Source organism: Bufo bufo, chromosome 1 (genome assembly GCF_905171765.1).
Source record: "Bufo bufo chromosome 1, aBufBuf1.1, whole genome shotgun sequence".
Taxonomy (NCBI): domain Eukaryota; kingdom Metazoa; phylum Chordata; class Amphibia; order Anura; family Bufonidae; genus Bufo; species Bufo bufo.
The window spans coordinates 792630671-792702759 of NC_053389.1; the positions used below are offsets into that span (position 1 = coordinate 792630671).

The following is a 72089-nucleotide window of genomic DNA, read 5'->3' on the forward strand; positions in this document are numbered from 1 at the left end:
GACGCAGCCTGGGGCTGGATCTCCTCAGCACCCGTAGAAGGCAGGTCCCGATGCCGTGCAGGGCATTGGGCAGCCTCTGCACGGCATGGGGCTGCCTTCTGACACATCGAGTCCCTGCCACAGCAGCGCGGGGACTCAATGTGCTCCATCACCTGCCGCAAAAAAACTTCTATGTCGCGGTCAGCGTGATCACGGCATCTAAAGGGTGAAAAACCCGCTTCTTACCGGCATCCTCTGCGGCCAATGAGGATGCCGGTAATTTGCAATTCTTATTTTAACAAAAGAGATCAGCTATTCTGTAACAATATGGATATATAATAAACATAATGGTACAGAATAAAAAAAAAATACTGTGTTTTGTAGCCTCCAATACATAGTAACATAGTACATAAGGCCAAAAAAAGACATTTGTCTTTCCAGTTCGGCCAGTCATCCTGCATTTTTTAAACAAAAAAAATAATCATGTTTTAGTGTCACCATAGTCTGAGAGCCATAGTTTTTTTTATTTTTTGGGCGATTCTCTTAGGTAGGATATAATTTTTGCGGGATGAGATTATGGTTTGATTGGTACAATTTTGGGGTGCGATGAAAATTTAAAAAGTTACAGCCCATGGAAGATAGGAAAGAAAAATTAAAACACAAAACGAAAATAACAACCTCCGGTATCTTAAGGGTTAAATGGGTTATCCCGTGATTAATCTACAAAATGAAAATCAGACATCATATAGTACATGACAACCTCTAACAAAGCTAGAACCGGCCCTGTACCTCACAAGGATCCAGAGATCTCCCCATTCATTGCTCTGCAAGATTTATATCAAGCTGACAGCTCAAGGGGAGTGTGTTTTCTGCTGCAGCTCAGGGGGCGTGTCTTTTCTGCTGCAGCTAAGGGGGCGTCTTTTCTGCTGCAGCTAAGGGTGTGTGTTTTTTCTGCTGCAGCTAAGGGGGCGTGTCTTTTCTGCTGGAGGTCTCTCCCTATCACAGCTTAGGAGGCAGCTGAAGGATGAAACTGAGCATGTGCGGCCACCTCAGTGAGCAGGACAAAGAAATAAGAAAAAAATAAACAGCAGGTGGCGCTATACAGATACATTTCATTGAAAAACTCAAGGGCCATGCAAAATTTTTAATTGCATCCAATTACAAAAGTATTCAGATCTGGGTGCTGGTTTAAAAACTGTAGAATATTTTTTATGGGACAACCCCTTTAAGTAAACAGTCTAGGTAAGTGGTGCACTGTAGGGGAGATTTGTCAAAACTGGTTTAAAGGAAAACTGGCTTAGTTTCCCATAGCAACCAATCAGATTCCACCTTTCATTTTTCAGAGCTCTTAAGCCAGTTTTCGTTTGCACCCATTTTGATAAATCTCCCCCAGTGACTCCCATGTCCTTCATCTCCCTCAGACCCTGCAATAGCACAGTGTGTCAGTTTTGCTTACAGTGTTCCCCACTCATACCCACTGCCCCTAAAAGTACCAGCCACAGCATCCCTGTAAGGCCTAGTTCACACAAACGTTGTTTTTTTTTGCGAGTGTACGGGCCGTTTTTTTGTGTTCCGTATACGGTCCGTATACGGAACCATTCATTTCAATGGGTGCGCAAAAAAAAACGGAACACATACAGAAATGCATCCGTATGTCTTCTGTATCTGTTCCGTTTTTGCTGAACCATCTATTGAAAATGGAAAATGCAAATGTGATCGCACTCTGCATCCAGCATTCTGCCCTGCCTCCATGCTGGATGAGACATTGGTGTACATTTTGGCCAAAGCGTAATAAGCCACTCACCACGTCAAGGTCGCCTCATTTGAGTGGTCCCTAACACTAGTTCCTACCTGTTTATGGGCCATGACAGCCACACAAAGTCCAGGGAATGCAGGTCAGCATGCACGCCAAGCACACTCTGCTTTTAACCCCGTCCGGTGCCATTACAGCTTTCATCGGATCCAGGGATGCAAGTACCAACTGACCTGCATTCCCTGGACTTTGTGTGGCTGTCATGGCCCATGAACAGGTAGGAACTAGTGTTAGGGACCACTCAAATGAGGCGACCTTGACGTGGTGAGTGGCTTATTACGCTTTGGCCAAAATGTACACCAATGTCTCATCCAGCATGGAGGCAGGGCAGAATGCTGGATATAGAGTGCGATCACATTTGTATTTTTCGTTTGTATATGTATTTCGCCATAGTGATGTGCACCTACATACAGGTTGTGCTGACTCAATCCCCCACATTTCATCTATTGAAAATGTTATGCCCAGCCCAATTTTTTCTATGTAATTACTGTATACTGTATATGCCATATGGAAAAACGGAACTGAAACTGAAAGACAACGGAACTCAAAAACGGAACAAAAAATATAAAAGCCATATGTTCGTGTGAACTAGGCCTAAGTACCAGTCATTTCTTCGATGCTCACACTTTGGCCAACTGAGCTGAGTTTCTCGATTTTGGCAGTGGATATTGAACAAAACAGATTTTGATCCACCAAATTCAGTACAGCTTAAGGCCTCTTGCACACGACCGTATGCCCTCCGAGATATACGGTCCGTGAGCGCCATTGATCGTCCGCACGGGAGCACACATCATCATAGATTACAATGATGCTGTGGACGTCATGCCTCCCGCGGGCCTATTGTCCCGCACTCATACGATCCTATGAGTGCGGGACAATAGTCCCGCGGGCGGCCCGACTTGCACAGCATCATTGTAATCTATGATGATGTGTGCTCCCGTGCGCACGATCAATGGCGCTCACGGACCATATATCTCAGAGGGCATATGGTCATGTGCAAGAGGCCTTAGGGTGGGAAGATGGGTGGGCACAGGAGTATGGTTTAGGGGACAGAGGTGTCAGGCAGACCAGAGGCTTCTCCCTCATTTATATCTAAGATTACATGATTTTTTTTATTTTTTTCAGATGAAAATGAAACGCTTGTTTAATGGTCATCAGTGAAGGCGGACGTAGCTGTCTGGTCTCAAATTGTAATCCATGAAACTGTAGCTGCATGAAATGAAAGGTAAGACCTGGTATTTGTATTAACCACCTCAGCCCCCAGTGCTTAAACACCCTGAAAGACCAGGCCACTTTTTACACTTCTGACCTACACTACTTTCACCGTTTATTGCTCGGTCATGCAACTTACCACCCAAATGAATTTTACCTCCTTTTCTTCTCACTAATAGAGCTTTCATTTGGTGGTATTTCATTGCTGCTGACATTTTTACTTTTTTTGTTATTAATCGAAATTTAACGATTTTTTTGCAAAAAAATGACATTTTTCACTTTCAGTAGTAAAATTTTGCAAAAAAAACGACATCCATATAGAAATTTTGCTCTAAATTTATAGTTCTACATGTCTTTGATAAAAAAAAAATGTTTGGGTAAAAAAAAAATGGTTTGGGTAAAAGTTATAGCGTTTACAAACTATGGTACAAAAATGTGAATTTCCGCTTTTTGAAGCAGCTCTAACTTTCTGAGCACCTGTCATGTTTCCTGAGGTTCTACAATGGCCAGACAGTACAAACACCCCACAAATGACCCCATTTCTGAAAGTACACACCCTAAGGTATTCGCTGATGGGCATAGTGAGTTCATAGAACTTTTTATTTTTTGTCACAAGTTAGCGGAAAATTATGATTTTTTTTTTTTTTTTTTTTTTCTTACAAAGTCTCATATTCCACTAACTTGTGACAAAAAATAAAAAGTTTTATGAACTCACTATGCCCATCAGCGAATACCTTGGGGTCTCTTCTTTCCAAAATGGGGTCACTTGTGGGGTAGTTATACTGCCCTGGCATTCTAGGGGCCCAAATGTGTGGTAAGGAGTTTGAAATCAAATTCTGTAAAAAATGACCTGTGAAATCCGAAAGGTGCTCTTTGGAATATGGGCCCCTTTGCCCACCTAGGCTGCAAAAAAGTGTCACACATCTGGTATCTCCGTACTCAGGAGAAGGTGGGGAATGTGTTTTGGGGTGTCATTTTATATATACCCATGCTGGGTGAGAGAAATATCTTGGCAAAAGACAACTTTTCCCATTTTTTTATACAAAGTTGTCATTTGACCAAGATATTTATCTCACCCAGCATGGGTATATGTAAAAAGACACCCCAAAACACATTCCTCAACTTCTCCTGAGTACGGGGATACCAGATGTGTGACACTTTTTTGCAGCCTAGGTGGGCAAAGGGGCCCATATTCCAAAGAGCACCTTTCGGATTTCACTCCTCATTTTTTCCTGAATTTGATTTCAAACTCCTTACCACACATTTGGGCCCCTAGAATACCAGGGCAGTATAACTACCCCACAAGTGACCCCATTTTGGAAAGAAGACACCCCAAGGTATTCCGTGAGGGGCATGGCGAGTTCCTAGAATTTTTTATTTTTTGTCACAAGTTAGTGGAAAATGATGATTTTTTTTTTAATTTTTTTTTTCATACAAAGTCTCATATTCCACAAACTTGTGACAAAAAATAAAAACTTCCATGAACTCACTATGCCCATCAGCGAATACCTTGGGGTCTCTTCTTTCCAAAATGGGGTCACTTGTGGGGTAGTTATACTGCCCTGGCATTCTAGGGGCCCAAATGTGTGGTAAGTAGGTAAATGACCTGTGAAATCCGAAAGGTGCTCTTTGGAATGTGGGCCCCTTTGCCCACCTAGGCTGCAAAAAAGTGTCACACATCTGGTATCTCTGTATTCAGGAGAAGTTGAGGAATGTGTTTTGGGGTGTCTTTTTACATATACCCATGCTGGGTGAGATAAATATCTTGGTCAAATGCCAACTTTGTATAAAAAAAATGGGAAAAGTTGTCTTTTGCCAAGATATTTCTCTCACCCAGCATGGGTATATGTAAAATGACACCCCAAAACACATTCCCCAACTTCTCCCGATTACGGAGATACCAGATGTGTGACACTTTTTTGCAGCCTAGGTGGGCAAAGGGGCCCATATTCAAAAGAGCACCTTTCGGATTTCACAGGTCATTTTTTACAGAATTTGATTTCAAACTCCTTACCACACATTTGGGCCCCTAGAATGCCAGGGCAGTATAACTACCCCACAAGTGACCCCATTTTGGAAAGAAGAGACCCCAAGGTATTCGCTGATGGGCATAGTGAGTTCATGGAACTTTTTATTTTTTGTCACAAGTTAGTGGAATATGAGACTTTGTATGAAAAAAAAATTAAAAAAAAAATAAGCATTTTCCACTAACTTGTGACAAAAAATAAAAAATTCTAGGAACTCGCCATGCCCCTCACGGAATACCTTGGGGTGTCTTCTTTCCAAAATGGGGTCACTTGTGGGGTAGTTATACTGCCCTGGCATTTTCCAGGGGCCCTAATGTGTGGTAAGTAGGTAAATGACCTGTGAAATCCTAAAGGTGCTCTTTGGAATATGGGCGCCTTTGCCCACCTAGGCTGCAAAAAAGTGTCACACATGTGGTATCGCCGTATTCAGGAGAAGTTGGGGAATGTGTTTTGGGGTGTCATTTTACATATACCCATGCTGGGTGAGAGAAATATCTTGGCAAAAGACAACTTTTCCCATTTTTTTATACAAAGTTGGCATTTGACCAAGATATTTCTCTCACCCAGCATGGGTATATGTAAAATGACACCCCAAAACACATTCCCCAACTTCTCCTGAGTACGGCGATACCAGATGTGTGACACTTTTTTGCAGCCTAGATGCGCAAAGGTGCCCAAATTCCTTTTAGGAGGGCATTTTTAGACATTTGGATACCAGACTTCTTCTCACGCTTTGGGGCCCCTAGAATGCCAGAGCAGTATAAATACCCCACATGTGACCCCATTTTGGAAAGAAGACACCCCAAGGTATTCAATGAGGGGCATGGCGAGTTCATAGAATTTTTTTTTTTTTGGCACAAGTTAGCGGAAATTGATATTTTTAATTTTTTTCTCACAAAGTCTCCCGTTCCGCTAACTTGGGACAAAAAATTCAATCTTTCATGGACTCAATATGCCCCTCACGGAATACCTGGGGGTGTCTTCTTTCCGAAATGGGGTCACATGTGGGGTATTTATACTGCCCTGGCATTCTAGGGGCCCTAAAGCGTGAGAAGAAGTCTGGAATATAAATGTCTAAAAAATTTTACGCATTTGGATTCCGTGAGGGGTATGGTGAGTTCATGTGAGATTATATTTTTTGACACAAGTTAGTGGAATATGAGACTTTGTAAGAAAAAAAAAAAAAAATTCTGCTAACTTGGGCCAAAAAAATATCTGAATGGAGCCTTACAGGGGGGTGATCAATGACAGGGGGGTGATCAATGACAGGGGGGTGATCAATGACAGAGGGGGTGATCAATGACAGGGGGGTGATCAATGACAGGGGGGTGATCAATGACAGGGGGGTGATCAATGACAGGGGGGTGATCAATGACAGGGGGGTGATCAATGACAGGGGGGTGATCAATGACAGGGGGGTGATCAATGACAGGGGGGTGATCAATGACAGGGGGGTGATCAATGACAGAGGGGTTGATCAATGACAGGGGGGTGATCAATGACAGGGGGGTGATCAATGACAGGGGGGTGATCAATGACAGGGGGGTGATCAATGACAGGGGGGTTGATCAATGACAGGGGGGTGATCAATGACAGGGGGGTGATCAGGGAGTCTATATGGGGTGATAACCACAGTCATTGATCACGCCCCTGTAAGGCTTCATTCAGACGTCCGGATGCGTTTTGCGGATCCGATCCATCTATCAGTGCATCCGTAAAAATCATGCGGACATCTGAATGGAGCTTTACAGGGGGGTAATCAATGACAGGGGGGTGATCAGGGAGTCTATATGGGGTGATCACCACAGTCATTGATCATGCCCCTGTAAGGCTTCATTCAGACGTCCGGATGCGTTTTGCGGATCCGATCCATCTATCAGTGCATCCGTAAAAATCATGCGGACATCTGAATGGAGCTTTACAGGGGGGTGATCAATGACAGGGGGGTGATCAGGGAGTCTATATGGGGTGATCACCACAGTCATTGATCATGCCCCTGTAAGGCTTCATTCAGACGTCCGGATGCGTTTTGCGGATCGGATCCATCTATCAGTGCATCCGTAAAAATCATGCGGACATCTGAATGGAGCTTTACAGGGGGGTGATCAATGACAGGGGGGTGATCAGGGAGTCTATATGGGGTGATCACCACAGTCATTGATCATGCCCCTGTAAGGCTTCATTCAGACGTCCGGATGCGTTTTGCGGATCGGATCCATCTATCAGTGCATCCGTAAAAATCATGCGGACATCTGAATGGAGCTTTACAGGGGGGTGATCAGGGAGTCTATATGGGGTGATCACCACAGTCATTGATCATGCCCCTGTAAGGCTTCATTCAGACGTCCGGATGCGTTTTGAGGATCGGATCCATCTATCAGTGCATCCGTAAAAATCATGCGGACATCTGAATGGAGCTTTACAGGGGGGTGATCAGGGAGTCTATATGGGGTGATCACCACAGTCATTGATCATGCCCCTGTAAGGCTTCATTCAGACGTCCGGATGCGTTTTGAGGATCGGATCCATCTATCAGTGCATCCGTAAAAATCATGCGGACGTCTGAATGGAGCTTTACAGGGGGTTGATCAATGACAGGGGTGTAATCAATGACAGGGGGGGTGATCAGGGAGTCTATATGGGGTGATAACCACAGTCATTGATCACGCCCCTGTAAGGCTTCATTCAGACGTCCGTATGCGTTTTGCGGATCCGATCCATCTATCAGTGGATCCGTAAAAATCATGCGGACATCTGAATGGAGCTTTACAGGGGGGTAATCAATGACAGGGGGGTGATCAGGGAGTCTATATGGGGTGATCAGGGGTGATCAGGGGCTAATAAGGGGTTAATAAGTGACGGGGGGGGGGTGTAGTGTAGTGTAGTGGTGCTTGGTGGGACTTTACTGAGCTACCTGTGTCCTCTGGTGGTCGATCCAAACAAATGGGACCACCAGAGGACCAGGTAGCAGGTATATTAGACGCTGTTATCAAAACAGCGTCTAATATACCTGTTAGGGGTTAAAAAAAACACATCTCCAGCCTGCCAGCGAACGATCGCCGCTGGCAGGCTGGAGATCAACTCTCTTACCTTCCGTTCCTGTGAGCGCGCGCGCCTGTGTGCGCGCGTTCACAGGAAATCTCGCCCATCGCGAGATGACGCATATATGCGTGACTCTGCGCAGGGCTGCCACCTCCGGAACGCGATCCTGCGTTAGGCGGTCCGGAGGTGGTTAAAGGGAACCTGTCACTGGGATTTTGTGTATAGAGCTGAGGACATGGGCTGCTAGATGGCCGCTAGCACATCCGCAATATCCAGTCCCCATAGCTCTGTGTGCTTTTATTGTGTAAAAAAAAACGATTTGATACATATGCAAATGTATGCACCTGTGGACTGGCGTGGTACTGTTTTTGGAAGAAAGCTGAGTATACCTTGCTATATTTTCATATGATTTTGCAGTGATTAATACGACGGGTAGTGACCATTTACCTGCTATTTTTCTGAAAAGAAAATCACCTCCAAAAAAGCTTTAAAACAGCCTCCCATTCATTGCAATGGGAAGCAGTACTTTGAGGAATAAAGCAGCAGCGTGCCTTTTCTTAGGGCAGAATCAGCGCTGAATATCCCTTTGAAAGGAATGGGAAGCAGAAAAAAAACAGCTCCATGCAAGTCCATGTGGTTTTTTGTGCGCATTTTGGGGCAGATCTGCGTCAAAAACCTTAAGCTGAAAATGCAGGTTTGTATTGAAGTGAACTCCCATTGGTTAAAAAAAAAGATACGTATAAAAAAAACGAGTTCCTTTTGCGATGAGAAAAAACATGTGGATTCCATGGTATTTTTTTAAGCATGTTTTTCAAAATCAGTTGTGTGAACTGGCCCTAATTTGTGTTTTTTGGTGCAGATTTCATGCAGATTTTCTGCAATCAAATCTGCACCATCTGCAGCCACCATTAAGAGGCTTGCACCGCTTCATAAATTTGGAAAAATGTTAGTAAAACTGTTAGGCCCCTTTCACACGGGCGAGTATTCCGCGCTGATGCGATGCGTGAGGTGAACGCATTGCACACGCACTAAATCCCGACCCATTCATTTCTATGGGGCTGTGCACATGAGCGGTGATTTTCACGCATCACTTGTGCGTTGCGTGAAAATCACAGCATGCTCCTCTTTGTGCGTTTTTCACGCAACGCAGGCCCCATAGAAGTGAATGGGGTTGCGTGAAAATCGCAAGCATCCGCAAGCAAGTGCGGATGCGGTGCGATTTTCACGCACGGTTGCTAGGAGACGATCGGGATGGAGACCCAATCTTTATTATTTTCCCTTATAACATGGTTATAAGGGAAAATAATAGCATTCTGAATACAGAATGCTTAGTACAATAGCGCTGGAGGGGTTAAAAAAATAAATAAAAAAAATTTAACTCGCCTCAGCCACTTGTTCGTGATGGACCATGTGAAGAGCGTAGTGACGTCATCAAAGGTCCTTTTCTCCCAGGTCATCAAAGAAGATGAGCCGGGCAGCGCGAACAAGTGGCTGAGGTGAGTTTAATTTAAAAAAAATTTAACCCCTCCAGCGCTATTGTACTAAGCATTCTGTATTCAGAATGCTATTATTTTCCCTTATAACCATGTTATAGGGGAAAATAATAATGATCGGGTCTCCATCCCGATCGTCTCCTAGCAACCGTGCGTGAAAATTGCACCGCATCCGCACTTGCTTGCGGATGCTTGCGATTTTCACGCAGCCCCATTCACTTCTATGGGGCCTGCGTTGCGTGATAAACGCACAATATAGAGCATGCAGCGATTTTCACGCAACGCACAAGTGATGCGTGAAAATCACCGCTCATGTGAACAGCCCCATAGAAATGAATGGGTCCGGATTCAGTGCGGGTGCAATGCGTTCACCTCACGCATCGCATCCGCGCGGAAAACTCGCCTGTGTGAAAGAGGCCTAACAGTATCAGCAAAGGGTATGAGATTAGACAAAACTCATGTACACTTTGCTTTCTTTTTTGTACGGAAATTGACCTGCCGTGCAGATTTAGAAATCCGCAGAAAGTCAATTGCTCCGTAGTATCTAGGGTGCCTTCACATGTTGCGAATTTTGTTCACGTCACGCATTGCACCCGTGTGGAAAATTCACTCGTGTGAAAGGGGCCTTAGAGATGCGACGTTCATGCCTCATTTACTAAGCATTCCGTATTCAGAATGCTATTATTTTCCTTTATAAACATGTTATAAGGGAAAATAATAAAATCTACACAACACCTAACCCAAACCTGAACTTCAGTGAAGAAGTCCGGGTTCGGGTCTGGGTACCACATGGCGATCTTTCTCACGCGCGTGCAAAACGCATTAAAACGCTTTGCACTCGTGCGGAAAAATCACGCATTTTCCCGCGACGCACCCGCATCGTATCCGGCCCTCACACGCGATGCCCGTGTGAAAGAGGCCTAATACGCTGCAGTTTTCCCTGTGAGAATCTGCACGGAAAAACCAACACACTCATTGGCTCCTAACAAATTAATTGCTGTGAGTAAAAGATGTACCGTAGATCACAACCCCAAATAAGAACGCACAGCAAAATATATAATAAATTATTAGTTTATTGTTTTACATATACAAAAGTATTTTAATATAGTGTCTTAGCAGCAAACATACACAGGAAAAAAGAAATAGAACTACTGTACACCTCAAGTAAATAGAGCAAATCCTGAATGACTGAACCACTAGTCACCAAAATTGATGAAGGAAAGGAGCATTAGTATAAATCTTTCACAGTATAATACCTATCCCTTTCACAGGTCAATATAGCTCGCTCCTGAAGGTGTTTCTCATGGACGGTGGGAGAACATGGAGTATTATGAATGCGTATATGGAGCCAGAGAGGGTTCGGGATGCGTTCTGGATGAGTAGAAGCTATATTCATGGATAGCAAATGGGGTCATATGGGGGAAACACTGTTAATAATAGTCGTACTATATTTTGTCAACCAACTATGGACACAAATCTCAAATTTTTTAATAATAATGGATTTCATTAAAGGGGTATTCCCATCTCAGACAATGCGGGCATATCGCTAGCATATGCCCCCATTGTCTGATAGGTGCGGGTCCCACCGCTGGGACCCGCACCTACAATGAGAACGAAGCGGGGAGCGCTGTGGCTGGAGGGGGGTCCGTCCACCACCAAGCGCTGCTCCCATAGAAGTGAGCGGGAGCACACCGCGCATGCGCGGCCCATGCTCCCATTCATTTCTATGGGGCAGACGGCAATAGTCGAGCCAGTGCTCGGCTATTTTCGGCAGCCCCATGGAAATTAATGGAGGGCGGCTGCGCATGTGCAGTACGCCCTCTGTTTATTTCCCGGCTCCGTTCTCATTGTAGGTGCGGGTCCCACCCTAGCGATATGCTCCCATTGTCTGAGATGGGAAAACCCCTTTAAGGACTACACATGAATTGGCGTGATACATTTATTATAAATTTTTTCAGTTATTTGAGTGGAAGGTATCCATATGACTAGTGGTTCAGTCATTCAGGATTTGCTCTATTTACATTAGCACTTGAGGTGTACAGTAGTTCTTTTTTTTTCTTCCTGTGTATGTTTGCTGCTAAGACTCTATTTTAAAATACTGTATATATAATGTATATGCAAAACAATAAACTAATTATTTATTATATATTTTGATGATCGAAAAATCACGTGTAATCCTCCACGTGTTCAGGTGGCGTGAGGTCATGTTCACACGGAGGATTTTTTGGCGTGGATCCTGCGCTGAAATGCATGCACCCTGGATGTGTCCTGTCCATTCTTGATGAAAATGGTCGAGAATGAAAAAGCGCGCAAGATCTGCGTTATAAGAAATTGTGCATCCAAAAAACCTGATGCCGAATTTTTTTTTTTTCCGGACAGAAAATACACTGTATGAACATATAATTGAGTGTGACTGATGCCACGTTGTGGGTGCTTGAAGCAGGCCCATGGATGGTTTTAGTCTTCCTGGTAAGAAGATGGGGCATAGAGTTGTAATAAGAATACAGATCTGCATGACGTAGAGTGTTAGGCCCTTTCACGCGAGCGTGACGGATTAGATCCGGATGCGTTCAGTGAAACTCGCACCATTTTGCAAGCAAGCTCAGTCAGTTTTGTCTGCAATTGCGTTCAGTTGTTCAGTTTTTTTCCACGCGGGTGCAATGCGTTTTGATGGGTTTTTCACGCGCGTGATAAAAAACGGAAGGTTTGCAAACAACATCTCCTAGCAACCATCAGTGAAAAACGCATCGCACTACTATGAGGCCAGGGCTGCGTGAAAAACGCAGAATATAGAACATGCTGCGTTTTTTACCCAACGCAGAACTGATGCGTGAAAAAAACCACTTGTGTACACAGACCTGTTGAAATAAATGGGTCAGGATTCAGTGCGGGCGCAATGCGTTCACGTCACGCATTGCACCCGCTCGGAAAACTCGCTTGTGTGAAAGAGGCCTTAGGTTTAGTGATATGGAATCAGTACAAGATGGAGCTGTGTCTGGTCTTCTCTAAGTGTATACACGTGGTGCAGGCAGCAGTGAACGTAGTGGCGGGAGAACGGTGTAGCAACTGTGTCTGTTGTGACAGATAAGAAGTGAGCAGGCGTCGGTTTGGCCGTTCTCTCTCCACCCTGTCTTGTGGCGTACGCCTCTCCTCTCATTCACATCATGCAGCATTCCCTGGCACAGACTGCCATACGAATACAAGCCACTTACTAATGTATTGTGATTGTCCATATTGCCTCCTTTGCTGGCTTGATTCATTTTTCCATCACATTATACACTGCTCGTCTCTATGTCACGGAAGGTGTACAGCAAACTAGAAGACACAAAAGGAAGATCCGACTGACTGGATCCAAAACTAAGGAACCAAAGGGATAGCCCTGCACCAGACCTGGCTCTCTCCCTAACTACTCAGCCTATGCAAAATTCTCAATAGTAGAAGATCGCATATCCTCGTACCTCGACTGTCTAACCCCTGAACACCCTATAATAGTGAGGGGACACGACCACCGGCTCCCTACACTTGATACGGAGGGAGTCAGGGTCACCTGGGATCCGGCAAACAGGAAAATACAAATGAATGAACAAAACTTATCTGTAGAAGACTCAGTAGTAGCATCCAGCATGCATATACTCCAGGAAGTTGTATAAACCGCAAAGTGATGCAGTATGGGAAGCAGGGGAGCACCCAGGAATTTTGTCTAGGATGGGTCCGAAAGGCAAAAAAATGTGGCATGTGTAGTGCGCTGTGCTAATTTAATTTTTCAAAGTCCCCTTTATATTTAAAAATGCAGGGAAAGGGTGTAGTGTGTTGCGCGGATTCTTTAATTGGCGATTCTAAAAGGCCTGCAGGAAAATAACAATGCGGCGCGCGAAGTGCGCCGCAAATTTTTGGGCCCCGCCCATTATTAAAAGCCCCTCCTATATTTAATAGGCCACTCCCAACACACACTGTACAGCTGGAATTCTATAGTTGAGGCCTGTCTCTACACATCATACGGAGAGGGGAGGGTCTGTCCTGGCTGCACTGCCTGCTTATACAGCAAGCTACAGCCAGGAAGCTCCTCCGCTCTCCTCCCTCCCCTGATCCTGCTCAAGGCCTGTGGTTCCCCCCCACCATCTGCCACCCGCCCGTGGCCTGCTGCCCACCTTGACCGTCCTCACCCAGCTCTGAATCCTCCTTCTGCAAATGGCAGGGGGAGGAGCCGGAGCATCTCCTCTCCTACATAGCGCCCCCTACCTCTTACATCCGGTGATGTCAGCTTTGTTGTAGACGTTTTCTTTCCTCATCTTCTCCATTCAGACCAGACCGCCATGATGATTTTTCAGCCATCTCCCGTCTCTGCAGAGATTGACAAACAGACATTAGTTTCCCACATTTCCATCATCTTCACATCTTCTGAACACCCTTTCCTGCCACCCCCAATACTGTGCCTGCTGTGCCCCCAATACTATACTGCAGAAACAGTCCCCCTGGAAATACTACTACCACACAGATAGTGCCCCCCCCCTCAACAATTATTGGCTCACAGTGCTCTAAAAAAATAACTGCGCCCAGACACTAATAGTATAAAGATAATGTCCCCCAAAAATTATTGTGCTAAGCTGATACTGTGGCAGGGTGCCCCCCAAAGTAACAGGGCTCCCCAAAATATAAATAATTCTCTGCCAGAGCACACTTAGTAGTAATAATGCCCCTATAGTGCCCATACTAGTAATCATGTTCCTCATAGCCCCCCAGTATTAGCAAAGCTCCGCATAATACCTCCTTGTACTAATAATTCTCCCTACAATATGACAGTACATGAAATACCCCCGCTTAGTGCCCGCTGTTGAGCTAATGTCCCCATAATGTATGCCAGTATAAAATACCCCTATATAGTGCCCCAGTAAATGCCCTCATAGTGCTCCTCTCCCCCTTCCCCATAGTGTCCCCCATAATATGCCAGTAAAAAAATGCCCCTTCTAAGTGCCACCATATCCCCCAATAGTGCTCCACTCCTCCATAGTGCCACTCTCCCCTATAGTGCCTACCATAATGTGCCAATAAAAAAATGCCCCCTTAGTGCCACCAGATGCCATAATGCCCCCATAATGTGCCAATAAGAATAAAGGCCCCTTTAGAGCCCCCACTTCCCCTTAGTGCCCCCAAATAATGCCCCTATAGTGCCACCAGATGCCCCATAGTGCCATTCTCCCCTATAGTGCCCCCATAATATGTCAATAAAAAAAGCCCCTTTAGACCCCCCAGATGCCCCCATAGTGATCCTCTCCCCCATGGTGCCGCCCCATAATGTGCCATTAAAAAATTCCCCCTTAGTGCCACCAGATGCCATAATGCCCCATGTGCCAATAAGAAAAAAAGGCCCCTTTAGAACCCCCACTTCCCCATAGTGCCCCCAAATAATGCCCCTATAGTGCCACCAGATGCCCCATAGTGCCGTTCTCCCATATAGTGCCCCCCATAATGTGTAAAAAAAAAAAAAAGCCCCTTTAGAGCCCCCATAGTGCTCCTCTCCCCCATGGTGCCCCCCAAATAATGCCCCTATAGTGCCACCAGATGCCCCCTAGTGCCGTTCTCCCCTATAGTGCCCCCCATAATGTGTAAAAAAATAATAATGCCCCTTTAGAGCCCCCATAGTGCTCCTCTCCCCCATGGTGCCCCCCAAATAATGCCGCTATAGTGCCACCAGATGCCCCATAGTGCCGTTCTCCCCTATAGTGCCCCCCATAATGTGTAAAAAAAAAAAAACCTTTAGAGCCCCCATAGTGCTCCTCTCCCCCATGGTCCCCCACCCCATAATGTGCCAGTAAGAAGTGCCACCTAAAAAAAAAGTACCACCAGATGCCCCATAGTGCCGTTCTCCCCTTTAGTGCCCCCATAGTGCCAGCTCCCCCCCTCCAAAAAAACAAAATAAATAAATAAATAAATACACTGATACTTACCTCCATCAGCAGCGATGCGATGCAGGCTCTTCCGGCCTGTGTCCGTGCTGTGTTCTGCCCGCCCGGCTCAGGCGCGTGATGATGACGTCATCTCGCCTGAGCCGGCCTCTGATAGGCTGCAGGCATTAGTGCCTGCGGCCTATCAGAAGAACAGGGGAGTGACACACCTCTCCCTCCCCTGCCGCAGCACAGCACAGGCATCTGTATCGCTGTCCTAAGGACGGCGATACAGATGGATTAGATATGGAGATGAGCGCTTCGAAGCGCTCATCTCCTAGCGCTCATCTCCTAGTGAACTCCCCCCCCGGCCACCCCCCCCACCACTACCGCCGCCGCGGCCGCAATTACATCCAGGGCCGCGCCGCCTGTGGTGATCGGCGGTGCGGCCCTGAAGGATAAAAAAAAAAATATTTCGGCTGGTTGTTCTAGGGGGGGTCCAGACCCGCTGGACCCCCCCTGTAGGTGCGCCACTGATGGGAAGGGATTTAAAGGGATGCAATCAGTGCAACTACATGACAGCTGAGAGAGGCTGAGAGAGGCTGAGATGAGGAAACTAAAGCAAAACAAAATAAACCTCAAGTGGGAGGTTCTGAAGAACGTCTGTCAGAGCTTCTCAGATGTCTGGTGGTGACACTCTATGGTTACGACCACCCAGATTTACCAGCAGTGGGACACATTGGGATCAAGTTCTTGTCGGGGGATGGGGGGGGACTTTATAACAAAGTTGGCCAACCCCATTTTTTTGGTGTATTTTTTGAGATCACAGCATGGCATTGGTGTGAAATTTTAACCATAGACTTCTCTATAGGAAAAAAATCTGGAAAAAAAAACACGAGAAAAATGTGTGACTAAAAAAAGGCCACCCCTAACACATTCATTTTATGGTGTCTTTTCTACAAGCTGAAAAATGCTATGAAAATAACATGTGGCAGTGCCCTGCATGCACCAGCATAAGTGGTGCACGTGCTGTGCGCCCGATTTATTGTGTTTTTGAGACTTTTCAGGCCTCAGTTTTGAAAAGTTTTATAAAAAGATGCACGGTCAGAAAAAACGCACGGTCAGAAAGTCACCACAAATTTTGTTGGAAAATAATGGACTAAAGCAAAGTGCGAGCTGTAATAAGGAAGGGAGAAGGGTCTGACATGTCCAGCAAAGTGCACCCAGTATGTCGCACACTGTGAGCCAGGGTGATAAATGGCGCATTTCACGCCTGCCTGCTCTCATTTTTAAGGTGGCCATACGCTAAATTTGATCAAATTGGTGACTTGAGTCAAAAAGATCATTCGTCAGGTGGACTTTTAACAGTGATCGGTCATTTTAAGGTGAATAATGACAGGCCATCGTCACGTACGGAGAAGTCGGCCATGTTTGAACTGTCACAAGATAGCCGCTAGTCAGCCTTTGCTTTAGAAGGGCGTTCCCAGAAAGATGGCTGGTCCCAAGCTGCCTAGATGTGAGCGATCTCCACAGAGATACAGCCTGGCATTTAACTGTACCATTCCTACACGAGTCCTCTGAACACAGTCCACGGCCGGCCTTATCTCACGCTGCAGAGAGGCAACTGGAACATCTCGCCTCCGCCTTCAGATAGAGACAGAGCGACACAACACACATGCTGAGGAACCAGCAGCAGCCACATGAACTAAAGGAAAAATATGTGCCATGAACGGGTCCGGGAAATCCCAGGCACTTTACTGCGGGTGTCTATTGTCGGTCATGTGGGTGGCACTGTGCAATGGGACGGAGAACAAGACCACCCTGGCCTCTCTTATCAGCGACGGTAAGTACTTGGGAGCTTCGGCTTCCTCGTGCATCCCCTCATAGTTGTACTTTACTGGCAAAGAGTTTGGGTGTCCTCGCCGTTCTGCTTTATTATCAGACATTAGTTGAGGCAAGGCGGCTCAACAACGCGGGCGGTCATCAATCTGATCAGCTACCTGTCAAGGACCAACATTCGCCTGCCATAGTCAGCTTTTACAATTGTTGGATTGGATGTATATGATCCAGTTCTCACCTAATAGTGGCATTATACGGGGTCTAAGGATGGGCAGATGCCTCACTAATATGGTGGGGGGCTGCCTCATCCTACCTAGTGATCTTCAACCTTTCTCATCTCGCAAGACATCGTTGAGTAAGGTCCGGCCTATTTTGGGTCTTTAGGACCTAGAATTCTTTTTTTTTTTTTGTCAGCATGGCTTGTATTATTCTAGCCATCAGATTTATTACATATAAAAATTATTGCTAACTTTTCTTACATTTTTCTTGGGGTGGGGAAACGGGCAAAAACAGTAAGGCCTCCTGCACACGACCGTATGGCTTTTTCAGTGTTTTGCGGTCCGTTTTTCACTGATCCGTTGTTCCGTTTTTTGTTTTCGTTTCTGTTTGGTTTTTCCGTTCCGTTTTTCCGTATGGCATATACAGTATACAGTAATTACATAGATAAAATTGGGCTGGGCATAAAATTTTCAATAGATGGTTCCGCAAAGAACGGAAACGGAAGACATACGGATGCATTTCCGTATGTGTTCCGTTTTTTTGCGGACCCATTGACTTGAATGGAGCCACGGAACGTGATTTGCGGGCAATAATAGGACATGTTTTATCTTTGAACGGAAATACGGAAACGGAATGCATACGGAGTATGAAATGAATGGTTCCGTATACGGACCGTATACGGAACGCAAAAAACAGCCAGTAAACGTGAAAAAAACGGTCGTGTGCAGGAGGCCTAAGGCCTCTTTCCCACGGGCGTGTGCGCCCCGTTGCCGTATTGCGGACCGCATTTACACGGGTGCCGTTCCATGGGCATTCCGCATCACGGATGCGGACCCATTCACTTCAGTGGGTCCGCAAATCCGGAGATGCGGAACGGAAGCACGGAACGGAACCCTACGGAAGCACTACGGAGTGCTTCCGTGGGGTTTCGTCCCGTACTTCCGTTCCGCAAAAAGATAGAACATGTCCTATCTTCTTGCGGAACGGCCAGATCGCGGACCCATTCAAGTGAATGGGTCCGCGATCCGCTGCGGCTGCCCCACGGACTGTGCTCGTGCATTGCGGCCCGCATTTTGTCTTTCATTTTTTTTATTGCGCAGTGTGCTATATGGTATAACTAATATACTGAGGGTGAATATACCAACAAGGAGGGATGACAGCACTCCCACAATTGGGCAAAAAGCAGAAGCAGTGGTTTGTTCACTGGTGTCCATTGTGACATTTCAGCTTCCACCTACAGCGTTTTTCAAGCCAGCTGAAACATCGCAATGGACACCAGAAACTAAAGTCACAGTCTGTTTTGTTTTTTTCTTTGCTCCGTTGTCGGAGTGCTGTCACCCCTTCTTGTTGGTATATTCAGGGCTGATGATCTAGGCCTGGATCACGTGCACCGATTCTCTCTATGGGCTCATGCACATGGACATTGGCGTTCTGCATTCCTTAAATCCACAAAATACGGATACCAGCCGTGTGCATCTCTCAGTTTCTGTGGCCCTATTGTAGACTTTCAGCACGAACGCACGGTTGCGGACAGCACACAGATGGCACCCGAGTGCTGTCTGCATTTTTTGCGGCCCCATCTGAATGAATGGGTCTGCGTGCGATCCGCATTATATATGGTCGTGTGCATGAGCCTTACTGCTGAGGAGTGCTGCCTTCTTCTGTCTGTAATATATCACGCCTGCATTCTAGAATTCTATGAAATTGTCTTTATTTGCACAAAAACTTTGTAACATTTTGCATTTCTACTCCACTTCAGGTGGGATTAAAGGGGGTTTCTAAGACTTTTTAACTGATGACCTGTCCTCTGGATAGGTCGTCAGTGTTTGATCAATGGGGGTCCAACACCCGGGACCCCTGCTGATCAGCATTATGTCAGTGTTATCCAATACATTCCAGAACTGTAAGGCCTCTTTCACACGAGCGAGTTTTCCGCGTGGGTGCAATGCGTGATGCAAACGCATTGCACCCGCACTGAATCCGGACCCATTCATTTCAATGGGTCTGTGTATATGAGCGTTGGTCTTCACACATCACTTGTGCGTTGCATGAAAATCGCAGCATGCTCTATATTGTGCGTTTTTCACGCAACGCAGGCCCCATAGAAGTGAATGGGGCTGCGTGAAAATCGCAAGCATCCGCAAGCAAGTGCTGATGCGGTGCGATTTTCACGCACGGTTGCTAGGAGACGATCAGGATGGGGACCCGATCATTATTATTTTCCCTTATAACATGGTTATAAGGGAAAATAATTGCATTCTTAATACAGAATGCATAGTAAAATAGCGCTGGAGGGGTTAAAAAAATAAAAAATAATTTAACTCACCTTAATCCACTTGTTCGCGCAGCCGGCATCTCTTCTGTCTTCTTCTTTGAGGAAAAGGACCTGTGGTGACCTCACTGCGCTCATCACATGGTTCATTACATGATCCATCACCATGGTGATTGATCATGTTATGGACCATGCGATGAGCGCAAGGTTGTCATCAAAAGTTCCCTTACCCAGGTCCTAAAGAAAGAAGACAGAAGAGAAGCCGGGCAGCGCGAACAAGTGGATTAAGGTGAGTTAAATTATTATTTTTTTATTTTTATTTTTTTAACCCCTTCAGCCCTATTGTACTATGCATTCTGTATTAAGAATGTTATTATTTTCCCTTATAACCATGTTATAAGGGAAAATAATAAAATCTACACAACACTGAACCCAAACCTGAACTTCTGTGAAGAAGTTCGGGTCTGGGTACCACATTCAGTTTCTTAGCACACGCGTGCAAAACGCACTGCACCCGCGCGATAAAAACTGAACAACGGAACGCAATCGCAGTCAAAACTGACTGAAATTGTGTACCTACTCGCGCGGGTTTGCCGCAATGCACCCGGGACGCATCCTGAGCCAAAACGTGACGCCCGTGTGAAAGAGGCCTAAGGGTTACATTGCATCATAAATCAATATAATTCTATGTTACACCCGGCAGCACTGGGAGGTCAGGCCGGGAGCTGCGTTGCGGAGTCGCTGGGGGAGGAACGCTCGTCTGCAAGGGGCCTTACAGTTCTGGAATGTATTGGATAACACTGACAGCATTGGGTCAGTTCTATACAATACATTCCAGGACTGTAAGGGTTACATAGCATCATAATTCAATATAAGCCTACATGCACACGAACGTATGTGTTTTGCTGTCCGCAAATTGCGGACCCCAATTGTACCCCAAAGTGAGTTCCAGGATGAGAAATGCATAGGCCCACACCTGCCGCATAAAGGTAGTAAGCCCAAAAAAATCCACTTCATCCGCTGAGAAGGGGGGAAATTCTCAGGAAAGGAGCACGGCTTAAGACATTATGCACCAACATTCTGCTCGGAGAAGTTTTTTTTTTTTAACTCGTTTTATTGGAGTATAATGGTACAAATAGCAAAGTACATGACATAAGTCACATGGCAGTAAGAAAAAAAAAAACACACAATGCATGGTGGTGTCTCCCTGCGCGCAGCAGGGTCTCTGACATGTATAAGACATTTTCCGTACAGCAGTGGTCGCAGCATCTCAGGGGACAAGCCCCGAGGACATATGGGTACAATAACAGGCAGAACTTTTGTTCAAGGGGCATGTGAAGGGCATCAACAGTTAGATAACGTGCTTGTGGACCCACACCACTCCCCCCATACCGCTCGGAGAAGTTTGGCGCATCTTTAGACTACCTACTACATTTACACTGTTTTCTTCTGGAAACAGCGCCACACCTGTCCATAGGTTGTATGTGGTATTACAGCTCAGCACCATTGAAGTGAAAGGGGCCCAGCTGCATGTTTTTTCTAATTCTGGAACATGTTTTCAGCCAAACTAAGAAGAAAAGCTCTTGGAGTTTGAGAAGAAAACATGTTGTTTTGCCCAGGCTGGCGGAGGACAGTGTGGCAATGTCCTGGGGAGACGCGCGCCCCGTAGTAGTTATCACAGAACGTCTTATCTGCCCCAGCAGATGTACAGTAAGAGGAGGGGACAGGACGCGTGCAATCTTTATGTGCTGCTTTACAGCATTTCACAGCTCTGACTGGAAAGGAAAGAGACGTAAGGGGGCGCTCTGACCTTCCTACAGTACTGCACAGGGTATATGTAAATATTCCGATAGTTTGGCACCCACGGTGATTGGACTTTCCAGACTATCAGACAGCCACATTTTCTCACTCATCCCCGTTATAAACTCCATGAAACACACATGAATGTGGCCGAGCAGATCAAATAAACAGGATACCTTTCAGAGAAGAAAAACTGCGCCATCAGATGCCCTGTCTGAACAGCCACATGGAAAGCGCAGTCAAGGATTAGGATAGAGAAATCCATACTGTTCAACCATGGCACACGGTGTAGAGACACAAGTTTCATAATGACTGTCACTGACACTGTTGTTGATGTGATGAGACTGCCATTCTATGTCTCGTGTACTAGCAGGGCAGTATTATTTCTGCAGTGTATGGCATTTTGATGTGATAGAAGTTGGAACTGGCATCACAGCAGTCAATATAGAGATACGGTATTGTTCCATGACCTCTGTGACTGGCACTATTATGTGGGCATCGCTACCACTGTTTTATTTGTAGGATAATAATACTGTGTGCCACTTTTATTTGCAGTGCTGCGTCATTTGGGGTTTGTATGGCACTTTTATTTGCAAGACAGTATTATTTGAGGGTTTATGTCACAAATATTTGTAGTGTAGTGTTATAGGGGGGTTTATGGTGCTCTCATTTGCAGAGCGGTATTGTTTGGGGCATTGTATGGCACTTTTATTTACAGGGCAATATTATATAGGGGCTTTATGGCACACCTATTTGTAGTGTAGTGTTATTTGCAAATTGTATGGCATATTTAAAGGAAAACATCCAAAGGATGCAAGAAATTTACGAAACCTCCCACTCCAGTTGGCGCAAGTCCGGTTTTTCACATGTGCAAATTTTTTTTGTGACAGTTTACGCCCACGATCACAACTTTTCCAAAGAGGGGTGAGGTGTGGATGGGACCTGCGCGGCCAGACACATATAAGGCTACTTTCACACTGCCGTTTTGGGCACTTGCAGCAGCCGAGCCGGGCACTTGGGAGCTGTTTTCCAGCAGAATAAACGTGCTTTTCCTGCACATGGAATCCAGACACATAGTGCACACAGGTATGTCTGGGATGTGCAGTCTTCTGTGGGGCAGAGCTCTTAGTTATATTGGTGAAAAACAGGTGAGACTCCCTTTAAAGCATCCTTCATGATATTGGAGTCCTCCAGTTCATCTCTGTATACGGACGGGGTGCTGACCACTCTAAAGGCTACCTCGGCGAGGGACGGTAGGGTTGCAAGTGTCTTGGATTTATCTTGCACCCCCCTCCCCGGTGAAGTGAGTAACAACCACCATTTCTGATACACACGTCTCTGCTATTCTGATCTTCGACATAGGAAGATCTTACCACTGACCATACAGTCAGTTCACAAGATCCGCTCCTCATGTCCGTATCGGCAGTAACGTTTTGCTTTTAATTATTTATTATTAACTTTAATTTTAATTACATTTAATTCTTCATCTATGTTTTAACGTATACATGATATACACGTATATATTCCTTTTAGGAGTTCTTTAACTTCCTTTGGTGCCCCACATTTTTATTGGTCTTTCTTTACTATCACACACCCTGTCCCTCGCTCTTTAGTGTGTGCCGCCTGACTTTTTGGTCAAGTGGGTTGCTGCCTGCGTCTTCATAGCCTGCACTAACTACATCAAGTATTTGTGTCCTATTGGCACCCCATCCTCTCATTCCATCCATTCCTCATTTTTCACTTCCCGTCATTCCTTGCCCCCCTCCTTTCCCCTCTTCCCTTCCTCCACCCCTTTTACTTACACTCCATTTTTTTTTATTTATTCTCGATAAGGAGTGAGAGGGCAGAGCCGCAAGGAGAAGAGGGGTGTGAGTGGTAGCAGAAATGGGAGTTGTAGTAGCTCGATGAATAATGTACTTAATGGCGAGAGACACAGACTGCCGATGTAACACTGATGTTATGGGGGACATGTATAAAGCCAACCAAGGCAACGGGTCCAAGTGGCATTCACCCAATCCTTACAGAACGTTACTATAAACAGATCCATGTAAAGGTGCCGTGGATATTGCCTAGCTGGATTTCGGCAAAGCCTTAGATAAGTGCCACATAAAGAGCTGATAGATAAATTGTTGAAGATTGGACTCAATCTCTGAATAGTTCAATTGATTGTGTACATTGAGGGTTGTCGTTGATGGTGTACATTGTGAGAAGAGACAAGTTACAAGCCGTGGACCTCAAAGGTCCGTCCTGGGTCCTACTCTTTTTTAAATGTTTGTAGGGGGCATAGGAGAAGGTTTGGTAGGTGAGGTTTGTCTATTAGCCAATAACACAGAAGTGTGTAACAGGGTGGATATTCGTTGGAATTTCGATGTGATTATGCTGTAAATGGCAATGACAATAAAGTCTTATCTATATTCCTGGAGGGATTTGTAACATGGAAAGTTTTTTTTGTTTTCCTGGATAAATAGTCCAAACAATGGAAACTGCAGTTCAATGTTTCCAAATGTAAAATAATGCGCTTGAGGAGAAGGAACCCTCTATCCGAGGATCATACTGGCAGTTCTGTGTTAGTGAGGACTTCAGAAGAGAAGTATCTAGGGGTCCTGATATCAGACAGCTTCAAAATGAGTGCACGGTGCGGGCAGGATAGATGCTTGGTTGTATAGCTAGAGGTAGAACCAGTAGGAAGGGAGCGATTGTGATCCCGCTGTGCAGAGCGCTAATGAGACCACATCTGGAATACTGTGTCCAGCTCTGGAGACACCACCTACAAAAAGATAAAGATAAAATAGAACAGTGGGCTACAAAAATGGTGGAGGATCTGAAACATAAAACATCAGGAGAGACTTAAAGAACTTAGGGGGTCATTTATTAAGACATTTTGGACGCCAGTCTGTGCTGGCAGTGGATCTGCCGAAGTTATGAAGAGATGCCGCGTTCTACATAACTTCGGCATGTCCAGCGCCAGTCTAAATGTAAGACAGCAACTGAGATGTCTTATATTTAGACCATGTTTTCCGCCTAAAACAGGCACAGAAAATGATGAATGAGATGTGCCTGCTGTCCCGTCCTCTTTCCCCACCCACGTCATGCCCACTTTTTTTAGACCTGGCGTTAGCGGGGAAGAGTCGCAGATTGCGGTGCAATCTACAGTACGACAGAAATACACCTAATATAGGCATATTTCTTGTCGTAAAAAAAAATATATATTTTAAAAGTGTAAATAAGGTTCAGGAGGGACACAAGAACAAGGGGGCACAATCTTAAATTAATTGGGGGGAATATCAGAACCAATGTCAGGAAATATTATTACACTGAAACAGTACTAATCCAAGTACTTCACGTTTGCTTGTCCTGTATGATCTCCGATTCAGGACTGCTGGACCTCTCCAGTTGTATCATCTGCCTTTCATGCATTTCAAGTAGGATAATACTTTCTTAAAGGGGTGTCCGGCATCTCTGAAGAGACCTGTGCTTACCTGCTCCCCGCTGCTCCGTGGATTTCAGGTCCTGCCTGTCAATTTATGCAGAGGCAGGGTCATGTGCTCTGCTGGAGCCAATGACTGGCCTCAGTGGTGATGGGACCTCAAGTGGCACGTGACCCAGCAGTGACATCATTGGGGACAGGTCATCACTGAGGTCAGTCATTGGCTGCAGTGGTGCACTTGACCCCGTCTCTACATAAGTTGACAAAGTCTCTGTGTCACTGTCTGCAGCTCGCATGATATAATCAGACTCATCTTGGTGTGTAAATGTCATAAAAGCCATCATCAGTATTACTCAATCGACATGGTGAATAACCTTCCATCTTTTATGTTCACAGTGTACAGCGTCATTGAGAATAAGTCTGTGATTCCTTTCTGCTTCACAAACAACCTGTACGAGCTTACGTGTTTCTGGAAAAGCAACAGCTCAGATGCCTCCAGCTATAATTTTACCTATACACCGTGAGTATCAGACCTGTAGATCAAGGTTTGAGAAGAGGCTTTTCATTTGCATATGATTTGCCTATCTTATTGTTAAGGTCCTCTTATATGGGCCGATGCACGGGCAATTATTGGGAAAGAACTAAAGATTCCCAATAGTTGCCTGATCGTTAGTGTGCAGCAGTCATCTCCTCTGTATGGGCATGACTGATTGCTACTGTGATCACTCGTCCCTATACAGAGTCATAGTATGCTAAACAGGTGCAGAGATATCTGCATTTTTATTCATATGCAAATAAGCAAGTTTGAGCACTAGGGGGTGGGGCTGAATCCTTGGAGCACTGCTTTGCAACACCCCCTGTGCTCTGCACACTCCTCCTCCCCTTGATTAACAGGGCTAGACATCTGCATGCTGAGAGCAGAGTTGTGTCTTACAGCTGTGTCCTAGCATGTACATATCCTATACTCTATGTACTGTAGCCTTACCACATCGAGATACGCTCAGAAAGCTAATATACATATTACTGCTTTATGCACAGACACAATATATGACTATAATAAAACCAGTAATATGTGTTAGTTTCTAAACATAGAGAAAAACATTCTTTCTATGTGGAAATCCTATAGCTTAGTGATAAGTGGACAGCTTTGCTTGTTGAGATCCTGACTTCAAGTCCTAAAAAATACTTATATTCGTTTTTTCTCTTATTTTTCCCCTCTCATCTAAGCCATAATAAAAGGATATACTATAATAAATAATAATAAAAGGCCTTACATTAGGTTTATGCACACATGAATGCTGAGGCCATTTATTGGCTGTAATGGTCACATGAAGAATAAATCGCACATGATTGCGGCAGGCCTGGTTGGGACCCCCAGCGATCAGTTGTGATCTTTGGGGAAAACTGTAAGTAAGTGTTCACTTTCCATACACTTTAGACAGCAGTTTGCTGTCCCTCCCAACCCCTCATACACACATACGCACAGTTTGGCCAAGAGTGATTGTGTTCTTAATGGAGAGAAGGCAATAAGCAGTGGATGAGGAATAAGGGATCAGGCATGTTGAAATCCAACAGCCTGATCCGATCTGACAACATGATCAGGGGAAAGTCATGACACCCCTATAGTCCTGCGGTTTTGGCCAACGATTATCTAATGTGTATGACCAGCTTAAAGGGGTTGTTCACCCCTCGGGACCTTTTCTACAGGCCCCCCAGTATGGGCAGACCTGCACCAGTAATCATACTTACCTAATCCCTGCCACTTGGTTCTGACTCCATCCCTACCCCCACGTCAACATCCGGTTTGATGCAGGTCACGTGCGTGCTGCAGCCAATGATTGGTTGCAGTGGTGTTATGTCACCCATGTATCACTTGACCCAGTGACATGACACATGGATGACACATTACCTGTGTGGGCAGTCGTTGGCTGCAATGGCCACGTGACCTGCATCAAACTGGATATTCACGCAGGGAAACCCAGGGCTTTCGATGCCTGAAGGGGAGCAATTGAGGTGAAAACTGGGGGATGAGGGGGGGGGGGGGGCGTTGCTGTAGAAAAGGTACCATGGGGTTAAGACTTTTTTTCCATTCTTCATTGTCATGAAAAAGAGCTGTAACATGGCTGTTAGCTGTGGACCTTTTCTTTCTTGCACACATTTTTGGGGTTGTCCAGGATTAGAAAAACATGGCTATTTTTTTTTTGCAAGAAAAGCGCCACACCCGTCCATGGCTTGTGTCTGAAATTGCAGCTCACCTCCACTGAAGTAAATTGCGCTGTTTGTAGATGGTGGCATCCATGTTTCTATAGTTATGGACAGCCCCTTTATAGGAAAAATCTGTCCTAACGTAAAAATTACATGGTGGATAGATCAGAAGAACGTATTCATTTCACTCATTGTAAAAAAAAAAAAAAAACTACGGATGGAGTGGTGTAACTGCTAAGTGCTATCGATCCTCGTGGACGCCCGGTCTGACCTGACATTTACCTGGTCCAGAGTTGTTTGGCACACACTTTTGACAAATTAAAAGGATTGAATCCTGAAAACAGCCCCTGTCCATATAACCTTTTAGCACATCTGCAAGAAAAAGGGGGTCGGCCATCACATCCCAATGCGCAGGTGCACGCTGCCATGGCTAGAAACACGAAGAAAAATCTACAATGCAACAGCACTCTGCAAACCAAATAGCGTACAAGAAAGTGTTCTGATGCTAATGCTACGCTTATTAAGTAAATTTGAGATTCTTAGCAAATACATTTTGTACAAAATTATTTGGGCCCGTCTGCCAAACGTCAAGGCGATCTCTGTAAGATGGGAACCTAACACTAAATACTACCTGTTATATGTCATACTGGCCGCCATAAAATACAGGGAGTGCAGGTTCCACATGCATGCTGGGTCCACTCTCCCTTTTACCATTTTTGGTGCCATAATGGTCTTGCACCCCTGACTAGTCTGTCTGCCCTATAGGCTGATTTTAATTAGTGTAAGTATAAAGCTGTAGCCTGCACTCACTGGAAGCCTTTTGGCACCAGGAGAGGTATAGAGTGGACTCTCATTGCATTCATTGGAGGCCATTTGGCACCAGGAGAGGTGTGGAGTGGGCTCGGCATGCATGTTGGTACTTGCATTCCCTGAATTTTATGGCGGCCAGTATGGCACATAACAGGTATGATTTAGGCCCCTTTCACACGGGCGAGTATTCCACGCGGATGCGATGCGCGAGTTCAACGCATTGCACCCGCACTGAATACCGACCCATTCATTTCTATGGGGCTGTTCACATGAGCGGTGATTTTCATGCATCACTTGTGCGTTGCGTGAAAATCGCAGCATGCTCTATATTCTGCGTTTTTCACGCAACGCAGGCCCCATAGAAGTGAATGGAGTTGCGTGAAAATCGCAAGCAAGTGCGGATGCGGTGCGATTTTCACGCACAGTTGTTAGGAGACGATCGGGATGGAGACCCGATCATTATTATTTTCCCTTATAACATGGTTATAAGGGAAAATAATAGCATTCTGAATACAGAATGCATAGTAAACTAGCGCTGGAGGGGTTAAAATAAATAAATAAATTATTTAACTCACCTTAGTCCACTTGCTCGCGCAGCCCGGCATCTCCTTCTGTCTCCTTTGCTGAACAGGACCTGTGGTGATGTCACTCCGGTCATCACATGATCCATCACATGATCTTTTACCATGGTGATGGATCATGTGATGACCGGAGTGACGTCACCACAGGTCCTGTTCAGCAAAGGAGACAGAAGGAGATGCCGGGCTGCGCGAGCAAGTGGACTAAGGTGAGTTTAAAAAAAATATTATTTTTTTTAGCCCCTCCAGCGCTGTTTTACTATGCAGTCTGTATTCAGAATGCTATTATTTTCCCTTATAACCATGTTATAAGGGAAAATAATACAATCTACAGAACACCGATCCCAAGCCGAACTTCTATGAAGAAGTTCGGGTTTGGGTACCAAACATGCGTGATTTTTCTCACACGAGTGCAAAACGCATTACAATGTTTTGCACTCGTGCGGAAAAATCGCGGGTGTTCCCATAACGCACCCGCGCATTTTCCCGCAATGCCCGTCTGAAAGAGGCCTTAAGTGTTAGGTTCCTGTCTTACAGAGATCGCCTTGACGCCGGCAGACAGGTCCTAATAATTTTGTACAAAATGTATTTGCCAAGAATCTCAAATTTACTAAATTAGCGGAGCATTAGCACCAGGATATTTTCTATAATTATGACATTATTGTACTTTATTTGGTTTGCAGAGTGCTGCTGCATTGTATTTTTTTTCTGCATATAACCTTTTAGGACATTTTAACTTCACAGAAGGGTGTCCCACACTCGAGACTCACCTTTGTGAACAGCTCAGACTGACTCGACGTGCAAGAAGATGGTGACTAAAACATATATTTGCAACCCCTATTCCAAAAAAAGTTGTGGCTCTGTGTAAAATATGAATAATTGTAGATAAAAACACATTGTAATGATACACAGATTTCCTAGACCCATACAGTATTTTATTCACAGTAGATCATAGATGATGAAAGTGAGACATTTTAATATTTCATGAAAAAACTAACTCATTTAGAACTTGTTGGCAGCAACGCATCTCAAAAACTTGGGATGAGGCAACAAAAGGCTGAAAAGGTAAGAGGTACTAATAAAAACCAGCTGGAGGAGCAATTTGCTACATGACTGGGTCTAAAAAGAGCATGGCAGGGTCTTGCAGAAGCAAAGATGGGTTCACCAATCAGTGAAAAACTGCATCTAAAAATTGTGGAATAATTTTAAATGTTTCACAATGTAGAATTGTAAAGATTTTGAATATCCACCATCTACAGTACATAATATCATCAAAAGACTCGGAGAAGGCGGAGAAATCCACGTGCACAGCGGGCAAGGTCAGTTTTGGATGCTCCTGATCTACAGGCCCTCAGACAGCACTTCATTAAAAACAGGCATGACTCTGTACTGGAAATCACCGCATGAGCTCAGGAACACTTCCAGAACTCATTCACAGTTCACAGTGCAATCCACAAATGCAAGTTAAAGCTGTATCATGTAAAGAAGAAGCCGTATGTCAACCCAATCCAGAAACTCCACCGTTTTCTCTGGGCTCTTTTAAAATGGACTTTGGCAAAATGTAAAATTGCTCTGTGGTCAAATAAAATTTGAAATTTTGAATCCACGGATGCCATGTTCTGTGGACTCAGGAGGAGAGAGACTATCCAGCTTATTATCAGCCCTGTTCAAAGGCCTACATCTCTGATGGTATGGGGCTGCATTAATGCCTATGGCGTGGGCAGCTTACACATCTGGAAAGGCACTATCAATGCTGAACAGGCCTTGCATATTTCAGCAAAGACAATGCTAAACCACATACTGCATCCATCACAACAGCTTGTCTTCACAGAAGAAGACTCCGGGTGCTGAACTGGCCTCCTGCAGTCCAGACCTTTCACCAGTAGAAATCATTTGGCACATCACGTCATAAAACGAAAAATCCAGGAAAGAAGAACCAGGACTGTTGAGCAGCTAGATCCTATATTAGACAAGAATGGGACGACAGTCCTCTCCCAAAACTCCAGCAATTGGTCTCCTCACTTCCCAGACGTTTACAGATTGTTGTTAAAAGAAGAGGGGATGCTACACAACGGTTGACGTGACCCTGTCCTGAGGGGATGCTGCACATGGGTGGACATGACCCTGTCCTGAGGGGATGCTACACAATGGTGGACATGGCCCTGTCCTGAGGGGATGCTGCTCAATGGTGGACATGGACCTGTCCTGAGGGGATGCTACACAATGGTAGACGTGACCCTGTCCTTAGGGGATGCTGCACAATGGTAGACATGACCCTGTCCCGAGGGAATGCTGCACAATGGTGGACATGGCCCTGTCCTGAGGGGATCCTGCACAATGGTTGACATGACCCTGTCCTGAGGGGATGCTGCACAAGGGTAGACATGACCCTGTCCTGAGGGGATGCTGCACAAGGGTAGACGTGACCATGTTCCAAGAGGATGCTGCACAATGGTGGACATGGCCCTGTCCTGAGGGGATCCTGCACAATGGTTGACATGACCCTGTCCTGAGGGGATGCTGCACAAGGGTAGACGTGACCATGTTCCAAGAGGATGCTGCACAATGGTGGACATGACCCTGTCCTGAGGCATGGGCGTAGCTATAGGGGGTGCAGAGGTAGCAGTCGCTACCGGGCCCAGGAGCCTGAGGGGGCCCAAAGTCCCTTGTGCCATATAAGAGGACACTGGTATTATAGAAAGTACATGCTGGTCAAGTTACACCTCTGGCTGAAGGGAAGGGGTTAGGTCAAGAATTTGGATTGAGGGGGGGTGCTGTTTCAATTTTTGCCTCAGGTGGCACGAAGGCTATGTGTTTCCCTGTCCCTTGCCACAAAGTAGGGGGCCCAACCTGAACTCTTGCACCAGGACCCATGAGCCTTTAGCTACACCCCTGTCCTGAGGGGATGCTGCACAATGGTAGACATGGCCCTGTCCTGAGGGGATGCTGCACAATGGTAGATGTGACCATGTGCCAAGGGGATGCTGCACAATGGTAGACGTGACCATGTGCCAAGGGGATGCTGCACAATGGTAGACGTGACCATGTGCCAAGGGGATGCTGCACAATGGTAGACGTGACCATGTGCCAAGGGGATGCTGCACAATGGTAGACGTGACCATGTGCCAAGGGGATGCTGCACAATGGTGGACACGACCCTGTCCAGAGGGGATGCTGCACAATGGTGGACATGACCCTGTCCAGAGGGGATGCTGCACAATGGTGGACATGACCCTGTCCAGAGAGGATGCTGCACAATGGTGGACATGACCCTGTCCAGAAGGGATGCTGCACAATGGTGGACATGACCCTGGACCAATTATTTGAGATGCGTTGCTGCCATCAAATTCTAAATGATTTAACTTTTTTTCATGAAATGGTAAAATGTTGCACATTCAGCATCTGATATGTATTGTGGATACAATATGGGTCTGTGAGATTTACAGATCACTGCTTTCTGTCTTTATTTACATTTTACACAGCACCCCAATTATTTTGGAATTGGGGTTGTATATACACTGCGTGCAGAATTATTAGGCAAATGAGTATTTTGACCACATCATCCTCTTTATGCATGTTGTCTTACTCCAAGCTGTATAGGCTCGAAAGCCTACTACCAATTAAGCATATTAGGTGATGTGCATCTCTGTAATGAGAAGGGGTGTGGTCTAATGACATCAACACCCTATATCAGGTGTGCATAATTATTAGGCAACTTCCTTTCCTTTGGCAAAATGGGTCAAAAGAAGGACTTGACATGCTCAGAAAAGTCAAAAATAGTGAGATATCTTGCAGAGGGATGCAGCACTCTTGAAATTGCAAAGCTTCTGAAGCGTGATCATCGAACAATCAAGCGTTTCATTCAAAATAGTCAACAGGGTCGCAAGAAGCGTGTGGAAAAACCAAGGCGCAAAATAACTGCCCATGAACTGAGAAAAGTCAAGCGTGCAGCTGCCAAGATGCCACTTGCCACCAGTTTGGCCATATTTCAGAGCTGCAACATAACTGGAGTGCCCAAAAGCACAAGGTGTGCAATACTCAGAGACATGGCCAAGGTAAGAAAGGCTGAAAGACGACCACCACTGAACAAGACACACAAGCTGAAACGTCAAGACTGGGCCAAGAAATATCTCAAGACTGATTTTTCTAAGGTTTTATGGACTGATGAAATGAGAGTGAGTCTTGATGGGCCAGATGGATGGGCCCGTGGCTGGATTGGTAAAGGGCAGAGAGCTCCAGTCCGACTCAGACGCCAGCAAGGTGGAGGTGGAGTACTGGTTTGGGCTGGTATCATCAAAGATGAGCTTGTGGGGCCTTTTCGGGTTGAGGATGGAGTCAAGCTCAACTCCCAGTCCTACTGCCAGTTTCTGGAAGACACCTTCTTCAAGCAGTGGTACAGGAAGAAGTCTGCATCCTTCAAGAAAAACATGATTTTCATGCAGGACAATGCTCCATCACACGCGCCCAAGTACTCCACAGCGTGGCTGGCAAGAAAGCGTATAAAAGAAGAAAATCTAATGACATGGCCTCCTTGTTCACCTGATCTGAACCCCATTGAGAACCTGTGGTCCATCATCAAATGTGAGATTTACAAGGAGGGAAAACAGTACACCTCTCTGAACAGTGTCTGGGAGGCTGTGGTTGCTGCTGCACGCAATGTTGATGGTGAACAGATCAAAACACTGACAGAATCCATGGATGGCAGGCTTTTGAGTGTCCTTGCAAAGAAAGGTGGCTATATTGGTCACTGATTTGTTTTTGTTTTGTTTTTGAATGTCAGAAATGTATATTTGTGAATGTTGAGATGTTATATTGGTTTCACTGGTAAAAATAAATAATTGAAATGGGTATATATTTGTTTTTTGTTAAGTTGCCTAATAATTATGCACAGTAATAGTCACCTGCACACACAGATATCCCCCTAAAATAGCTAAAACTAAAAACAAACTAAAAACTACTTCCAAAAATATTCAGCTTTGATATTAATGAGTTTTTTGGGTTCATTGAGAACATGGTTGTTGTTCAATAATAAAATTAATCCTCAAAAATACAACTTGCCTAATAATTCTGCACTCCCTGTACTTATATACTTGCACCTCTAATGTGACCTAGAGGGCGACTATATGATGCTAATTTTATTTTATCTCTTTTCCAGTGAGGAGAAAACTTGCAAGTTGACGACGGCGGCTGCTTCCGATGACATCTGGTGGCACATCTGTCAGTTTCGAAACATTGACTTATTTTCTTTGACGCCTTATCACATCACAGTGGAAGATAAGTTGAAGAATTGCAGCTTCAGCCGAGACTGCAGAGCAGAACATGTTGGTAAGAAACCCCCACACCTAGCTCTTCTGCATATAATGTACTTGCACATCTCTTCAGGTTTACAGAAATCCCATAGTCCTACTCGCCAATCCAGGCGTGAGGGAGTCTCACCTGAAGGACTTTTAGGCTGGTAAAGCCAAGAGGTGGGACGGCTCCATCAAATGAAACACTTTCTGGCCGCTAATCTCTGCTGATAAAAATCAGCGCCTGAAGAGGGTTACAGACACCCTGGATCAGCATATTGACTGGGGGCTCTCCGTCCATTCATGGGGGTACATTAGAACCTGCCAAATCATCCGTTCTCTTTCTCTTTGAAGTGTACCTGGAGCCCATTAAAAACATCGAAGTGAAGGAGCAGTGGAGACCGCTTGGATTGTGGCTCATCCTCAACCACACCTATCCAGATCTTCTTGCCCTGACCTATGAAGTGAAATACATGAGTGAAAAAAGCAACATTCTGAAAACTGAGACATTTCCGAATGTAAGAAAACCACATGAGGTGACATCATCATGTGATGACATCAGTGCTGTGATCTGTATATATATATATATATATATATATATGATTGGGGTTATATCTGCCACTCTACTTGTTATGATCAGATACGAGGAAACCAGGGCGATGTGAAGCTTTTCCTCGATGATATTGTTGGAGGGGCTGAGTACACGTTCAGCGTCAGAGTCAAAGCAGATGAGGAGTATGACGGCTACTGGAGCCAGTGGACAGATGTTCATGTCCAGATAGCAAATGGTGAGTACACAGAGTGATCTGCCTGTAGAAATCACAGGGGATGGTCACTAGGGCAGACCACACATGTTGTACTTTCATGTTTTCTTCAGCTGTGGACCCATTTCATGTTATGATGTATGTGATTGCCGGCCTGATACCGATTGTGGCCATCGTCATGTTAGCTACATGTCAGAGAAGGTAAGTGACAGTTTTCAGTCCTATTAGGTTTTATCAAATCACAACTCACTGTCTGAGACTTACCTACTGTACCATGGCAGGTTCCTCAAGACAAAGGTGTGGCCGGAAATCCCAAGCCCAGAACATCACTTCAAGGAGCTGTACACAACTCATAAAGGCAATTTTAAGGTACTGACAAAACCTCTTGTAAAGTGTGATAGATAAAGATAGATAGATAATGGATAGATAAACATGAGACAGATATAGATAGATGGATAGATAGATAGATAAACATGTGATAGATAGATAATAGATAGATGAACATGAGATAGATAGATAATAGATAGATGAACATGAGATAGATAGATAGATAGATAGATAGATAGACATATCTCTGTATTGCTCATTTTCCATTGTATTTTATATTTTATGTAACAGCTGTGGTTAGATCAGACGGACTCTTACCTTATATGGATATCTAGAAATATCTTTCATGAAGGTCCAATCTCTACACTGGAAGTCCTCTCAGAACTTCCTAATGTGATGCCCCAACCCGCACCTTCAGCACAACTGCCGCCCAAGGACAGCTACGTGACTCTTGATGAGAGTTTTTTGCCCCACTTCCCGGCATGGATGGTAACTCAAAGACAACTAGACATCCAGATGGAGCTACTGATTCCAGGTGAGACTCTCAGTCAGGAAAACACCTGCAGTAACAATGGGAGATCAGGAGAAGATGAGAGGGAAATGAGCACCGAGGAGGTCCCACCTGTGGAGGAGAGAAAGAGCCATCTTACAAAGGGAAAGCCTGGCTGTCTAACCATCCAGAGGGAGGACTCCCTAAGCTCAGAGGAAGGGAAGCAGAGTGCAGGATCCAGTTTTGAGTATACAGTTTTAGAGACGTGTGACGGGCTCTTATCCCCCAGGACACGTTCTATTCCTCAACGCCAGCCTCTGAAGTATGCTTACCTAGCCATGTCCGAGTCAGGGGAAGAAAGTCCTCCAGCATCTCCAAACATTTACCAGAACAGCATCTGTGCCCAGCGACCAGCCCATATCTACTCCCAGTGCTGAGAAGAACCCATGGACTAGAGGGCACTCTGGGAAGATTGCTTCCTGGACATGAGGACTCTGCAGGGTGTACAGAATTACACCTGGAAAGACTGAGAACCACACATGGTCTGCGGATTGTACATACCTTAACATTTATCTGCAAAAGTGGAGCAATGGACATCTCTCCTTAAAGGAGAACTCCAGTCTTAAACGAGGCACCTGCGCCGCACAGGGCTTGTACAGGGTTTGTGCTCCCCATAACAGTCTAGTTTCTCTTTGTATGGGAAGTGTAGGACGCAGTCTCTAAACTGCCATTCCACAGTCATGTGAGCAGCAGATGCCCAGATGATGTGGCCAATATGGTCGATACTGGGCAGTCACATGTTCTGCACAGGATCAGAAATGGGCCCTGTATACGATGACCATTTTAGTATAGAAAGGAACATCAGATGATGAGGAAAGGTCACGGTCATGGGGTCAATAAGCTGAGATGTCAGGAGCTGTTTGGCCAGGGCCGGATTAAAGGGGTTGTTCCGTGATTATTGTAAAAAATGAAAATCAGACATCATATAGTACAGGCTTGGCCAACCTGCGGCTCTCCAGCTGTTGTAAAATTACAACTCCCACCATACCCTGCTGTAGACTAATAGCTGTAGGTAGTCTGGGCATGCTGGGAGTTGTAGTTTTGCAACAGCTGGAGAGCCTCAGGTTGGCCATCCCTGATATAGTACATGACAACCTCTAACAAAGCTAGAACCGGCCCTGTACCTCACATGGATCCAGAGGTCTTCCCATTCATTGCTCTGCTAGATTTATATCACACTGGCAGCTCAGGGGAGTGTCTTTTTGGCTTCAGCTCAGGGGGCATGTCTTAGCTCTCCCTATCACAGCTCAGGGGGCGTGTCTCAGCTCTCCCTGTCACAGCTCAGGGGGCGTGTCTCAGCTTTCCCTATCAAAGCTCAGGGGGCGTGTCTCAGCTCTCCCCATCACAGCTCATAAGGCAGTTAAAGAATGATACTGAGCATGTGCGGCCATCTCAGTGAGCGGGACAAAGAAATAAGAAGAAAAAAAGAAAAAACTGCAGGTGGCGCTATACAGATACACTTTATTGAATAACTGAGTTGCCATGCTAAACTTTTAATCACATGCAATCACAAAAGAATTCAGATCCAGGTACTGGTTTGAAAACTGTAGAATATTTTTCGTGGGACAACCCCTGTACCTACAGTATAGAGTATAACATCCAACAGTATGCAGTACCCTACAGTATACAGTATAACACCCCACAGAGTGCAGTACGTACAGTATAGAGTATAACAGCCAACAGTATGCAGTACCCTACAGTATACAGTATAACACCCCACAGAGTGCAGTACGTACAGTATAGAGTATAACAGCCAACAGTATGCAGTACCCCACAGTATGCAGTATACAGTATAGTACCCCACAGTATATAGTATACAGTATGCTGTACCCTAGAGTATGCAGTATACAGTATAACACCACACAGTATGCTGTACCCTACAGTATGCATCACAGTATATAGTATACAGTATGCTGTAACCTGCAGTATACAGTATAACACCCCACAGTATACAGTATAACATCCCACAGTACTCAGTACCCCACAGTCTGCAGTACCTCACAGTACATCATCTGTCACCTTTTCCTGATGTAATCTCCACATAAAACTATGGCAAATTTCTCCTGCAGCAACACTCCTCCTGGAGTAAAAGGACCTGTAAGATCCATTTGTTACTGGTCACCAGGGATTTTCTTGGTCTGGCCAATAACAGAGCCACAAATAATCTGCTTCTGAGCCGATGAAAAACTAACAAGAGACCACAATGTCCCCATAGTAATGTCATATGCTGCATAGATAGTGTAGCGCCATAGTGTGAGGACCCCAACAAACTGCTCCCCTCGTCTGTGCTGTCTGCTTTCAAGTGGAGTTAGGATTTTACTCTTCATGTAAATTGCCAGCACCCCAAATTCCATATAATACCGTAAAGCCACTGCACATTCACCTCAGTGACCATTGTCAGTATATGCATCTTTTTTAAGTGAATCCAGCAACTCATCTTCTGAAAAACATCATACTGATGCCATGATGAAGGACAACATGCAATTGTCCAAAACGCCTAGCTGAACATGTATGCACCTATGGACTTTTAAAGTGACCAATCAAGTCTGATATTTTTAAGAAGACAAGTTGCTGGATTCACTTCAAATAGTGTTTACTGTTCTGGAGCGGCTTCTCCTGGGTAACGTCATGGACTCGTGTGGCCCGGACTATGAGCGGTGGTGTGGTGATCTTTCCACCTTGTTTTTCTCGCATCTACATACACATATATGTTCCCTTGTAGACCATACATTAATCTTATACTATTGTGTTATAGACCTGGCCTCTGTATATAGACCCGTCCAGTGCACATCTCGTGATTATACTGCCCAACACTGGATACAGCCATAGTATTATAAAAAGCCGCTGTGAATATCTTTTATACTTTTTTTTTACAAATTTTTTTAATAAACTCGTTTACTTTTTTAACAAGTTGTGTTCAATTGTTTTATTGTAATGTACACATGACAAAATTGTGTTAACTGGGTAACCAGTGTATTTGTCACAAAGTGGGGGAAGGGGAGGAACACCAGAATGACAACAGAAGGCAAATGACCATAAACTAGACCTCATGGCTAGGGAAAGGGAAGAGGTCACCACCTAGGAAACCCTAAACCTAGCACTGACTCCTGTCAGTATGAATAGACCCTGAAGGTGGGAATATTCATACACTGGAAACCTAGGCCCTAGAAACCCTGGAAAGCCCTAGGAGTAGTGACTGGGTCTGAGACCACTGGTTCCTTCCCAGATGAATGAACGAGCGCTCCCTGAGGCCTAGTAAACTACGAGCAAATGGGAACAACAAAATACAAAGGGAAGTATACTTATCTTCAATAGAATATGGATGAGCAGGAACACAGATGAGGAACTCATACCAGCTCTTCCAACTCCAGGCAGATAATATCAACCTCATTGTATGAAGTGTGAGTCCAGACTAAATAGAGGAGCAGTAATGACCACAAGCTACACCTGAGACAAGAGGTGTGGTCATTACCAACAACAACACTGCAACTAGTGAAAACAGATAGGCTGTCAGATAACCTAACGTGCAGCCAGTCTCTCAGATCTTCTAACCTCTGTCACAGGAGGGACCGTGACAGTATTGGTGCCCATCTTTTACCCAGTACGTCAGGGGTTCTGTTACCAACAGGATTGAGAAGAAGAAGCTCCATCTCAGCACCAGTAGCCTTGTCAGTCTTTATTTAGCTGGGCACTGGGGAATATAGGGCTGAAAACAGTTTGCCTCCTTACCTGACAAAACTAGGATATCAATATAGGAAAAGTATAGGTACTGCATACCATGTGTGATCATATTATAATTGGTTTTCGTTGCTCCTTATCATTTTGGATCTTTCCGGACGAAAATAATTTTACTGTTCTAACTTAAAAGTATACCTGAGTTTAAAAAAAAAGTTTATATAATGGCGTTTTTTTTTGGGGCTTCCCTAATGTCTTTTTCAGCCTAATTATTCCCCTCTTCAGCTGCACCGCTAGATGCATTTCTCTCAGAAGCAGGGGGCGTATCACACTTCCAGAAAGGCAGGAGGCTCCTGTGAATTCAGAAGCAGTGTAGAAACAGTTTGTTTTATCAGGCTCAGGAGTTCAGATAGCTCTGACACTCCCGCACTTCCTCTCTGCCGTCTTCTGTGTCTCTGTTACTAGGGATGGATTTTTCCTGACAACAGTCAGTGGACTGCAACTACATCCTAAAGGAGTGAATAGGAGCTTATGTACAGGTTCAGCACTGAACCCGGACAACCCCTTTAACTCAGGCACAAATAAACACCTCAGCCGTCCAGCCACTAGATAATAAACAGAAGTATCCCTCGCTGTATGAGGGCCCGGCTTCCAGAACCACGCTATGGTTCTGCTGAACCAGGTGGCACACGGTTACCTTGGTTGGTACAGCAACAAGTCCCCAGGTAATGCGTGCCTCTGATTCTCTAAAGGAGATTATATCAGGCTCCTAACAAGCCACATGACACCGGCACAATTGGGTGGTGTATAGCGCTTTTCTGGGCGGTTTTAGAGGCGGGATGGAGTGAAGAGTCCCACTGTCAATCTACCCTTCACGCCATAAAAAGCAGACCCATAAAAGACTCTACAAAAAGTCTATGGCAGCTATGCCTGACATAGATCAACACTCTTTCCTGCTTTCCACGTCTGTCTCAGCCAGCTCACAGGTTGAGGCAGACAAATCCTGGGTTTCATCACACACAGTGCAATCTGCTGGGTGACAGATACCAGTTTTTCCAGACCATTCCCTTCACTTTCTCACATACTCCAGAGCTGCACTTACTATTTTGCTGGTGGAGTCACTGTATACATATATTACATTACTTATCCTGTACTAATCCTGAGTTATAACCTGTATTATACTCCAGAGCTACACTCACAGCCACCTGAGTTGTGTGTTCCCATCTTCTGCTGCACATCCTAATCTTCTCCTGGCAATGGCTAGTAACACTGGGGTATTTATGGAACTTTCCTCTAAGGGAGGGTGCCTTTGCAATAGATCTACCATATTGACCCTGAGATGCCTGCCCTGACCTTTGGACTGCTTCTCGCATATGCACATACTCTGCCTGCATTGACCTTGGCCTGTTACGGAGTACGAGTTTGCCTGGACCCTTGGTGCTCTGCCCCAATATTTCTGTTCCCCGTAGGTCAGCAGCTAACCACACCAGGACTACTCCAAGAGGTAGTGGCCTGGTGGCTCCCCTGCAGCAAATCCACATCCCTGTATAGGGGTTAAAGGGTGAAAATCAGGGTATTGCCATGACAATGCCCATAGGATCAGCCCAAAGTCAAACCTGTTGGTTGACACAGTGGTTCCACACCCACTGTCTGCAACAGGCACTATAGTTGGCTTTAATATATAGGCTCAGTGACTATTTACACAGTATTATTGGTACTGTTATACACTACTCACAAAAAGTTTGGGATATTTGGATTTCGGGTGAAATTTATGGAAAACGTAAAAAGTTTATACTACAGTGATTTTATATCATGAAAGTAGGGCATTTCAGTAGAAGTAGCAATGGTGATGTCCTCATCTCAAACAATTTATTGAAACAAAAGCCAACACCAGTGGTGGGTATACCCCCACAAGAAATGTCAATGTCTCAAAAACTTGTCCTGTGGCCTTGAGCATCAATTACAGCTTGACATTGTCGTCTCATGCTGTTTACAAGTCGACTTACTGTCCGCTGAGGCATGGCATCCCACTCTTCTTGAAGGGCGTTCCTCAGGTCATTAAGGTTCTGGGGTACAGAGTTACGAGCCTCTACATGGCGACTCAGCTGATCCCATAGGTTTTCAATGGGATTCAAGTCTGGAGAAAGTTCAGGTCACTCCATTTGAGGTACCCTGGTCTCCAGCAGTCGTTCCCTAATGATGCGACCTCGATGAGCTGGCACATTGTCCTCCATGAAGATGAAATTAGGCCTGTGTTGTTCATGCAGAGGCACAATGACTGGATGAATAATGTTATTCAAGTAGTATGGGCTTGTCACTGTAGCATTCACACAGTGTAGGGCAGTTCTGTGTGCTGTTCCTTTCATATTGAATTTCTGCACTGTATTATTATTTCTTGTTTTACCTACGTTGTTTAAGTCTATTGTTCTCTGCTGCCATCTGCTGGCCGGAATTTGTATGCTGCATGCCTCGTTCGTTGTCTATAAAGTTTTTTCTCTGGGCGTGGTTTTAGCAGCCTTGGGCCTGGTCACTTCCTGTAGCCTTTTTCAGTGCTGCATTCTTTGTGACTGGAGACTCACACCTTGGCTTGTGAAGGCATCAGTTTTTGACCAGCAGTTGCCTCAGCAGTTAGCCTCAGAAAAGACATCCACATCACAGCATCTACTGTATTCCTGTATTGCATCACTGTATGTCACTGCTCTGGATCAAATAAACCCACATTTGATTGCATCCTCATGTCTACGTCTGGATCCATCTAACCTGAGCGTCTGCCGGTCCGGTCTGCTCCACTGCTTGGATACGAAGGTAGGCCAGTCACAAAGTCATTATCAGTTACACCTTCATTCGCCTTCATGTGGGGACAGAACAATCAAAAACTGCCTTAAAGCCTTATACCCCAGTCAATATCCGTCTGAATGTCCAATGCCCGGCTACAGATTCCCTCAGAGCCCAGTGCCACACTCAGGAACCTCCCCTGCAACAGGCCCACTCCCAGCAAATCTGCCCGGCAACAGTGCACGTCCCATAAGCCTAAGGGGAAGCACGGCGTGTCCGCAGTAGATATACTCTCGCCTGGAAGTCCTTCACTACTCGCCAAGCCACTTTCTACATCCTATATTAACTCTTGCTCGCATGATATAAGAACTGTTCACGCACGCGGGGCCTCCCTCAAACCACAACCCCACTATTCACTCAAAACACCTTGGGAAACTCATCGGGGTGCCTCATCTGAGCCGCACTGCAATTTTCAACCCCCAATTCAAAAGTTCATTTTCTTAAAGAGACAGCGCACCTTAAATCAAAATGGCCGAAAAGGACCTTGTACAGTTCCCCAGTGATGAAACAAAGCAAATGCATCCTGATACTGATCATTATGAAGAGCTGGAGGTAGAACCCACACTTCCAGCAGACCAAGTCACGCGACCAAGGCGCTCTCTCAAACCAACTATAAAGATCACAGAAAACTATCACACCAGGAAAGATGAGCTATGTGACAACCTGGAAGAGCTATGGGAACGAGTTTCCTCCCTCATATCAGGACTTAAGTCCTCCTCAGGCGATGCCACCAGCTTACAAGTTGCCGTCGGGCGGCTGAACGCAGCCCATGAAAGATACAAGAGACTGTCCACAAGGTATATAACCTTTCTAAAAGACTCTAATATTGAAGAAGCCCCGTCAGAATTGTGCAAGGCAGAATCAATAGACAGACAAAGAGACGCCATGGTGCTGGGTGCTAAAGATAAAGTGGAACTCCGTATCTCTCATTTGCAAGAAACTAGATCACACAGATCGCATTCATCCAAACATTCCTCGCGGTCCTACAGATCATCATGCTCTAGAAGCTCCAACCTGAGCGACAGATTACTAGAGGCCCGCATAAATGCAGAGCAATCCAAAGTGAGGCGTTCCTTCACCGAAAAAGAAGTCCTTGCGAGGGCAGAAGCACAGGCAGAAGCCAAGAGGGCAGAAGCAGAGGCGGCGGCCAAGAGGGCAGAAGCAGAGGCGGCGGCCAAGAGGGCTAAAGCGGAGGCAGAAGCCAAGAGGGCTGAAGCGGAGGCGGCGGCCAAGAGGGCAGAAGCGGAGGCAGAAGCCAAGAGGGCAGAAGCAGAGGCTCGAATAAAGATCCTTGAATCAGAAAGGGAAGAGGAAATCGCATTAGCAAAAGTAAGACTACTTGAGCAAGCATTGAGCCAAGGCCTTGATTCAATCTGCTTACCACCAGAGGAGATAGACGATCCAGCTGATCGCACCAGCGACTATGTACTGAAACAGTTATCTGCACCACCCCCAGTGTGCAGTACTGTCCAAGCCAACAACACTGAAACCTCCAAATCAGCTCTACCTGCAGTGGCAGCGATACCCACAACACCCGAGCAATCCAATAACAGTTGCCCAGACGCGCCCTCTCAAGGGCAGTTATTACAGCAAGATGGCTACCAGGTGTTTCCTGGCCTACCTCCACAGCTCAAGCAGCAGTCATCAGAATCTACAGAGGCTAGACCACAGCTCAACCCTGCAGCAACATCATTCTACCCGGAAGCATCTCACCCTTTCACGCCACACAGCCTATACGCCCCAGGGGCATCACAAGTTGTCATGGCAACAAGCAGTGAGAAATCAGATATGTCTGAGTTTGCCAGGTTTATGGTGAGCAGAGAGCTAATTAACACCAGTCTCTCAAAATTTGACCACCGTGCGGAGAGCTACAGAGCCTGGAAGGCAACCTTCAAAGCTGCCATCGCCAACCTCAACCTAACCGCAGAGCAGGAGCTCGACCTCTTGATCAAATGGCTGGGCCCAGGCTCCACAAATCGCATCAAGAGCCTTAGAACTGTCTATGTGGGACAAGCAGAAGCAGGTCTCGCTGCAGCCTGGCAGAGACTCGAACGCACCTTCGGCAGTGCAGAAGCAATAGAGAAGGCACTATTCAGGAGACTGCAGAACGTCCCCAAGATCAGTCTCAAAGATGTTCATAAGCTTCAGGATTTAAGTGATTTGCTCATGGAACTGGAGCTCGCCAAAAGAGACCCTCGTCTGTCTGGGCTGTGCTACCTAGATACAGCCCATGGGGTGAACCCAATTGTCGTAAAGTTACCATACAACCTGCAAGAGAAGTGGGCGGCATCAGTCTCAAGGTACAAAAGAGTGCATGACGTCACTTTTCCCCCATTTATTCATTTCTGTAGGTTCATCGATGAACCGTCCCAGATGAGGAATGACCCCAGCCTCGACTTCCTGGAGTTCAATACTACAGCCTCAGTGACACCATCATCAAGGTATGAAAGTATTGTGCATAAACACAGAGACTTTAAGAGCAGCGTGAATGTTAGAAAGACTAACCTACCATCATCTGCAGTACCCACTGGTAGACAGTACACTACCTCATCAGGAGACAAGACCTTCAATCGTGAATGTCCCATTCATAAAAAACCACACTCACTGAACAAATGCAGAGGATTTAGATCTGAAACCATACAGGAGCGCAAGAAAGTCCTCACCGAGCTTGGGGTATGTTTCAGGTGCTGCGCTTCATTGGAGCACATGGCTAAGGACTGTAAATCCATTATCAAATGTGAGGAGTGTCATAGTGATAGACATGCCTCAGCTATGCACCCAACTCCACTCACAAGGGATTCACCTGCTGCTGTCACCACCAGTCCTGCTCAAAGTCATGGCGGGGAGCCCCAGAACCACGCTAACACAGCCACTGCTGTTTCCTGCTCATGCTCGGACGTATGTGGGGAGGGCCAGAGTGAGAAATGTTGTGCCCGCATATGCCTAATCAAGGTCTACCCGGAGGGGCTACCAGAAAAGGCAGTAAAAATGTATGCCATCATTGACGACCAAAGCAACCGCTCCCTAGCAGGACCTAAATTCTTTGAAGCCTTTGGAATAAAGGGACCGTCAGAACCCTACATCTTAAACACCTGCTCGGGTCGCATAGAGACTAGCGGCAGGAGGGCACAAGGATTCATCGCTTGTTCCGTCAGTGGAAATACGGAAATACCTCTACCGACGCTGATCGAATGCGATCAAATACCCAACCATAGGGATGAAATTCCTACCCCGGAAGCTGCATTTCACCATCCACACCTAAGGCACCTAGCCAACGTTATCCCACCTATGGACAACAACGCCGAGATTCTACTCCTGCTTGGCAGAGACAATCTAAGGGTACACAAGGTGCGTCAACAGTGTAATGGTCCCGACTATGCACCATACGCCCAGAGACTGGACTTGGGATGGGTAGTCATAGGAAATGTATGCTTGGATCAACCAAAAATCCGCTCATTCAAAACGTACGTGCGTGGAGATGGACGCACAACTTGCATTAAGCCTTGCCCTCATCACTATGAGGTGAAAGAGAAGCCTCCAGACCTCATACAACCACCTGACGACATTCCTCCCTTTGCTGACAACTTGGGAAGATTGGTCTTTCATACCAGCAAGGACGATGATAAAGTAGCTTTGTCAGTAGAGGACAGAGAATTTATCAAGATAATGGACAATGAGTTCCTTAAAGACGAAACCAATCACTGGGTTTCTCCATTACCCTTCCGAGCTACCAGGGTGAGACTCCCGAACAATAGGGAACAAGCTCTGTCTAGATTTAACTCTCTTCAGCGTACCATGAACAGTAAGCCTGAGATGAGAGAACACATTGTTGCCTTTATCGACAAAATATTCCGCAACAACCATGCAGAACCAGCTCCATCCTTAGGGAAGAACGACGAGTGCTGGTACTTGCCTTCATTTGGAGTGTATCACCCACGGAAACCTAATCAAATTAGGGTTGTTTTCGACTCAAGTGCCAAACATCAAGGTGTATCGCTTAATGATGTCCTTCTCACAGGTCCTAATCTGACGAATAACCTAGTCGGAGTGCTGATGAGGTTCAGAAAAGAGCTTGTTGCCATCACCGCCGACATTGAACAGATGTTCCACTGTTTCGTAGTCAGAGAGGACCACCGGTATTTCCTCAGGTTTCTGTGGTACAAGAATAACGACACCAACGCAGAGATGGCAGAATATCGAATGAGGGTACACGTATTTGGAAACAGCCCTTCACCTGCCGTGGCAACTTACGGCCTTCGGCGAACTGCATTAGAGGGAGAATCCAAGTACGGTAAAGACGCCAGAGACTTTGTAGAAAAGGACTTCTACGTAGACGATGGACTCAAATCACTACCGACTGAAGAAGCGGCTATCGATCTGCTCAAAAGGACTCAAAGTATGTTGTACCAAGCTAAACTTAGACTACACAAAATTGCTTCAAACAGCCTGGCCGTTATGAGCGCCTTCGAATCAGGCGTTCATGCACCAGGATTCAAGGACATTAACTTGGGACTGGACAGTCCACCTGTGCAGAGGAGCTTTGGCCTCAGATGGGATCTCTCGGCTGACTCTTTCGGTTTTCAGATAAGTTGTGCAGACAAGCCATTCACAAAACGAGGCGTCCTATCAGTGGTAAACAGCCTATTTGATCCGCTGGAAAATGTAGCGCCCATCACCATACAAGGTAAATCTCTACTGAGACAGTTTTCTGAAACGGTCAAGGATTGGGATACCCCACTTCCCTCCGAGAAAGAGCAAAAATGGGAAGCCTGGAAGCGATCTTTGTGTGCCTTGGATGAGATCCACATCCCGAGATGCTATATTAAAACTTCACTTTCCTCTAGCATAAAGAAAGAACTCCACGTGTTCTCGGACGTCTCCACGGAGGCCATCGCAGCGGTTGCCTATCTGAAGGTGACAGAACCCAACAACCAAAATCACGTTGGATTCGTCTTTGGTAAGGCTAAGTTAGCCCCCAAGCCCGATCATACTATTCCCAGACTGGAACTTTGTGGGACCGTGTTGGCAGTGGAGATTGCGGATTTCGTGCAACAAGAACTGGGTGTCGACATAGCCGAAGTCCAGTATTACTCCGACAGTAAGGTCGTTTTAGGTTACATCCACAATCGGACCAAGCGATTTTATGTGTACGTTAGTAACCGCATAGAGAGAATCAGGAGGTCCTCCAAACCTGAACAATGGCACTACGTACCATCCAAACTTAATCCAGCAGATCACGCCACTAGGCCTATGTCTATAGGTTCCTTTACTAACTCTACTTGGCTTACAGGTCCAGAGTTTCTACTTGGAGAGGCGGACGAATGTGTACAGGAAGTTTTCAGCATCCAGGATCCGGATAATGATCCAGAAATCCGCGCTGAAGTTAGTGCATTAGTCACTGGAACAAAGCAAAACGCCAGCTTCGGTTGTCAGCGCTTTCTCCGTTTCTCCAGTTGGATGAGACCCATCGAGAACGTCCCTGATGGGTGAACAGGACTGTATCTAGCTTCGCAGATCTTCTCCATTCCAAGTTGGAAAACAGGACTATCTATGTTTGCATTCTAACATGTTTTCTTTTACAGGTTGTTTATATTTTATGGACATTCGTCATAGTGAAATCCCCAAAGTGAATTTCAGACGGGGAGTGTGCTGTTCCTTTCATATTGAATTTCTGCACTGTATTATTTCTTGTTTTACCTATGTTGTTTAACCCCTTAAGGACACAGCCTTTTTACACCTTAGGACCAGGCCATTTTTTGAAAATCTGACCAGAGTCCCTTTAAGTGCTGATAACTTTAAAACGGTTTGACTTATCCAGGCCGTTCTGAGATTGTTTTTTCGTCACATATTGTACTTCATGACACTGGTAAAATGGAGTAAAAAAAAAAATTTTTTTTGCACCAAAAAATACCTAATTTAACAAAAAATTGAAAAAAATTTGCAAATTTCAAAGTTTCAGTTTCTCTACTTCTGTAATACATAGTAATACCCCCAAAAATTGTGATGACTTTACATTCCCCATATGTCTACTTCATGTTTGAATTGTTTTGGGAATGATATTTTATTTTTTGGGGATGTTATAAGGCTTAGAAGTTTAGAAGCAAATCTTGAAATTTTTCCGAAATTTACAAAAACTCAATTTCTAGGGACCAGTTCAGGTCTCAAGTCACTTTGCGAGGCTTACATTATAGAAACCACCCAAAAATGACCCCATCTAAGAAACTACACCCCTCAAGGTATTCAAAACTGATTTTGCATACGTTGTTAACCCTTTAGGTGTTGCACAAGAGTTATTGGCAAATAGGGAGGAAATTTGAGAATTTCATTTTTTTGTCTAATTTTTCATTTTAACCCATTTTTTCCACTAACAAACCAAGGGTTAACAGCCAAACAAGACTGTATCTTTATTGCCCTGACTCTGCCATTTACAGAAACACCCAATATGTGGCCGTAAACTACTGTACGGCCACACAGCGGGGCGTAGAGTGAAAGGTGCGCCGTTTGGTTTTTGGAAGGCTGATTTTTATGGACTGGTTTATTTACACCATGTCCCATTTGAAGCCCCCTGATGCACCCCTAGAGGAGAAACTCCCTAAAAGTGACCCCATCTAAGAAACTACACCCCTCAAGGTATTCAAAACTGATTTTACATACGTCGTTAACCCTTTAGGTGTTGCACAAGAGTTATTGGCAAATGGCGATGAAATTTGAGAATTTCATTTTTTTGCCTAATTTTCCATTTTAACCCATTTTTTCCACTAACAAAGCAAGGGTTAACAGCCAAACAAGACTGTATCTTTATTGCCCTGACTCTGCTGTTTACAGAAACACCCCATATGTGGCCGTAAACTACTGTACGGGCACACAGCGGGGCGTAGAGTGAAAGGTGCGCCGTTTGGTTTTTGGAGGGCTGATTTTGCTGGACTGTTTTTTTGGCACCATGTCCCATTTGAAGCCCCCCTGATGCACCCCTAGATTATAAACTCCATAAAAGTGACCCCATCTAAGAAACTACACCCCTCAAGGTATTCAAAACTGATTTTACAAACTTTGTTAACCCTTTAGGTGTTGCACAAGATTTAATGGAAAATAGAGATACAATTTCAAAATTTCACTTTTTTGGCAGATTTTCCATTTTAATATTTTTTTTCCAGTTACAAAGCAAGGGTTAACAGCCAAACAAAACTCATTATTTATGGCCCTAATTCTGTAGTTTACAGAAACACCCCATATGTGGTCGTAAACAGCTGTACGGGCACACGGCAGGGCGCAGAAGGAAAGGAACACCATATGGTTTTTGGAAGGCATATTTTGCTGGACTGGTTTTTTTGACACCATGTCCCATTTGAAGCCCCCCTGATGCACCCCTAGAGTAGAAACTCCAAAAAAGTGACCCCATTTTAGAAACTACGGGATAGGGTGGCAGTTTTGTTGGTACTAGTTTAGGGTACATATGATTTTTGGTTGCTCTATATTACACTTTTTGTGCGGCAAGGTAACAAGAAATAGCTTTTTTGGCACCGTTTTTTTTTTTGTTATTTACAACATTCATCTGACAGGTTAGATCATGTGGTAATTTCATAGAGCAGGTTGTCACGGACGCGGAGATACCTAATATGTATACAATTTTTTTTATTTATGTAAGTTTTACACAATGATTTCATTTTTAAAACCCAAAAAATGTTTTAGTGTCTCCATAGTCTAAGAGCCATAGTTTTTTCAGTTTTTGGGCGATTATCTTAAGTAGGGTCTCATTTTTTGCGGGATGAGATGACGGTTTGATTGGCATCTATTTTGGGGTGCATATGACTTTTTGATTGCTTGCTATTACACTTTTTGTGACGTAAGATGACAAAAAATGGCTTTTGTTACACCGTTTTTATTTTTATTTTTTTACGGTGGTCATCTGAGGGGTTAGATCATGTGATATTTTTATAGAGCCGAGCGATACGGACGCGGCGATACCTAATATGTATACTTTTTTTTTATTTATGTAAGTTTTACACAATGATTTCATTTTTGAAACAAAAAAAATCATGTTTTAGTGTTTCCATAGTCTAAGAGCCATAGTTTTTTCAGTTTTTGGGCGATTATCTTGGGTAGGGTATGATTTTTGCGGGATGAGATGACGGTTTGATTGTTACAATTTTGGCGTACATGCGACTTTTTTGATCACTTTTATTACCTTTTTTGGGAAGTAAGGTGGGCAAAATTTCAATTTCATCATAGTTTTTTATTTTTTATTTTTATGGTGTTCACCGTTCGGGTAAAGTAACATGACCGTTTTATAGATCAGGTCGTTACGGACGCGGCGATACCAAACATGTGTAGGGAATTTTATTTTTTTCATTTTTTATCAGTGATAAATGTGTTTTTTGATTTTTACTTTTTTTTCACTTTTATTCACTTTTTTTTGACCCAGACCCACTTGGTTCTTGAAGATCCAGTGGGTCTGATGTCTGAATAATACAGTACAGTACAATATATATTGTTCTGTACTGTATTTTACTTACACTGAACAGATCTATGCCTTTCAGCACAGATCTGTTCAGCACCATGGACAGCAGGACGCCTGAGAGGCGTCCTGTTGCCATGGGAACCTTCCCCGTCTGCTCAGAACTTCGCAGACGGGGAAGGGTAAGGAGGGGATCTCTCGGGGGGCTCTCTGGGGGCTCTCTCCCTCCCCATCGGGGGGCTGCAAAGGCACAGCAGCCCCCCGATGGGAGGGAGCTCCCTGCGCTGTTAACCTTTTCCATACAGCGGTCCGTACGGACCGCTGTATGGAAAGGGTTAAACGGCTGACATCGCATCGCAGATGTCAGCCGTTTATACCAGGGTGCCAGCAATGTGCTGGCACCCTGGTATCCCCACTAGACACCAACGATTATACAAGGGGAGGCGGGCGGGGGATCGCGATCCCGCCTGCCGCACCTCCCGCACCGCCCACACCGCCCGCAACCCTCCCCCTGCACCTCCCGCCACCATAAAAATCATTCGGGGGTGCAGGGGGGGGTGAATAAAACTTTTTTTTTAGGCATATAAAGTTTCTGATCCCCGCGGTCAGGGACTGCGGGGACCAGAAACTTCAGAAATCGCAGCAAACCGCAGGTCTGAATTGACCTGCGGTTTGCCGCGATCGCCGACATGGGGGGGTCACGGGACCCCACCGCGCATTTAGCCTAGGTGCCTGCTCAATGATTTGAGCAGGCACCGGGTTCCGATCACTGCCAGCCGCACGGCAGTGATCGAAAATACACAGGGCGTACATGTACGCCCTGTGTCCTTAAGTACCAGGGCACAAGGGCGTACCTGTACGCCCTATGTCCTTAAGAGGTTAAAGAGGACCTTTCACCTGTATAAACTATGGTAACTGAGTATGCTGACATGTAGAGCGGCGCCCGGGGATCTCACTGCACTTACTATTATCCCCAGGCGCCGCTCCGTTCTCCCGTTATAGGCTCCGGTACCTTTGCTTCTTAAGTTATAGTAGGCGGTGTCTTCCCTTGTCCTGTGGGCGTCTCCTTCTCCTAGGCTGCAGCGCTGGCCAATCGCAGCGCACAGCTCACAGCCTGGGAGGTTTTTTTCTCCCAGGCTGTGAGCTGTGCGCTGCGATTGGCCAGCGCTGCAGCCTAGGAGAAGGAGACGCCCACAGGACAAGGGAAGACACCGCCTACTATAACTTAAGAAGCAAAGGTACCGGAGCCTATAACTGGAGAACATAGTAAGTGCAGTGAGATCCCCGGGCGCCGCTCTATATGGCAGCATACTTAGTTACCATAGTTTATACAGGTGAAAGGTCCTCTTTAAGTCTATTGTTCTCTGCTGCCATCTGCTGGCCGGAATTTGTATGCTGCATGCCTCGTTCGTTGTCTATAAAGTTTTATCTCTGGGCGTGGTTTTAGCAGCCTTGGGCCTGGTCACTTCCTGTAGCCTTTTTCAGCGCTGCATTCTTTGTGACTGGAGACACACACCTTGGCTTGTGAAGGCATCAGTTTTTGACCAGCAGTTGCCTCAGCAGTTAGCCTCAGAAAAGACATCCACATCTCAGCATCTATTGCATTCCTGTATTCCATCACCGTATGTAACTGCTCTGGATCAAATAAACCCACGTTTGATTGCATCCTCATGTCTACGTCTGGATCCATCTAACCTGAGCGTCTGCCGGTCCGGTCTGCTCCACTGCTTGGATACGAAGGTAGGACAGTCACAAAGTCATTATCATTAACACCTTCATTCGCCTTCATGTGGGGACAGAACATTCTGTATTGACTAGACACACCTGCCCACACTGTAACACCACCACCACCACCAAAGGCTTGTCTGGTGACAACAGTGGCTGATGCATAGCGCTGTCCTTGACGTCTCCAAAATTGTCAGCGGCCATGAACAGCACTGAGGCCCACTGGTCCCTCCTCCAGCGCAGATGCTCCCTGGCCAATGCAAGACAATGATGTCTGTGGTCAGGTACCCTTGCAGGTCATCTAGCACGCAAACCACGCTGATGTAAACGGTTTAGAATGGTCTAATGTGACACTTGGGTGCTTCTCATCTCCCTTAAATGTGCCTGGAATTGTGTAGTGTTCATCATCCGGTTCTGCAGGGCATTGTTCACAAAGAAGCAGTCATAGGTGTTGTCTTGGTCTCATGATGTCAAAATTTGAACAGCATGATGGGGAGGACTGTTTTAATACCAATTCTAATTGAACCAAAAAATGTATTGGGCGATTCATGGATCAAACACCTGTTGGGAACTTTGCCGTTAAGCTCCTTGTTAGAGAACAGCAAATTGTGCCAAAAGTACTGAAACGTTGAACAGTTGGACATGTGCATTCACAAATTTAGAGAAGGTCACATTAAGTTCACCTGTAAAGGTTAGAGTGCATTTTAGCTTCATCCTGAAATTACACCCACAAACCAAATATCCTTAACTTTTTGTGAGTAGTGCACTTTGCTTGGCTTTGTCATATGAGTACTGTGGAAGTTTTTTTTTTTTTTTGTATGGGCACTGTATTTGGCTGTATTATATTTAGAGATGAGCGAATTTCATATTTTGAAATTAGTTTGCGATTCGTTTACTGGTAAAAGCAGAATTGCGTTATGGATTCCGTTACCACGGACCATAACGCAATTCTATGACAGAATGCATAACGGAATGCCTTTAGAAGCATTCCGTTATTCATTCCGTCATAATAGAAGTCTATTGGCTGCATAACGGATCTGTCCCGTTTCCGTTATGCAGGGGAGTCCTCTCCTGCATAAAGGAAACGGGACGGATCCGTTACGCAGCCCATTGACTTCTATTATGACAGAATGAATAACAGAATGCCTCTGAAGGCATTCCGTTATGACTTCTGTCATAGAATTGCGTTATGGTCCGTGGTAACGGAATCCATAAGGCAATTCTGCTTTTGCTAGTAAACTAATTTCATAAGCGGAAATTCGCTCATCTCTAATTATATCAGCACATATTTCTGACATTCTGCCAACTCTTTTTTATTGAGAGATTTGTCTTAATGGGGCAGCATAAATGGGCACTAGGGCAGGGAATATTATATTGGCACTGTGGTTGGTTCTATTATATAGTCACTGCTGTTGGCACTATTGTACAGACGCTGTGTTCGGCTGTATTATATGGACATAGTTTTTGGTTCTATTATATGTTCACTGTGGTTGTCGCTATTTTAAGGCAGTGTGGTTGGCTCTATTATATGAAAACTGTAGTTGCTCTTCTGTATGATCCCTGTGGTTATCTCTTAATATATGAGCAGTATTGTTCACCTATGATATGGGCTCATTGGTTGGCTTTATTAAATGGACACTTTAGCTCAATTAGCATATATGGACACTCTGTTATGGCTTTGTCACGCTAGCACTTTGTTTGACTATATTATATGAGCACTGTGGTAAACAGTTCTATGGGCACTGTTTTACTCTATTGTAGCAGCACAGGTTTACTTACATGCTTCCATTTCTCTTTACTGGGAGATTTCTTGGGCAGCATCACAGTTTTATTGGGAAACGTCACCATTAAATGGCACAGTGGCAGGCACTATTATAGGGGTACTGTGTTTACTTCTATTTTATGATTCATGCGTTTGGCTCTGTTATATGTGCACTCTAGTTGCCTTTATAATATGAGCACTGTGTTTGGCTCTATTATATGGTTCGTATGGTTTATTAGATGGGCACTGTGGTTGGTTCTATTGTATGGGTGCTATAGATAGCACTGTTATATGGGCACAGTGTTTAACTCTATTATATGGGCGCTGTGATTGGCTTTAGTAGATGGGTTTGTTTCTATTATATTGGTACTGTGGTTGGTTCTATAGTATTTACTAATACTGTCTAAAAGTTAGACAGTGTAAACTTAGACCAACAATCTAAACCAGATTTATTACAGTGGCTGATGCTGAATGATAAATCTGTAGCATCTCTAGACTGTCTTTGTTTACACCACCTATACGTGCAAAAATTTCCATGCATATTTGGAGCACAGCAGCATATTTGGCCATGCCCCTTTACCGAAAAGCCACTCCCATTTCTGCTAAACCACACCCCCTTGTCAGATGAAGCCTGAAAAATTTAGAAATGCGTCTAAAACAAATAATAAATGCAATGCAAAGCATGTACACCCAGTTTTTTTTTTTTGCACAAAAAATTGGCGTATTTTTGATAGTAAATTTGCACCACCATTTGGCGCTATAATGTAGGCACTGTGGTTGGTTTTATTACACAGGATCTCTGTTCGGTTTATTATACATTATTGTATGCTATAGTAAATGTAACCACACAACAGAGCCACGCTACAAGACAGAATACATTTTAATAGAACTTATTTTATGCAACATTTACAAAAATGTAAAACAATACAAAGCACGTGAATACAAACGTTAACACAACTTCAGTCGCTGTGTTCATGGCCGTGTGCCACCCTGCTGCACCAATTGGATTCATGTATCGTAAAACAGTGCAAAGCTAAGTCATTGGTCTCAATGATTGATTCTGTGCTCAGTGACGGAAAGAAGTTGAAGCACATATCCAGGAATACACAGTGCAATGTAGAGGTTGTGAGCATTAGTGTGATGTGATTATCCCATTTATAACTCTTCTATCCGACAGTTCTTGGGAAATTCTAGGCACATAGCTGACAACTGACAACCACATTCCTAGTTTCCTGCTGTAGGCCAAGTGAGAGAGCTTGAGAAAGAACCAATGATCAGGTGGGAGAATAGAGAACTCATAGGGCCCTTATAACAAAACTCAACCCAACTGAGGTCTCCAACCCTTCCTTCAAGGTAATGTCCACCAAAATTATACACATAGTTCTCCAAAGCCCTGCTTCTCTTCCCCCTCCACATTTACAGTTGCATAAAAAATTCTGACAGCCTGCAGCCACCACTAGGGGGAGCTCATACGTATAGATTTATACAGATGGTATTGAACTCAGTGGGAGCTGTAAGAATCTGTATGCAGTGAGCCCCTCCACCCTAGTGGTAACTGCAGGCAAATGCCACAACTGGTCAATTAAAACTGCAGTTTCTCCACAAAAAAGCTTCAAAACATAAAACCTGATTGCCAGTAAGAGCATGCAAAATGGAACATATTAGAAATAGTGAAGTGCATATTTGATAATCTATGTACATTGCAAAGTACGTTTAACCTTTGCTCAAAGTCACCCCCTGGCTGAGTAAATGCACTTTGTCTGATCTGCCGAGTATTGGGGGAAGGGAAGCGACAACCGATTGGGGCATATTTATTAGCTCTCAAAAAAGTTGTCCTTTGTAAGGCCAGTTAGCTATTTTCTTTCCACACTAAGTAGAATATTTTACCAGCAATATCTACTATAATACTGCCCCTTGTATACAAGAATATAACTGCAGTAATACTACTCCCTATAGATGAGCAGAGCTGCTACAGTATATTACTACTTCCTATGAAAAAGAATAAAATACTAAAATACTGCCCCCCTATAGAAATTAATATAACCAATATACTACCCCATATGTACAATATAACTAATAAAATACTGCCCCTATGTACAGGAATAAAGTTAGTATAATACTGCCCCCTATGGACAAGAATATGGAGTCGAATGGGTGTATCAGATGTAGTCATGCTGGTAGAAAAGCATTGCTCTGTGAATCTCCCCACAGATATAGAAATAACCAGTATATAACCATATATATAAAAACTGGTTGTGATTCTAGTCATCATGGATTTAGAAAATTATAAAAACATTGTCACAAGTGGTCGGATGTGCCCGTCACACGGAGATGGGTGCTCAGAGCTCAGACTATGGCTGCTGCTCATCATTCAGCTTCCTCCAGCTCTTGATAGTGGTGTTGGGGGTGGGGGTCCCAGATCTTCGCTCTGTAGGCTGGAGACTCATACTTGACTGGAGATACAGTTTGAGGGGATCAGGACATCAGGGGTTACAGGTACAAGACATGGAGGAGGGTCAGCTAACATTGGTGGGTGAACTTCCAAGATCCTGTTAGGATAAGCTTGAGGGATGATGTCACAGTCGCTGGTACACTAGAAAATATACAAAAGTCATAGACTTTATCTTCGAGCAATAACCATCATGGTGGCTTCTATCATTGAGTAGCATCAGCTGACAGATAATATGAACCAATCAGACATCATATAGTGCATGATAATCTCTTTCTAACAAAGCTAGAACCAGCCCGGTGCCTTACAGGGGTCCATAGATCTCTCCATTCAATGCTCCAATTGATCGGCTAGATTTATGTCAGCCTGGCAGCTCAGGGGGCGTGTCCTTTCTTACTGGGGCGTGTCTGTTCCGCTGCCTCTCTCTCCCTCTAACTGTCACAGCTTCTAACAGAAGATAATGCTGGTAGCAGTTAAAGGTTTAAACTGAGCATGTGCGACCACCTCAGTGAGGTGGACAAGAAATAAGAAAAAGAACAAACAGCACGTGGTGCTATACAGACACATCTTATTGAATAGCTCAGTGGATACACTAAGTTTTTAATTACATGCAATTACAAAAGTATTCAGATCCAGATGCTAGTGTGAAAAATGGAGAATATTGTCTTGTGTTAAATGTGTTAAAAAAAGTGAATGTAAACAAATTCCCAACACTTCTTCCCTTCATCTCCTTTTTTCCTTTGATCCTATTTTGTCTTTTATTACAATTAAAACATATAAACTCCAGCCATTCCCCTCCTCCTCCTCACTGTCCTCTGTCTGGTTGTAAGACAGCTGGCTGCAGCAGGAGCCTTCCCGCTCTGCCCTGTGTGTAGAAGGACAAAAGATTGTTAATTGATATCTGTTGGATTTATCCAGTAGATAACAGGTGCTAATACTTACCCCCTCTCTCCTGGACTCCTGCACAGGTTATGTCATAACCCAGTGTGGGCGTGAAGAGGAGCCTGGGAGCGAGGACAGTATGTATGGTCTGGGGTCTGTATCAATGTAGCGGTTTGTACTGCGGTATCAGTAACTGCTAACAAGGCTGTTGTATGGTTGTATAGCAACTATGCAGGAATGTAGTTAGTGACAACCACAAATCTGTAAATAGCTCTGTGTATTCTTGCTGTTGTCACCCAACTTCCTCCAGGCTGATTCCTGCAGATGTTCTATGACTACTGCCAACCAATCATCTCTGCCCCTCCCGGCAGTGGGCTGGAGTCTGCACACTGCCAGTGACATGGTGCAGTCTGCAGCCTCTCCTGTGCCTTCCATGCATCCAGATCACACTTTAGAATGATCTATATAGCTCTAGATGGGATCACACCGCATATCCCTGATGTCAGGGCAATGCACCATGGGACATGAAGCTTCCTGAGCTGCTGCCTGCAGATTATTTTCTCTTAAGCAGATGGTATGGGAGAATATAGGAGGGCGTGTTGTAATTTTGGTGAGGTAAGGAGTGGTGGGATTAATTTTATGCGTTCCCTTTAAAGTAGGTTCTAAGGGGGGCGCATGTGCGTGGTTTATAGGAAGGTCATGTTTCTGTGAGCTCCGCACCACCCGCCGGATTAATCCCGCTTTAGTGCCGATTTAGAGGCTCCACCAGCATTTCATATCCATGCTAAGGTCCCAGAGAATGACCCGCACCAAGGGCAAGACAAAAGTTGCCGGTACACCGAACCCGTCGCAGACGCTGCCAGAGTTATTCTGACTCACCTCGCAATCCACCATGGCGGACCCGGTGGTGTCCCCCGCCAGCCCTGCCTCGTCCACAGGAAGTGGTCCACCAGCTGTCCATGCGACTCAAGATCAAGGCCAGGGGGACCTCTACAAGAATATAGCATCACTGTTCCGCTCCGAGCTCTCGCAGGCGGTAGCAGAATTTTCCCGCCAGATACAGGACATTGGAAACAGAGTGTCGGACCTTGAAACCCGAGCTAACGAGATATCTGATGCCCTAGGCGCAGACAGGGAATACATAAACTCCCACACGGCCCATCTAGCCGCACTTGAGCTCAAAATCGAGGACCTAGAAAACAGGTCACGGAGGGGAAATTTGAGAGTACGGGGCCGGCCAGAATCTTTTTCTGACTTACCAACAACCCTGCTCAATTTATTCAAAGCCTTGTTGCCTCAGGCTGCGGCAGATCAGTTGTGAATGGACAGGGTCCTAGGTAAACCTCGCTCTCCAGACCTGCCGAGGGATGTGGTCCTCAGATTTAATTACCCGGAGGTAAGAGACCAGATCTTAACAGAGGCCCGGAATACTTCCAACTTAGGCTACTTTCATACTCGCGTTTTGTGCGGATCCGTCATGGACGGATCCGTTCAGATAATACAACCATCTGCATCCGTTCAGAACAGATCCGTTTGTATTATCTTTAACATAGCCAAGACGGATCCGTCATGAACTTCATTGAAAGTCAATGGAGGACGGATCCGTTTTCTATTGTGCCAGATTGTGTCAAAGAAAACGGATCCATCCCCATTAACTTACATTAACTTACGTCCTGTGCCAGGACGTTTGGCTCAGTTTCATCAGATGGACACCAAAGCGCTGCAAGCATGTTTTGGTGTCCATCTCCAAAGCGGAATGGAGACAGAACGGAGACAAACTGATGCATTTTGAGCGGATCCTTTTCCATTCAGAATGCATTGAAATACAAACTGATCCGTTTTGAACCGTTTGTGAGAGCCCTGAACGGATCTCACAAATGGAAAGCCAAAACGCCAGTGTGAAAGTAGACTTACTGGTGAATCATCATCTGTCCACCTATACGCAAACCTGGCTCCCTCCACACTCCGTAAACGCAGAGAAATGCGGCCAGTAACACCGGCTTTACAGAAGGCCCAGATCCGCTACAGATGGGGGTTACCGTTTGCCCTAACATTTCAGCTGAACTCTCGCACCCATACGGTGCACTCACCTACAGAAGGATGTGATGTTCTTCAACGTGCAGGGATCCCGCTGGACCATCCACCGCCACCTACTGTGCCACCTAGGCCTCAACGCCCAGCCAGGGTCTGGACCAAAGTACAAGCTAACACCTCATCATCTCTTCGCTCCCCAGCTTCCTGAGAAGTGCCTTCTGAAATCCACCATTCCATAGGTCCACAGAGAAGCGGAGCAGACTGTAGCTATGATGCTTGACGCAAGTTTGCCCTTTTACCTATTACCTCTGGGGGCCTAGCCTCTCTTTGTTTATATATACCTCTAACCTTTCTTCCCACAGGGAATCGGCAGGTTGAACTATCATGTTGCCCTTACACTTGAGACCCTCTGGAGGAGTGCGGATGGCTATATTGGACCGTGGCCTCCATCCATTTGGCTCACTTTCTGTGCCGACCAAAAATGGCACGACTGTTTACCCCGTTCTTTACTGTTTTTGTATTTTATGTTTTCCTTTTACTGTAGGATTGTACTTCTGGGCATCAATCTGCTCTCTCTTTTAAATAAATGCAGGTCATGGGCAGTTGGGGGGATGCAGGTGGCTCCTGCTGGTGGAGTAGTCGGGCGCCTCATGGAACATCAGCTTCCTTACCTACTATCGGACCACGCATTTGGTTGGTGGAAATCTAATAACTTCTGCACCTTGCACAGGTTCCTAGTGAGAGGCAAACTCATTTCCTTGGCTGACTTCAGGGAAAGGTTTAACCCTCAAGTGAGAGAATTATGCCAACCAGATCTTCTGAACTGATCTCCCTTTGAACGTTCTATAGCCTACTCTTTATATAAACGAGGTCTATTGTCCAGGATATATGGAATACTTAATGGTGTAGCTAAGGGTTCCAAGTTACCATACATGAAAGCATGGGAGGAGGACTTGGAGGTAGAATACTCGACTCTCACTCTCACTAAGACTCTCACTAAGGGCTCTTGGCAAACCACCCCAGCTGAAACATCCCAAAAAATACTTTATAGCACCTACATGGTTCCAGCTAGACTACATCGAATATACCCTGAGGTTTCTCCTAGATGCTTCCGCGGCTGTACTGCTGAGGGCACTATGTTACACATATGGTGGACCTGTCCACTAGTTAAGAGCTTTTGGGGAAGGATCTGCTCCCTTGTGTCAGCTGTATTGGGTTGCCAATATCCCGTCTCCTTACCTCTTTGCCTCCTAGGGGACAAACCGTCCTGGTTAACGTTCGCTAAATTCATTATTTTGGCTGCCAGAATTCATATAGCCTTTAAATGGCGCTCGGCCTCACTTAGTTTTCAGGCTGTATTAGATAGAATCAATAAAATACTTTTATTTGAACGGCTTAACGCCATACGTACTGACACTTATGCAGCCTTTGAGAAGCTCTGGGAGCCCTGGCTATCCTCTCCTCATTCTACCGATCTCCGTTACTATAATACTTTATAGCATACTCCCACTGTCACAATGCTACCTTATTCTACACTTTCCAGGAGTTTATTTGATGACTTGCAATCCCCATTGTACTTCAGTGTTTATTTATCTGTACCATTTTTGAAATTTTACTGGATCTTTTCCTTTACTTATTTATGTTCTTGTCCTTTTTTTTTTATTGTTATCTTATACAATGACTAATGTACTATGTTTTCTTACTCAGTCATTTACTTCATAATGCAAAAACCCCAATAAATGACTTTTGAAGCTAAAGTAGGTTCTAAAAGAATGTTGAGTGGCTGGGTAATGGTATGACAGCAGAAGTTTGCATAGCCGAGGGCATACTAATCTTGGCAGAACCCCAACCCCCCAGCAGCCTGGTATTCAGATTTTTGTTTGCGTATCAACCTTTTATGTTTCAATGTGTTCCAGTAGTACAGAGCGTATGCCTGTAGTACCACATGATAAGCGCCAGGTGGTGCAGGTGTGCAGTGTCTGAAAGCAGGAGGAAATCACATGGTGAGGAATCGGGGATCCATACCACAATGGCGCTGTCCATACTGAGAAACCAATGAGAACACTCTCCCGCCGTCCCTCTGGTGACCCATATTATTTAGACATCACAGGCAGGCTCTCCTCTTACCTTTACTACACTTATTTTTTCACATGCTGCAGGTAGAGGGTTTTCGGCCTCAATGGCCCCATCTTGCTCTTTCTGGATCAGGTCTCCCTCTTCTGGTGAGGAGCTCCCAAAGTTATTCAGTACACAGGTTACCTTGAAGAATGGAGAGAAAGAGATGTTCTAATGTAAAGTCTCACTCTACTTCTCTAATGTCCATTGGAGGACCCCGATCCCGGTTAGGAGACCACTGGCTGCCGATCCCAGGCTGTGATTGAAACAAGAGGTGGTTGTGATTACGGAAACAGACAATCTTGTTTGCTTAAAGGGGTTATCCCATGATTAATGTGAAAAATGAAAATCATGTATTGTAGATGACAATCTCTAAGAATGCTGGAACCAGCCCTGTACCTCACATGGATCCAGAGATCTCCCCATTCATTGCTCTGCTAGATTTATATCCAGCTAGCAGCTCAGAGAGAGTGTTCTTTCTCGGTGGACGTGTCCTGCTGCTGGTGGCAGCTGAAAGATGGAACTGAGCATATGCATCCACCCCAGTGAGGTGGACAGAGAAGTTAGAAAAATAGCAAAGGGCAGGTGGCGCTAAACAGATAAACTTTACTAAATAACTCACTGACTATACTGAATTTTGAATTACATGAAGTTAGAAACCTATTCATATCCAGGTGCTGGTTTGAAAACTGTACAATATTTTTTGTGGGACAACCCCTTTAATCCTGGACAATCGCTGCCTGGATGCGCCGAGGCACGGTGTCCTCTGATTATAGATAGGCCCCCATGGATCTGTTATTGTAGACATGGAGAACCCCTTTAATTTTATACCCATCCTTTCACAATCAGACATTTTGGAATTCAATTATATCATATGTGACCCTTTATTAATACCTCCAAGTAGATATATACAGTTGCAAGAAAAAGTATGTGAACCCTTTGGAATGATATGGATTTCTGCACAAATTGGTCATAAAATGTGATCTGATTAAATGTTACCATGTTTTTATTGAACACACCATGTAAACATTCACAGTGCAGGTGGAAATAGTATGTGAACCCTTGGATTTAATAACTGGTTGAACCTCTTTTGGCAGCAATAACTTCAACCAAACGTTTCCTTTAGTTGCAGATCAGACGTGCACAACGGTCAGGAGTAATTCTTGACCATTCCTCTTTACAGAACTGTTTCTGTTCAGCAATATTCTTGGGATGTCTGGTGTGAATCGCTTTCTTGAGGTCATGCCACAGCATCTCAATCGGGTTGAGGTCAGGACTCTGTTTGGGCCACTCCAGAAGGCGTATTTTCTTCTGTTTAAGCCATTCTGTTGTTGATTTACTTCTATGCTTTGGGTCGTTGTCCTGTTGCAACACCTATCTTCTGTTGAGCTTCAGCTGGTGGACAGATGGCCTTAAGTTCTCCTGCAAAATGTCTTGATAAACTTGGGAATTCATTTTTCCTTCGATGATAGCAATCCGTCCAGGCCCTGACGCAGCAAAGCAGCCCCAAACCATGATGCCCCCACCACCATACTTCACAGTTGGGATGAGGTTTTGATGTTGGTGTGCTGTGCCTCTTTTTCTTCACACATAGTGTTGTGTGTTTCTTCCAAACAACTCAAATTTGGTTTCATCTGTCCACAGAATATTTTGCCAGTACTGCTGTGGAACATCCAGGTTCTCTTGTGCAAACTGTAAACGTGCAGAAATGTTTTTTTTTGGACAGCAGTGGCTTCCTCTGTGGTATCCTCCCATGAAATCCATTCTTGTTTAGTGTTTTACGTATCGTAGATTCTCTAACAGGGATGTTGGCATATACCAGAGACTTTTGTAAGGCTTTAGCTGACACATTCTTCTTCACCTCATTGAGCAGTCTGCGCTGTGCTGTTGCAGTCATCTTTACAGGACGGCGACTCCTAGGGAGAGTAGCAGCAGTGCTGAACTTTCTCCATTTATAGACAATTTGTCTTACCGTGGACTGATGAACAGCAAGACTTTTGGAGATACTTTTATAACCCTTTCCAGCTATATGCAAGTCAACAATTCTTAATCGTAGGTCTTCTGAGAGCTCTTTTGTGCGAGGCATCATTCACATCAGGCAATGCTTCTTGTGAAAAACAAACCCAGAACTGGTGTGTGTTTTTTATAGGACAGGGCCGCTGTAACCAACACCTCCAATCTCATCTCATTGATTTGACTCCAGTTGGCTGAGACCTTACTCCAATTAGTCTAGGGGTTCATATACTTTTTCCACCTGCACTGTGAATGTTTACATGGTGTGTGCAATAAAAACATGGTAACATTTAATTCTTTGTGTGTTATTAGTTTAAGCAGACTGTGATTGTCTATTGTTGTGACTTAGATGAACATCAGATCGCATTTTATGACCAATTTGTGCAGAAATCCATATAATTCCAAAGGGTTCACATACTTTTTCTTGCAACTGTATGAGTGAACTTGACGGCTACTTGTGCAACAGCATGGACACAGGACACAGCACACAGCATCATGCTACATACGAATACATAAGGATATGCACCATTGTAGTATATAATACCATATAGAAGGCAATCGAAATTGTGCATGAAAGTGACAGGAGTAAGAAAGAAGCAGAACCTGAAATGCGAGATGTATTATGCAATGAAATTTATACAGTCATTTTCTATGGAAGAGGGTTGTGAGCATGCTGTGCGACCTGTGCAGAGATTGCTGTGCAGGGAGAGGGAGAAGGGAGGATGTTGTAATCCTGTGATAACTGCCTCCTGTTTCATAATAGTGGTGTCAGCTTTCATTATAACCCAAACCTAGTAATGATTTAATTATTTAAAGAAGACCTTTCACCAGAATAAAGTATCTAAACTGACTATACAGACGTGTAGAGCGGCGCCCAGGGATCCCCCTGCACTTACTGTTATCCCCGGGCGCCGTTCCGTTCTCCGGTTATAGCCTCCGGTATATTCATAGTTAGGCTCCACCCAGTGGAACCTGCCGGCGTCTCTTTCTCCTATGCTGTAGCGCTGGCCAATCGCAGCGCTCAGCTCATAGCCAGGCTATGAGCTGAGCGCTGCGATTGGCCAGCGCTACAGAATAGGAGAAGGAGACCGCAGCAGGTTCCCCTGGGTGGAGCCTAACTATGAAGATACCGGAGGCTATAACCGGAGAACGGAGCGGCGCCCGGGGATAACAGTAAATGCAGGGGGATCCCTGGGCGCCGCTCTACACGTCTGTATAGTCAGTTTAGATACTTTATTCTGGTGAAAGGTCCTCTTTAAAGGGAATGTGTCATCAGAAAATTACATATAGTTTAAAAGAAGTTTCTATATTAAACGTTTTTTTTATTTAGATTTTAATTTTTTATTTTCTCTGGCTCTACTACTATCTATATTTTTAAGAAAATCCTGCAGTTTTCACTCTGGCCACTAGACCTGAAATATGTTATAACTTCCTGTTCTTTGAGAGCAGCCACATGGGCCATAGACACAGGGGACAGGAGGGGACCTCATTGACTTCTATGGGAGAGTTTTCTGGGCATGCTCTGTGACATGTGCCGAGGTCAGGAGGGAGGAGATAAGCGGTGATATCACATATTGTGAATTGTGGATCCTGTGTTATCTAATACTGCCTGTGATGATAATGTGATGAATGTGGATAGGTACATGGAAAATTAAAACAAAAATCACCCAAAAAATCAAAAAAATATGCTACACCAGCAGCTCGTGCCTGCCGTTGCACTGATATTACAGGTAGGTTCGGGCACCGCTCTATTCACATTTGTCTCTTCATTGAATCTTACCTCTTCCTGCAGTACTGCAAAGGTTAATACCCTACTTGGCTCTGTGTGCTGCTGCTAGGCTGTTTCCAATTTGCTAATCAACTTCTGTTATTTACGTTGTGCTGTTTGACTCATGCTCTGCCTGAGCAATAGGTTTATTAGTCAGTGTGGCGAAACCAACCTCACCACTGGGTTCTGGAGAAGCCTGGTTGCCAGCCTCTTGCCCCAGGATTATGGACCCTCTCATCAGTAGACTAACCAGGTATCTGACCTCCTGTCGGTCGGTGCCTGAGTTAGTCGAGTAGCCCACCCATAAACAAACACTGGTCCTGTTGAACTCTGGGGCCTGGCTCTGTTCTGTATGTCCCCAGCTGTTGAGTGGGCATCTGTTACTCCTTGCTTCATTGTTGTTCTCTAGCTTGGAGCTGTAGGTACTTGGTGGGCAGAGGCCGACTGCGCTCTGCCCAGATGCCAGCTCTTCTGCTGGAGTAGCCTGTGGGGAGTCAGGCTCTGGACAAGAGGATAGGGGAGGGCAGAGGCCAACTGCGCTCTGCCCAGATGCCAACTCTTCCGCTGGGATGGGGTCAGGGAATCCTGCCCCCAGGACCTTGTTGCGGATCAGCTGTGGAGAGGAGGGATCATTTACCTCCTCCTCCTGGCATTCCTGCGGGGTTGGTGGGGGATCCGTACCGGCCGTCCAGGATCCCGGTAGGCCTGGTGCAGAGACTGCGGTCCCATCTGCACCATCGGAGTTAGGGGTGCTGTCCCCCTGTGGTTGGGGAGAGAGACCGATTGTCTCCTCTCCCTTCAAGGTACACTGCCGCTGGGGAATGGAGACGATGCTCTCCTCTCCCTGCAAAACATACTGCCGCTGGGGAGCAGGACTGGCTGTCCCTACTCCCTGAAACTCCGGCTGCCGTTGGGGATCTGGGACAATGTGGTGAAACCAACCTCGCCACTGGGTGCTGGAAAAGCCTGGTTGCCAGCCTCTTGCCCCAGGATTATGGGCCCTCTCATCAGCCCATGCTAAACTTAAACCCCATGGCGATTTGACTGTGTTTGTGGTATCTGAGCGCTGTTTGGATATATTGAGCGCTCAGATCCATGCCATCTGGGGATATGTTAAATGTCTATATTTACTGTAATGGTTGGGACATTGTATATTTGAATAGTGATGTCTGTCCTATTGTTCCCACGTGTGTATTGGCGATTTCCCTTTGTCCTGAGAGATAATTGAATTATTCCTCGGTTGTCTCCAGGACAGAAGACATTGTTTAAAACTATGTATTCTCCTGCCTGTGTGTCACGGCGGACGTGCACTCAGACTAACAGATAAACCACCAACCAGGCTCTAGGCGAGAGGCAGGGGAAGGGTCACCTCCTAGCTAATACCTGACCTCTCTCCCTGCACTGCTCAGCCCACATGCAGACCTTGGTGGTAGGTATGATGTGTCCCTGTGCCTGGGCTAAAACACCCTAAATTCCCTGAGATGGTGGAGAGGGGAAATAGGAGCAGCCTGCTCGCACAGAACCTGGATGGGAGAGATGACACAAAACAACCAAACTTTAAATCACACTTATCTTTCTGAGCTGGAACAGCCAACCTTCCTTCCTAGCTTCCAAGACCAAAGTGATTCCTATAATCCGCTCAGAGCACTGGGATGGAGTGCTATTTAAACTAATGACCCCACCCAGTGCACCTGATGAGAGGCGGATCCAGCACGGCTCCAAAACAAAACAGTACCCCCCCTTCTACAGGTGACCTTCGGACACCCTGGACCAACCTTATCAGGATAGGACCTATGAAAAGCCCTTACCAGTCGGCTGGCGTTGACATCCAGCGCCGGAACCCACGTCCTCTCCTCAGGGCCGTATCCCCTCCAGTGCACCAGGTACTGAAGGGAACCCCGAGATCTCGAACTCCAAGTTTCCCTCGACTAGAAGAGGAGGAGGAGGAGGAGGCAATGGCGATGGTTCCACCAGCTTCACGTATTTTTTTAGTAACGACCTGTGGAACACATCATGGATCCTCCAAGTCTGCGGAAGATCCCGCCGAAACGCCACAGGATTGATCACCGCAGAAATTTTATACGGACCATTAAATCTTGGACCCAATTTCCAAGATGGCACTCTCAATTTGATATTTTTAGTGGACAACCACACCAGATCACCCACACACAGGTCCGGACCAGTCGCACGTCTCTTGTCAGCCATTCGTTTATACCTCTCACCCATCTTCTCCAAATTCCCTTGAATCCTCCGCCAGATGGAGGATAAGGCAGAAGAGAATCTCTCCTCCTCTGGCATCCCAGAAGAACCAGTCCCAGAAAAGGTACCAAACTGAGGATGGAAACCGTATGCGCCAAAAAATGGCGACTTACCCGTGGACTCCTGCCTACGGTTATTCAACGCAAATTCTGCTAAGGACAAGAATGAGGACCAGTCCTCCTGATTCTCAGCCACAAAGCACCTCAAGTAGGTCTCCAGGTTCTGATTAGTACGCTCCGTCTGACCATTCGACTGCGGATGAAAAGCCGAGGAGAATGAAAGTTGAATGCCAAGCCGAGAGCAGAACGCCCTCCAAAACCTGGAGACAAACTGCGTGCCCCTATCAGAAACCACATCCGAAGGAATACCATGCAATTTCACAATATTATCCACAAAAATCTGCGCAAGAGTCTTAGCGTTAGGCAGACTAGTTAGTGATATAAATTGAGCCATTTTACTGAAACGGTTAACTACCACCAAAATCACTGTTCTCCCGGAGGAACTCGGCAGATCCGTAATAAAGTCTATCGACAAATGCGTCCAAGGACGAGACGGAATAGACAATAAAAGAAGTGAACCAGCCGGTCGAGTATGAGCAACCTTTGACCGAGCGCAGGTTTCACATGCTGTCACGTAATTCTCAATGCTCTTACGTAACCCTGGCCACCAGAACCTCCGGGACACCAGATCACAGGTGGACTTACCACCAGGATGTCCAGCAAGGACAGTATCGTGATGTTCCTTGAACACCTTGTATCGCAGGCCCTCAGGAACAAACAACCTCCCTGGGGGACAAGAACCAGGAGCCCCCTCCTGGGCTCCCAACACCTCCATCTCCAATTCAGGGTACAGAGCGGAGACCACCACCCCATCCGCTAAAATCGGCGCAGGATCCTCTGAATCACCTCCCCCGGGAAAGCTGCGAGACAAGGCATCTGCCTTGACGTTCTTGACCCCTGGGCGAAAGGTAACCACAAAATTGAACCTGGTAAAAAACAGCGACCATCTGGCCTGCCTAGGGTTCAGACGCTTGGCAGATTGCAGGTAAGCCAAATTCTTATGGTCTGTATATACCGTAACGGGGTGAGACGCCCCCCTCCAACCAGTGACGCCATTCCTCAAAGGCCAACTTGATAGCCAACAATTCTCTATCTCCAACATCATAATTCCTCTCGGCGACCGAGAGCTTCTTGGAGAAAAAGGCACACGGGACCCAATTGCCAGGGGATGAACCCTGTGACAGCACCGCTCCAACCTCCACCTCTGATGCATCAACCTCCACCACAAATGGCTGACACACATCCAGAATGGGAGCAGACGCAAAACGCTCCTTAATAGCCGAAAAGGCCTGCAATGCCTCGTCCGACCAGACAGAGACGTCGGCGCCCTTCTTGGTCATATCAGTGAGAGGTTTTACTATGGTAGAATAGTTCGAAATACATTTTTTATAATAATTCGTGAACCCCAAGAACCGCATCAAGGCTTTCTGATTCTCTGGTCGGTCCCATTCCAGAACCGCCCAGACCTTCTCGGGGTCCATACGAAAACCAGAATCAGAAAGCAGGTATCCCAAGAACGGAAGCTCTTGCACCGCAAACAAACATTTCTCCAATTTAGCATATAATTTATTCTCCCGAAGGATCGTCAAAACCTGTCTCACATGATCCTGATGGGTCTTCAGATCAGGAGAATAAATTAAAATGTCATCCAGATAAACTACTACGAACCTCCCTACCAAATGATGAAAAATGTCATTGACGAATCGCTGAAATACTGCTGGCGCGTTCGTCAACCCAAAAGGCATAACCAGGTTCTCAAAATGACCCTCGTGCGTATTGAAGGCCGTTTTCCACTTATCCCCCTCTTTGATTCTGATCAGATTGTAGGCCCCTCTCAAATCCAACTTGGAGAACACCTTGGCTCCAACAATCTGATCAAAAAGATCAGAGATCAAAGGCATGGGATATGGATCCCGGACTGCAATACGGTTCAATTCCCGGAAATCCAAACACGGTCTCAGTGATCCATCCTTTTTCTTCACAAAGAACAAACCTACTGCCACTGGAGACTTAGATGCCAAACTGGATGACTTTTGCCAAACTCTCGGCGATATACTTTCGCATAACCTCTCTTTCGGGCTAGGAAAGGTTGTAAAGCCGAGACTTTGGCAACTTAGCCCCTGGGATGAGATTAACTGGACAATCATAGCCACGATGAGGGGGCAATTCCTGAGCCCTACCCTCCGAAAAGACATCCTCAAGATACTGAGGTAAAGCCGTAATGGACACACCAGAGACAGATGTGCCAAAACAATTTTCCGAACAAAACTCACTCCAACCGATGATTTGTCTCGCTTGCCAGTCTATAATTGGGTTATGTTTAGTCAACCATGGCAACCCCAAAACTATAGGAGCTGGCAAATCCTTCAAGACAAAACAAGAAATAATCTCAACATGTGAATCACCCACCCTTAAGTGAATACCATGAACAATGTGAGTAAGGCTCCTTTGAGAAAGAGGGGAAGAATCAATTGCAAAAACACGAATCTCGTTCTCTAAAGTGCAAGTACTTAGTCCTAGATTTTGAAGGAAAAGAAAGTCAATTAGGTTTACCCCAGCACCACAATCAAGGAACACCTCAACAAAAACATTTCTTGACTCCAGTGCCACCATAGCTGGAAGGAGAAAACGGGAACTGCAGGGAGCTTGCACACCTGCCTGCTCCACCACACCATTCATGCTACCAAGTGTCAGGGAAGTTTTTTTTTTCTTTTTCTCTACCACCTGTGGTTTAACATAAGGACAAGAAAAAACAAAATTACCACTCTTTCAACAATAGTAACATAGTTTGTGTAATTTCCTAAAGTCTCTACTATCAGAATGGCAAGAAACCTGACCCAATTGCATGGGTTCCTCCGCTACCCCCGCATTACCTGTAACATCACCCGGGGAGGCAGTAGAGACGAAACCACTCACAGAAGGGATACCTTGCGCAGGGGGAGCCCTATACCTCTCTCTGAGACGTCTATCTAGCCGTACTGCTAACATGGCGTTCTCCAAAGAGTCTGGGTATTCATGAAAAGCAAGGGCATCCTTCAATCTTTCAGATAACCTCTGATAGAAACTGACTGCGTAACGCGGGATCATTCCACTCTGATTCAGTAGCCCATCTCCTAAACTCAACACAGTAAGCCTCTGCAGAATGTTCCCCCTGAAACAAATTACGTAATCTCGACTCTGCCATCGAGACCCGATCTGGGTCATCGTAGATTAATCCCAGAGCCTCAAAAAATTCCTCCACCGACCGGAGCGCCCGAGAACCAGGTGGCAGAGAAAAGGCCCAGGATTGCGCGTCCCCTTTAAGCAGAGAAATAATTATACCTATCCTCTGACTCTCATCACCTGACGACGATGGACGCAGCCGAAAGTACAATTTGCAGGACTCTCTAAAACGGATAAAGTCATCCGTACCCCCTGCAAATCGATCAGGAAGAGCCACTTTAGGCTCCACACAAACTTGACCTCCTCCTGATGCCAGAGCATTCTGACACTGTGCGACCGAACCACGTAGCTCTGCAACCTCTAGGGATAGCCCCTGCATGCGGTCAACTAATGCTTCAATTGACGCCATCACCAAACCGCTGAGCAATGACAGTCAAAGTTTTGGGCGGATTATAATGTCACGGTGGACGTGCACTCAGACTAACAGATAAACCACCAACCAGGCTCTAGGCGAGAGGCAGGGGAAGGGTCACCTCCTAGCTAATCCCTGACCTCTCTCCCTGCACTGCTCAGCCCACATGCAGACCTTGGTGGTAAGTATGATGTGTCCCTGTGCCTGGGCTGAAACACCCTAAATTCCCTGAGATGGTGGAGAGGGGAAATAGGAGCAGCCTGCTCGCACAGAACCTGGATGGGAGAGATGACACAAAACAACCAAACTTTAAATCACACTTATCTTTCTGAGCTGGAACAGCCAACCTTCCTTCCTAGCTTCCAAGACCAAAGTGATTCCTATAATTCGCTCAGAGCACTGGGATGGAGTGCTATTTAAACTAATGACCCCACCCAGTGCACCTGATGAGAGGCGGATCCAGCACGGCTCCAAAACAAAACACAAAACTCGTGCTGCTATTCTGGCCGACCTCCGCACATCGTCAGGGCGGGGCATGACACTGTGATAATTACATCAACCCATTGTGTAAGGTAATTGTATCACAGGCAGAGGGGAGGATTTTGTATGGGAGTGTTTAAACTGTAAAGCTGTAAAGGATTGGCTGCTAGGTCATGTCCTCAGTTCCCAACCAGGTCCACGGGGGTGGTAACCTTGTTGGAAAATGTGTATATAAGTCAATGCTGTGTGTTCAATAAAGAATTCCTGTTTTACATTCAACAGAGAGCCTCGTCTCATGTGTATGGGGATTGCTATACGCTGTATACTCCCCGGGCTATAACTCCTAGCTCTTGTAAGAGCTGTTCCTGCTCTCTGGATTTTTGAGAGGTTCACCCACTGGAGCCTGGAGCCTTGTCATAGGTCCAGGGTGGGTAGGAGACAGTGAGACCTCAACCAAGCTTCGGCGGTTCGTGGGGT

The 72089-nt window shown here is 45.4% G+C and overlaps 2 protein-coding genes across 4 annotated transcripts in view; one reads left to right on the top strand and one right to left on the bottom strand.

Moving 5' to 3' along the window:
- Positions 1-16951: 16951 nt before the first annotated feature.
- Positions 16952-36658, top strand: EPOR (erythropoietin receptor). 3 transcript variants are annotated; one of them, XM_040415009.1, is made up of 9 exons: positions 16955-17291; positions 25402-25525; positions 33754-33923; positions 34241-34404; positions 34527-34674; positions 34764-34851; positions 34932-35019; positions 35269-35924; positions 36459-36658. In XM_040415009.1, the coding sequence occupies exons 1-8, from the start codon at positions 17174-17176 to the stop codon at positions 35902-35904; spliced, it is 1536 nt and encodes a 511-aa protein (XP_040270943.1). In that variant the 5' UTR covers positions 16955-17173; the 3' UTR covers positions 35905-35924; positions 36459-36658. The 3 variants fall into 3 exon arrangements, with proteins under 3 accessions (XP_040270944.1, XP_040270943.1, XP_040270942.1); XM_040415008.1 differs by having other exon boundaries at positions 35269-36658; XM_040415010.1 differs by lacking the exon at positions 25402-25525 and having other exon boundaries at positions 16952-17291; positions 35269-36658.
- Positions 36659-58472: 21814 nt separating this feature from the next.
- The window catches only part of PLPPR2 (phospholipid phosphatase related 2), a 20048-nt gene continuing 6431 nt past the window's right edge, over positions 58473-72089 (bottom strand). Inside the window, exons 6-7 of the mRNA XM_040416008.1 lie at positions 61472-61603; positions 58473-58502 (exon numbers count right to left, since the gene is read on the bottom strand). Coding sequence (XP_040271942.1) covers positions 58473-58502; positions 61472-61603 — 162 coding nt within the window. The remainder of the gene's footprint in view (positions 58503-61471; positions 61604-72089) is intronic.

Excerpts from the sequence above, each read along its gene's own strand:
- EPOR (XM_040415008.1), top strand. The coding sequence starts at position 17,174 with ATGAACGGGTCCGGGAAATCCCAGGCACTTTACTGCGGGTGTCTATTG. Across the intron at positions 25,526-33,753 it reads TATAATTTTACCTATACACC|TGAGGAGAAAACTTGCAAGT; the intron begins GTGAGTATCAGA and ends TCTCTTTTCCAG. Across the intron at positions 35,020-35,268 it reads CTCATAAAGGCAATTTTAAG|CTGTGGTTAGATCAGACGGA; the intron begins GTACTGACAAAA and ends TTTATGTAACAG.